The 72089-nt window shown below is 31.3% G+C and overlaps 1 protein-coding gene across 1 annotated transcript; it reads right to left on the bottom strand.

Annotated features, from left to right (window-relative positions):
- Nucleotides 1-41219: 41219 nt before the first annotated feature.
- LOC143083005 (cytochrome P450 10-like) lies at nucleotides 41220-57106 on the bottom strand. Its single transcript, XM_076259102.1, has 10 exons — nucleotides 57089-57106; nucleotides 49020-49220; nucleotides 48321-48549; nucleotides 47841-48031; nucleotides 46624-46822; nucleotides 45902-46079; nucleotides 45111-45271; nucleotides 44802-44880; nucleotides 43391-43597; nucleotides 41220-42980 (listed from the first exon to the last, which is right to left on the bottom strand). Exons 2-10 carry the CDS (start codon nucleotides 49207-49209, stop codon nucleotides 42861-42863), a joined length of 1554 nt encoding a protein of 517 aa, XP_076115217.1. The 5' UTR covers nucleotides 49210-49220; nucleotides 57089-57106; the 3' UTR covers nucleotides 41220-42860.
- Between the last annotated feature and the right edge of the window lie 14983 nt (nucleotides 57107-72089).

Below are 72089 nucleotides of genomic sequence, written 5' to 3'. Positions count from 1 at the left end.
TTAATAAAAACATAAACTGTCAGGACCAATATTGTTTGGTAGAAATATGTTTGAATATCAATGATTGATTTGCGAAAGTTAGAAAATGGGTCAGATTAATGAGAAAATTGAACTTTATTGAAGCAACTATGCAATTTAAATGGGAAAAATAATTCAAAATGGCGGATCGCTATACGTCACTTAAGTCACGTGATGTCTTACTTAGTTGGATATGGTCCACATACCGCCATAATCAGGAAAACGCGAGCGATCAACATATCAATCGGAACACTGAGGCGATGTACGAAAGTCTTGCGAAGTGTTCCGATTGATATTTTTATGTGACAAGAGTTCAGGTGACCAATATATTTATCTGTTGAATTTTTCATGTCATGAATATACATTAGTAATGCTCATATAAATCTCAATGTGTACTTTTGAAATTTCAGTTAGTCATTTCAATTCTCAGTGTGTGTTTTTCATTTTGGTTTTAATCTCAGTGTGTCTTTTTGAATTCTCAATGTGTGCTTTTCATTTTTTTTTAATCTCACTATGTTTTTCTGAATTCTCATTGTGTGCTTATCATTTTTGTACTCTTGGTATGTCTTTTAGAAATTTCAGTGTGTAATTATCATTTCTCAGTGTCTGTTTTCGTTTTTTTTTTATTCTCAGTGTGTGTTTTTCATTCTTATAATCTCATTATGTCGTTTTGTATTTTGAGTGTGTGCTTTTCATCTTTTAATCTCATTATGTCGTTTTGAATTTTCAGTGTGTGCTTTTCATCTTTTTATTATCAGTATGTCTTTTTGAAATCTCAGCATGTAATTTGAATTCTCAGTGTGTGTTTTTAAGGTTTTTTTTAGTTTATACAGTGTGTTTTTTTTTTTTTAAATCCCAGTGTTTTAATTTTTCGACAAATAGCTGAATTATAGTTTTTTAAGAGAATATAGGACAACATGATTTAAAACCCGGATAGCAATACATACTACGTTTAGTCTTTAATCTTTATAATACCCGTTATATAAAATGGTCTAAAGAGGTAAATAGAAACACATGTTTTATTCAAAGTTTGAAATTATTAGTTAACGATATTTGCGCCCTATTATATATTAAGCTACGGATTGAGTAGAAAAAATGTAATTTATATAACATCAATATCTCTTGCAGGTTTTCAGTCATTTTTGATAATTTAGACAAAACATATACTTTTGTATCTGAAAGATGTACCGTTAACCACATCATTTATTTCAAATATTTTGTGTTTTCCTTTCCAAACTTTTGTCCTCTTTTGATGTCATATATTATCACAGTTAACGTTATTAGTATGTTTCGTGTAATTACCACATCTCCATCAATATGGCGTACGTCCACGTGACTGTGGCTTGATCTTGAACTTGAACTTGACATTGATTTTTATACTTTCATTTGAGTTCAATTATGTTTACGGAAGATTAATAAGATGAGATCCCACAACGGTGGACAATGCGTCGATAATATAGAAATAATGATTTCATCCTCATATATAAATGATGGATATTTATTTAGGACATAGACAGATTTTAAAACAAATCAGATTGTATACAAACGACACATGAAAAACAACGTGAAAAGAAAATAGTAATAGCAATTGATTTAAGTTTGGAAAAAAAAATACAGACAGATAGTTTTATATGATTTTTATTTGTTATTTTTTCTTTAATGAAAAATAGAATACGAGGTTAATTGTTAACTTATAATGTGTAATACATATCATTGCAACAATTATAGGTTATGATTTGTTTTGTTAATAAAAAGTTATTAAAAAAAATTGTAATTTTTATTTTTGTTTTTTGTTTTTATATAAAAAATTGCAATATTCTTAAGATTTATCGTTGAAAGAAAACCTCAACGTACTCTCTCTGTGTGTTTGTGTGTTTATATCTGTCTTTGACTTCTCATGCTAAATAAAACCACCCCTTTTTTTTATACAAATCACCGTTCGTTTTAATTGATGCATATTATTTTTTCATGTTTATGATGAAATCAGTTATCTCTCATTTTTTGTTTGTTCATACAATTAAAATAAAAAAAAGGAATTTGGTACTCAATGAATATCTAATAAAACAGGCTATGTTTATAGAAAAACACTTCTAACGAACAAAATATAAGTAGAGTATTTTCATAACAAGTATAATTTGAAAAAGAAAATACTCACTTTTTTTTTGTCTGTCCTCAATAAACTGTTTCTCATATAATATCATTTTTTGAATGCAAAAAAAAAACCCAACTAAGATAACATACACAAATTAAATTTAATTAATTTAACTATATATGACATATAAATAAATGTATTTTAATTTCTCTATACCAACTTATTATAATAAACAGCATAACAATAAAGTTTTGGTAATTTATAGCAAACATATAGGTTAAAAATCATTAAGAAACATTCATGACTAAGACCGACTACAAATATAAAACAACATTATGAGATACAGAACTTAATTTTGATACACCACAACTATCCCTTTAATTAATTTAACTATATATATATATGATATATGAATAAAGATATGTCAATTTCTCTGTACCAACTACTTATAATAAACAGCATAACAAGAGTTTTGGTAAGTTATAACAAAATACAGGTTAAAATCATAACGTTCAAAGAACATTCACGACTTAGAAAGACTACAAAAATATAAATACATCGGGTCCACAAAATGAAAAATAGATTGCATAGAAATATTTGAAAATCAAATAAGGTGTCCAAACAATAAATAAACCTATACTCGAAATCCTTGAAAGCAACGTTATCTTATAAAATGGACGTCAACAATTCAACAAAAACCTACAGTGTATGAAGCTGATTAAAATAATTTATGAAACCATTTTCATAGAAACCTGGAAGGCATTAAGGTACTGGCTCATATAGTTTTCAATTTTAATGTACTTTTTATTTTCTTTCATTTCTTTATTCTGTCAAATATTATGATGTCCAGTCTTATTTTTTTTTAAAGTATTATGACCAATAAGAATTGCGTATATGAGCCTATTTATTATTCTGATTAATCAAGAGGAAGATAACGCCAATTATCTAACCCACTCAACGACAAATCAATCAAACATTATTACTTATTCATTAATTCCTACCTGAAAAAAAAAATATAAATAGTTCTAGGCAAATATCATGTTTCTATTCTATTTAAAACTTCAATGTCAAGTTCGAGTTCAACAGCTATCTTAAGTCACGCGGACGTACACATTGTTTTGTCAATAATAGTTATATATAAACATTTCCAATATCTGACATCATTGTAAGCTTGCCGTTTCGATAGATCAATTAATATACATACGCTAGAATAAGAATTTTAATCGGACTGTCATTATATTCTCGGTCAATACCAGCTGAATCTAAAACTATAACTTAGAGAATTAACTGTATTATTTAACGGTTGTTCTCTCTTCTGTCCTGTAGCATGCCTGACAACAGAATTCAACAACTCGCATATCTCCTTTCTAGATTTACCCTTTAGAGCAGGAAAGTTCCTAAATAAAACGAAAATTACATGTGTGAATAAGAAAAAAAAAAGATTTAGGTAAGATTTGATTACAAACAACCAAATAAGAAATCACATCTTTATTTAAAAGTCTTTACATAGTAAATAAATGTATAGCACGTACTATACACATGTTAATCAAACCCTATATGGAGCACAGTTAAACGGGTTTTAACCAATTCAATATATTTCTTTTTTCTCTCCCCCTTTTCATACATAAGTAGATCATCAAAAGTAAGGCAACATTAGTTTACCGATGTTCAAACCTCAAAAATCGCCGTTTCAGAATCTAATGCATTCTGGGTAATATTTTCAAATCTCAAAAGTCAATTGAAGATACAAATCAAGGAAACAAAACAAAAACTTCAGGAAATAAACTCATCATAGATACCCGGATTGAAATTTGTATGTATGCCAGACGCGCGTTTCGTCTACAAAAGACTCATCAGTGACGCTCGAATAAAAAAGAGTTAAAAAGGCCAAATAAAGTACGAAGTTGAAGAGCATTGAGGACCTAAAATTCCTAAAAGTTTTTCAAAATACAGCTAAGGTAATCTATTCCTGAGGTAGAAAAGCCTTAGTATTTTAAAAAATTCAAAGTTTTGTGAACAGTTAATTTATAACAATGACCATATCAATGATAATTCATGTCTACACAGAAGTGCTGACTACTGGGCTGAATATAACGCGTGAACTCCAAAAAGAGCCAGACCGGATGTTTCAACAGGGTAAGCTCGCTAGGCATGCTTCATCCGTCATGCGAATCCACAGTCAGTCAAAGTCTCACAATCGGGAATAGGACATATGAAGAGTAAGAAAGATTAAAAGATATTCTTTAAAATGTAGAATAACAAAAATACAGTACTCCAAGGATAATTCAAAACGGCAAAAATAAAAGCTCAAACACATCAAACGAATGGAAAACAACTGTCATATTCATGAATTGGTACAGACATCTCTTTATGTAGAAATGGGGGATTAAAACTGGTGTTATAGCTAGCTAAACACCATTTGTATGACCACGACACTGAAATACTGTACTTTTGTGTTTTCTTTTTAAATTATAATGCACTGTTTGAGATCATATTTTATGAAAAATAAAGAATATAGGTAACACAATATAAAATATTGAGAATGGAATCGGCGAAAGTGTCAAAGAGACAACAACCCGAAAAACAGCCCTAGGCCAAGCGGGTCTTATAATAAATAATCTCGCAGCCGGAGGCGGGCTTCACCTGGTCACTAGACAATAATGTATACTGAATCATCGAAAATGGACGTCACACTAAACTCCAAAACATATCAATGAACCAAATTAAAAGAAAAAAAACATACAAGACTAACAAAGGCCAGAGGTTAAGTATGATTTGTATCATTTTGTATCTATAATCCGTGTCCTTTATGTTGCAGTTGAACTTGACATTGCAATTTTGTTTTCTTTAAGAAAAGTAATAACCAGCTATCAAAAGGAAGCTGATGAAAACAATATTCCACAAATGTGAAGCTTCTGTCAAGATACCGGATATTATTTTACAATTTAACTAGTTATGAAGAAAATATAACCACATAAAAATGTAATAACGATCCTTTAAAAACAGCACATGAAAATCAACGTGAAAAGCAACTTATTATATTAACGTCTGATAAATTGTTTTAACCTAAATGACCTTATTGGATCGAATAAAGAGAAATCTTGTTTCTTATTTTTTTTCCAGAAGGTTATCCCTTTAACTTTTTTCAATCAAGCAAAATTAACGTTTATCTAGAAAGGAAATTATACATATGCCTCGTTAAATTATGTAATTTTCAAATCATATGTACAATTAAAAGCTGTATTAGATGTTTTTATTATTTTCATTGTAGAAACAAATTAACCATACAAACTTTACCAAAAAATTAGTACTTTTTTTCAGTTCTTTTTCGATATTATTCATTATGAGTAAGCAGAATACATAGAACATTTTTGGGGTTTTAATTTTTTATTCTTATGATATATTTATTTAACTATACATTCAATTATGTACAAAGATATGTTCCCTTGTGCAAACGTAGGTAATTTATGTCCAATTCAATTTATTATTAATCAATAAAATTATTTAAAACCATTTGTAGAGAAAAAAATATTAAGAAAATATAACCACATAAAAATGTATTATTCAAAAAAAAAAATAGCACATGAAAATCAACGTGAAAAGCAACTTATCATATTAACGTCTGATAAATTGTCTTAACCTAAATAATTATCAAAAGTTCCAGTATTATAATTTAGTTCGTCAGACGCGCGTTTGACCTTATTGGATCGAATAAAGAGGAATCTTGTTTCTTATTTTTTTTCCAGAAGGTTATCCCTTTAACTTTTTTCAAACAAGCAAAATTAACGTTTATCATGAAAGGAAATAATGCATATGCCTAAATGCTTATGGTAAATTTATTTAACTATAAATTCAATTATATACAAAGATATGTTTCCCCTGTGCAAAGGTAGGTAATGAATGACAAATTCAATTTGTTATTAATAAATAAAATTATTTAAAACCATCTGTAGAGAAAAACATTTTTTCCTCTTTAGCACAGTTGAATATCTACAATTTGGATTTAGAAAAAACTCCAAAATAGACATTTTGTTGCGTAAAAAAATACGGATAAATAATCGATTATGTTCAATTCTCTTGACTGTATTTAAGATGAAAAATTCATAATTTTTTGTCAGTCTACAAAATTATGAAAACTGCTGAGATAACACTGACCGGATACAAATAAATAAACCCTTTTGTCGGAAAGCTCATATATCCTACTTTATCATATAATTTTTATGGAATATTTTACTAGTGAGAAATTTCAACCAGGATAATCCGTGCAATCTCAGAGATAAGAAATAATATGAGTTATTCTAACAAATTCTGATCACGGAAATTCCCCTTCTATTTAAGATCTTTCTGATTGTCGAACTCATCCGTGATGAAAACGATCACGTAAAATGGCACCATTTCAGAATTCCTTATTATTATCGAACTCATACGTATTTGCAAGAGTGGAAACATTCAGCCAAATTTAAAGAGAATCAGACCAAATGTGATGACGGGCCGACAGACTGGCAGACTGGTGGACGAGGCAAAACATGATTTCCTTCGTAACTTATTTCTATAGCCCATAAAATTTCTGATATACTGAGGATTGAAATACAACTAAATTAGCGTTTTATGACTATTTTTAATAGCTTTCTTCCTCTTTCTTCATTTTATTCTTAGCTTTTAATATTTTTTTATTCTTTTAAATGCTATGTTGTCCAGTAATTTGTTTTAGAATTAGTAGAAACAAGAAGCACTAATCCCACCAGGAAGTTGAAGGTTCTAAACGTCTAATTAAGAGGAAGATGATGCCAATGATATCATGCAAAGTCAAGCCATCTTTCACGACGACTGATTTATTTATTTTCTTCAAATAAAAATAATATTTATGACGGATATGGAAAGCAACACGCAACGTGATGGCAAAATTAATGTTAGTTAGTACACATATGTTATGAAACTTTAAGATTTCTATTATAAGAATCCTGTGAAACATTATCCTTTGGTAAATAGCTTGATATCTTGAAAAAAACAATAGACTTCGTGATATTCTAGTGTTGTTTGTTTTCATAGTTTTAACTCTATAAATTTCTATGTTTGATTTAAATTTGCAGCATTTTCCAAAATTGATGTTACTCTCCTGTGTCTTCGATCTAACCAGATTTTTGCAAATCAAACAATCATACCCTGAAATATTGAAATACAAGCTTTAACAACATCTGAACAGATAGAAATATGTTGTCTTTCTTAAAAGAAATTATCACTACATTTAGGTTTCATTACAGCATTTTCGAAATATATTTCCTTCCTGTGGCAGCCATCTAACAAGATGTTTGCAAATCAATTAATCATACACAGACATATTAAATAGATATAAAACAATGATTTTATAGCAGATGGACATTTGTAGTCCTTCTTAAAGAAAATCTTCATTTCTTTAAGGTTTCATAACAGCATTTTTGAAAATAATTTTACTTTCCTCAGGCATCGATTTATCCAGAGTTTTGCATATCAAACAACCATACACTTAAATTTCGCCATATATATAATAACATTATTTTAAAGCAGATGGAAATTTTTGTAACCATTTGTTTTAAAGTCAAACAATTATACACTGAAATATTCAAATAAATATAAAAATTGCTTTTTCAACATTGCTCGTTTAATTCTATTTTGTATGACTTTAAATTATATATTCTAGTATATTTAAACCAATAAGTTTAATACATCAAAAGATCAAAATATACATAACTGTAAACCTATTTTTTTTATTTGAGTATTTATCAGAAATAATTCGAATTACTTGGAGACAATGTTTGTCTTATAAAGGATTCCGATTTGAAACAAAATTGTCATGATATGTCTTGAATTCTTTATCATTGCAGACTAAATCAATACTAAAAAACCACATTATAGCATTTTGTTTATTAATGATTGACAATTATCTGTAAATATGCAAACGGTATGATTAGAGTACACAACTTGTCACTGGTATAAGTGTGTACTTTGCTTCTACGTTGTTCTACTTCTACATCTGAAGTTGAATGCCAAGTTCAACACCTTTTGCCGTATCGATTTATGTATACGCGTTCGATATTAGAATCACTTAACTTCAATTATTTAACAAATAATGAACGCTCACTAGCTAACTATATTTATCGCATAGTAGTCAATAGTATAGTGTATTAAGTGCAGGATTACGATTATACGCACGCAGAAAAAGCAGTCGGAAAAAATAACAGGGGTGTCATCACCATTGTCTTTATCTATAAAATGTTCTCCGGCACAATGTTGTTATTCAAATACTTTTTTATATATTAAGCTACAATGCTTCTTAGATGAATCTAAAAGTGATAATAATCTAATTTTTTTCAAAATCTACAACCCTAAAATAAGAAGATATTTGAACACATTCGACTTACACTAAGAACAAAAACAAAAAGCACGTCATATATAGAATAATTAGATTGATCGGGTCTGTTTTCATTAAAGAATTGTATTCAATCGCAATGAATATAAAACATTGAGTTGCTAAAACTGTACACTATATTAAAACCAATTAATTTATTTGACATATAAATTAGATATTATACAATGATTTAAGGCATCAATAGTTTTCCGGTTTTTATATCTCATAATTTTTTAAAACCAGGATAACAAACACAAACTAAAGGAATAGCATGAATTCAAAACGAGGTTAGACTTGATACGCCGAAAGGAGAAGCATTTTTTGCTATATAATACGCCTTTAATACAAAACGTCTAATATCTTTGAGCAGATAATACAATAAAATGGGGAAAATATAATTGATCTTGTACTATAAAGCTTGCTTTACCTCTCCAGCATCCTTATAGGAACAATTTCTATACTTCAACGTTATCATGTACTTAGAACAGTCTGGGTTAAAATATAAGCCATTGTAATACATTTCTATACCAGTGTTCAAAGTAAAGTTCAATGTCAAGATCTTTATGTAAGCTGCTTAATGTTGTAGATCAATAGTCACGTTGGCACAAAACAAACGACAGAAGAAAAAGGATTGAAGGAATTATCGATGATTCTATATAATTTGTTTATACTACATAGATATAAGTGGGGTTTTTTTTAATATAAATTAAAATCTGAAATTTTCAATTAATATTCAATAAAATTATACATGAAACATCTTTTTGATTCTTGATTTACACTTTTTGAATAATAAATGAATATTAAGTGTACGGAGATGTAATTTGGTTGCCAATAAGACAACTAATTTTTCAAGCTGAAATAGTAAAGTGAACACTCGATTGTACATATCTAGTACAATATATTTGAAAAATACCATGTCTTGTACCAGGAATTTATCTCAATATGGAAAGCTGTGCGGTGGCCAATAATTGTTTACTACCACTTCATTTTAACCGTGGTGGATATTTGTCTATAAATTGACAATAATACTACATTTCCTCTTTTTTATATTCATTTGTTATCATTTTTTAATATTTTTATTTCATTCAACGAATGAGAATTACACAATACTTATTAAAAATGACAGATAACAATGAATGAAAATATGATATCCTTATTTATGACGAAAAACAAAAAAAGACAAAATGCATTTCTCTGTGAATACGTCATCGGTTATACGTATTGTTTTAGAATCTGCTTTTAAAGGTTTTGAATCTATATCGACATGCTATTACTTAGTAGTAAAATGCTTTTGCTGTCAGATCTTTAGATACCAGTTTTGTCGTCTCTGTAAAACCGATTATGTCCTATTCAAGAATGTTAAATTTTGTTGAGTGTGGAATTCATGTCCCTTGATTTTTCTTTTCATTATCGATTTAGAAGATTTGAACATTGTTAAGCTCCTGGTACAAAATGAAAAAGACAATTAAATGTACGTGGTATAAAACATGTTGCAACATAGAAATGGAAAGTCCAAAATTGGGAGTTAAGTCAACAATTCAATGTAGTTGAGGTATTCAAAATAGTTATTTAGAATTCAATTCTTCAGCTTTGATTGAAGCTCCAAATGAGCATATAACTAGCCTATAATTATCCAAGAATTCCTATATGTTAGTTTTGTGGGGTTAATCCTGAGTTTCCATGTGAATGATAATACTTAGTTCCTTTATTAAGCAATTTAATTTGCACACAAAACCGATGTTGTTTTGGGCTTTAACTGCGGGGAGGTATTTGTCATAGAGGTAAGAAAAGTGTATTGCAACATTTTGATCTCTAACAATAGTCAATAATTATTTATATTTTATAACAACCGTTGTAAATGAAAATGCCCGAATAGAATTCAGTTTCATCATCCATCATAAAACTCACTCTTAAAGTCTTTAGATAGCTAGATATTGAAAGAAACTGCAGTGAAGAATTTCGGATTTGGAACCTGCAGACTTTATCTGCAACGGGGTATAAAAGAAAAGAGATAATAGGTATAAGAAGGTTTTAGCATATTGTCTCCGCACATTTTGTGTATGAGTTTATAATTTTATTGAGACACGCTTCAATAAAGGTCCCTTGAATCAATATACTAATATATGTTATGAACAAAAAATCAGTGTTTTTTTACATTGATTTATAAATACACAACTTCCCTAATGTTTTACGAATGGTTTGATTTCTGTAACTGATTAATATCGACTTTTGATGACAAGGAAATGTTGAAAATAATTAGAACTTTTTAAGACCTAATTACAGAAAATAAATTCAGCAGACAAATATTAATGATTTTTCCTTTAAATGCTTCAGTAAGCTAAAAATGTCAACCTGCTTTGAAGTGGTTGATGATATTAAATTTCTATATTGCAGACAATTTATGTAACAATCATCCATATATAAGATAGGAACCGGAAGTGTATATTGTTTATATATTCTTTAATAGTATTTAAGTTACACGAAACGATTGTTACAACCGGTGTAAAAGACTTTTGCATGAAGACAATCTTACCTTTGAAACTGGATATTAAACATTTCAAACCTATATTTTCTTATGAACAATATCAATGACCAATCTAATAAGATCAATTATTTTATATAAATAATAAATAGAACATAAAATTAGGGGTCAATGAGCACGTTTTCAAAAATCAATCGTCAAATACAGAATAAAATTAAGAATGGAAATAGGTATAAATGTGTCAATGAAACACCAACCTGACAAGAGAGCAAATAACAACTGATTCATTTTTATGACAGTATATGGTTTTTCCTACAAACAAGGTCCATACTCAAATATTTGAGTATCAAATTAAATCATGTGATAGTCAATATTGCAACCTAAAAACGCCTTCAAATGACACTAACAAAAAAAAGAAGATACATATACTGGGATGGGGAGATATTAAACACTGAAATTAGAAAAAAACACAGACCTCTTCGTTAGAAGAAAGAAACTGCCCAAAAACACCACATAGAGAAGAAAGGTTGAAGAAGACAAACCCTCAAAATTCAGCGGTGAAAACATGGGTACTCAGGTGAGACAAACATTTCCTTTTAAACTAGTTGCACCTGTTATGTTACTCCTGTAGGCATTTGTAAATGAAAATAAGACCTTATACAGTAGAATATTGTAAAATATCTAGTGTCTAACTATAAGTAGATATAGAAAGATGTGGAATGAGTGCCAATGAGACAACTCTCCATCCAAATAAGAATTTATAAAAGTAAACCATTATTGGTCAAGGTGCGGCCTTCAACACGAAGCCTTGGCTCACACCAAACAGCAAGCTATAAATGGCCCAAAACACTACTAGTGTTAAACCATTCAAACGGGAAAACCAACATATATAAACCATGCACGTAGTAACATTTTATTATCTCATTCTTATTAATGCCCCGACGTGAAAAATTGAAAAAAAAATCATTTGTTTTTTTCGTCAGAACAATAACATTTCATTTAGAAACTGCAAAAACATAAGACAAAAGAATATGACAACATCAGAGCAGATGGTTCATGCAAATGTCATATAGTAGACCTTAAAAAAAGTTATAAATAGAAGAACAGATTCTGCCATTGAATACTGTTTTTAAAATTTTTACCAGATATTGTGATGCAAATCTTCACTGACGCTACTATAACACCCAGGTCAATTGTTCGTAATTATAATGATATATTTTTTTCGAAAAAATAAGGATTTTCTTATCCCAGGCATAGATTACATTTGCCGTAATTGGCACAACCGCATGGACATTTGGATCCTCAATGCTCTCCAACTTTGTACTTGTTTGGCTTTATCAATATTTTGATATGAGCGCCACTGATGAGTCTATTGTAGACGAAACGCGCGTCTGTCTTCCTATACCTGGTACCTTTGATAACTAATTATATTGCTGAGTAAATACAGTTTCCCTACAAAATCACTTTTTAAATAAATATTTTCTTATCTATCATTAATCAAACCTTGTTTTTCTGGTAATCTGATTCCCACAAGCCATAAGCTGGTCAGATATACATGTGAATTTAAAAAAAAAACAAAGATTCGTTAGGGGAAATTCGATTAAGGTCCCTTTTCAGTATGCCATATGAATGATAATTTAACCAAACCAAATTTCTGTTCAAAGCATAGATTCAAAATTCAAAAATCATTATAAAATGTGTGTGGTGTTTGTTCAAAGCAACATAACTCAATTGCAATAATCTTTTTTCTTAAAAGTATCACCCGCGATGCATACAACGTTACTATCAATTGTTTAATTTGATAAGGATGAATAAAAAACTTCGCTCGTTAAAATATAATGGGACTAAAAAACATTACATACAACCGAAACATATATTAATTTGAAATCTAAAACATTATTTTTTAAACTACTAATACAACTTGAAAAGTTGCTAATACCGCAGTCCCACTAGTCCACGATCGCACTACGATCTGTGAAAAAAATAAAATGTTGATGATTGTAGTACGATCGTGTAGATCGCAGTAAGGTCGTATCACGGTCGTGGTATGGCCAACTTTGAACATGTTCAAAACAATCGTGGTGCGGTCGTGGTGACATCAGGTCGCAGTAGAAGCGTAAATAGAGCGCACTAAGGTCGTTGTAAGATCGCAAAGGTCGCTGTATTATCGTAGCGAGAGCGTAGCGAAAGCGTGATTTTATTCGGAGAGACTGCACTACGATCTTACAGCGACGTTATTACGACCTTACTACGATCATCACGCTCTCACCGCGACACAAGTACGCTTCTACTACGATCATACGACGTTTACACCACGCTGTTCAAGACCACAGTACGATTCTGGCACGCCCTTGCCGTACTCATCACGCTCTTCTTACGACCTCACTAAGTTCATACTACGACCATCATTCTCATTGTCATTTTCATATAAAATATGTTAAATCTCTCCAGGTTTTATTTGTCTGTATATAATTAGGACTTCTTTTTTTTGTAACGGCTCAACCATGCTTTTCGTTTTTATATAGATTAGACCGTTGGTTTTCCCGTTTGAATGGTTTTACACAAGTAGTTTTTGGACCCTTTGTAGCTTGATGTTCGGTGTGATCCAAGGTTCCGCCTTACCTTGACATATAATGGTTTACTTTTATAAATTGTTACTTGGATGAAGAGTTGTCTCATTGACACTCATACCACATCTTCTTATATCTATTGACACATCTGTGTCATCTCTGCTATCGTTCACTAAGATATCGTCATTTGAGCTTGATGGACCAGAAATAGGTTTTAATTTAGGCTGGATTGGTCGGTACGACAACTCTGCTGGATCAGGATTCGTTACTATCAGAGCTCCATTTGCCTTTTACATTAACCCCTAACACCACGCCCACGTGTTCTAGTAGATTTTTGTGGCATGACTGGTTTTCGAGAAATCTACGTATAAATTAAAAATAAAAGGAATGGAACTGTAATGATATGGAACACGATGTTGACGTTATTGATGAGAACGTAGTAAGATCGCGGTATGAACGTAGTATAATTGCTGTAAGAACGTGCTATAATCGCTGTAGAAGCGTGGTTAGATCGTGTTTCAATCGGATAATTCGTGGTATGGTCGTACTGAGAACGTGATGAGCGTAGAAAGATCTTGAGAAGCGTAGTGAGGTCGCAAAATAAACGTGGTGAGAACGTGGTTCATTCGTAGAAGGATCGTCGTAGAAGAGCAATGAGAACGTAGTAGCATCGTGAAAGCAACGAAAATTTAAATTTTCATGCCGCTCATACCGCGACCTCACCACGATCTGAATTTATTTTATATCGCGGTGAGCGTGATGCGATTGTGGTCTACTGGGACTGGGGCTTAAATTAGAAAATACTTTGGATTTTGAAAAAAACAAAAACTTGTTTACACATTCAAAAAATATTATTTTATTATAGGAATGATATTCGGACGCACGAAATTTATAAATTATTTTTTTTTAATAAACTATTTTTTTAAGTATTCATTTTTTAATTTACAAATAAAAAAATAAATAGATAGATAGATGTATAAATTAATTAATTAAATCAATAATTCATTTATTAATTGATCGATTGATTTAGAAATTAATTAATTAATTTTTTATTAATAAATCAAATAATTTATTTATTGATATTAATTAATATACTAATTTTTATTAATTTATGTATTAATCAATCAATTAAATAAGTAGATAATTATCATATTTTAATTTTGTTGGTCCATGATTTTAATCTGGTTTTTGTTATTATTTTGGTTGTTACTTTTTTGTTGATGCTTTTTTTTTTTGCGATTTAACAGAACAAAATTATTATAATAAAAACATTTTATTTGTCTTTTTTTTCATTCAAAATTCGATGGATATGTTAACACTTAAAACTGCATACGAATAATTCAGATGATCTAATGTGTAATTTGATAAACTTTAAATTTTTTAAGCTAATTTCAAAACATTAAGACAATCTTAAGATATTGTATACAGTTTTAACATATTTATATATAGTGGATTTGGGAAACAAGTTTTGCAACTTATATTTATCCCTTTCCACTTTTCGGGTGCGAGTGCTGCCTTGTAGCGGCATTAGCCTACTTTTTTTTCGAAATCTACAAAGGTGTCTTTAACGTGTAAGATATATGACTCTCTCTTAACACGGATCAGCCATTTATCGTCCCCCTTCCGACGGACTATCATCGTTTCCTCAAGACCATACTCGCAGATGTATATTGTATGGTTCAAATATATTCATATCAACTGGTGTTCTGAAATTCAAATATTTAAGAAAGTCCATATATTATTCTAAATTAATTTAGTTTTTGATAAATCAAATGTATATATTTCAGTTTAAAATTGTTTTTTTCTTTTTAAGTTTTGGATAATATAGAATTAATCTGACATATTATAAAAGCATGTAACAACAACAAAAACGTACCAATAGCATTTTGTAAGTACTACTGATAATGAACTTGAATATTTAACACAACACCACATAATAATGTAACCAGATATGTGATGAATAAATAAGCCTACGCAGTTAACCAATTATGACCATATAATAAAGTATGCTTTTTAATTTCGTGATTCATCTGCTGCTAATAATATGAAAATGAATAGAGAATTATATTAAATACAAGTAATGATTTTAGCAAATTCAATGACAATGTCGATAGTAGTAATGAGACTCGTTTACCTACACAAATATATATATAAAAAAGAGATAGAGAGACAGCGAGATAAATTAACGATAATTTCCAAAAGATTATCAGTATCTTATGTCAAATGTATTTATTATCCTGTTATTTAGAAGACTTTCCTGGTTTCGCTTAATAAAACATGGACATATATTTAAAAAAAAGGACGCACATCCTCAGTTATGTATACTATCAATACACATGTATTTACAACAAATTATGGACTATTTGACTAGAAAAGTGCAAAACTATCACCCGATGTTTGTACTAGCTTACATATCTCTTTATTTACAGTTCATGCAATCCCATCTAGAAAGGTCAATACCAGATAAAGCGGCTGGTCGATGATTAAAAGAGATGCTGATAAACTTGTGAAGGGTCTTGGTCTATAATTAAGAAAAATGTAAAGATTTATTAGAATTAATAGCACTGAGTTTATGTGAGTTTATACTTAATAAAAGTCATATGTTCCTTCAAATAAAACAAAAACACAAGAATACATCTATAAACTTCACATTTACTATGAAACAAGTGTACATAGACTTCATTTACTCTGGCACCAGTGTGCATACCATACACTTCATTTACCATGAGAAACAAGTGTATATAAACTTCATTTATAATGAGACAAGTGTACATGAACATAATTTATTATGAAACAAGTGTACATACACTACATTTACTATGGAACAAGTGTACATAAACTTCATTTACTATGAAACAAGTGTACATAAACTTTATTTACTATAGAGCAAGTGTACATAAACTTCAACTACTATGAATTAAGTACACATAAACTTCGTTTATTATAAAACAAGTGTACACAAACTTCATTATCTATGAAACAGATATACGTTCATTTCATGATATATGGAAATTGTTTTTTGATCAAAATCATTAAAAACCAATTACTGTCTTCGTGTACTTTAATTTAAGGCAGCTATTTGTTTGCAATGTCTATATAATTATGAATTCATAAATACCACCGCACAAGTTTGTTGTACACTGAATGCAGAAACAATGTAACATTGAAAATGTAGTTTTAATTTAAGATATCTCCACATTACTGATATTTTTACCTGACAAAAATAATATATAAATATGTTAAATTTAATGAAATGGAAAGTTCTATGTATTTAATGATGAACACTTTAACAAACTTTCAAAACATATGTCAGTAGTATCAATTAATGTATATATTTAGAAATAAGAACTGTAGCACTCTGTAAACTACGTCCTTGTGTAGAATCACCTATACATGTGTATATTGTTTGGTTCCATCAGTGCATCAAACCGTTTAAGTCCGTTTGTACCGGATACGTTGTTCTATATTCTAATCAACCTTATGACTTATTAATTGTTTCCTGCTTATTAACAGTGTCTGTCGCATGCATAATACATTTTCTTTTGCATTTTATTTTAGTCTTGAGGAATGGCGAATTATGGTTTTGTTTTTTATCCGTTATGGTATGGTCCGTTATAAAAGAGGGACGAAAGATACCAAAGGGACAGTCAAACTCATAAATCTAAAACAAACTGACAACGCCATGGCTAAAAATGAAAAAGACAAACAAACAACAGCACACACGACACAACAAAGAAAACTAAAGAATAAACAACACGAACCCCACCAAAAAACTAGGGGTGATCTCAGGTGCTCCGGAAGGGTAAGCAGATCCTGCTCTACATGCGGCAACCGTCGTGTTGCTTATGTGATAACAAATCCGGTAAATAGTCTAATTCGGTAGGTCATTATAGGTCACTATATTGAATGATTTTATATGCATTAGTCTTATGTTTGCTAGTCAACATAATATAGGTTATTTAAGTACGATCGCATTCATGCTCTCAGGCGTATACACACGTGATTATTCGAGATTTTGTGTGTAAAACTGTTAAAAGTTATTATCCACTCGAAACTTCGAAAGCGTGAACTAGAAACCGTTCAAAAGCAAAAACCGAAAAAAAAGTGTATGCCGGAAACATTTACAAATAAACAACAAACCGAACAAAGGCCAAACCGGTACCGTTAAAAGGCACTAACGTTTACGAGAAAACATGAAGTTTTCTCACTTTTATAGAAAGATAGATAGTTATGAGTTACAATGTATGACTAAAATTAGCAAATACCCATCGAAACAACATTTGATACAAACATTTACAATACTTTTAGTTATTTGGATTATATATTGGCTCTCAATAATGACGACTTCAGTATGTATACTAAAGAAATTTATCCTGTTGAACTTACTTTAAATGAAGCTAATACTATCCTTATCATTCCGAGATACCAATATCAGCCAGAGGGCCTTTTGTTTAAGAAAAAGTAAAGTCTCAAAAATACTAAATTCCGTGGAAAATTCATGACGGAAAGTCCTTAATCAGATGCAAAATCAAATTCTCAAACACATCAAACGAATAGATAACAACTGTCTTATTCGTGACTTGGTGCAGGCATTTGTTATAAGAAGTATTTACATAAAAAAAACTACATGACATTGCATCCTGTGTGCACAAAATGAATTTACTATGGTTCCAGTTTAAAACAAAAAAGTAACTTAGCTGATATACAACAAAACAGCCTAAACAACCTAATAAAATTGGACTTACCATAGTGTGTGTACTTACATCAGCAAAACAGAACAAGCGCTTATCCTTCTGGATCACGTGACATCATCACTGTTGGGGTTCATGATGGTCAATCTTTAGTTTTCTATGTTGTGTTTTGTGTAGTGTTGTTTTACTTTCTGTCAATTTTTTTTACAAGGGCATTCTTGGTTTTTTTCTCGATTTATGAGTTATAATCATCGTTTATCTTCTCAGATTCTGTATGCAAACAACCCTGTCTTCGTTGGGGGCCGTACAGTGACATTAAGTTGTTAACCTCTACGTCGTATGGTCTCAATTGAGAGTTGTTGTCTTGGCAATCATACCACATCTTCCTATTTTGAAATGATCTTGATTTTGTCATTAATATTAACATATAAACCAATGTTTTTCCTATAAATATGAAATATATCAATATAGTAGATATGTATATTTGTCATATATTTATGTATGCCTGCTGTTTATTCCACATTGCGCAACTTTGATGCGCACCCTTCATCACACATTACTCATTTTTTTTCTTCATTTTTAAGTTCGTTTAAATTTATGTAAGCTTCTCAACAAATACTTTTCCTCAAAATTGGTCCTTAATGAACGTTACAGTCATTCGGATGTGACGCAATTTATTGAATGACATCATTGTTTGGCATATAACGTCACAAACGTCGAGTTTTCATGTTTTTTGGCACACGAAATGCACCTATAACAAAGAATGCATTGAAATGCCATACAAAACACACAAAAAATACAAGAAACAAAAAGATATAGGAAGATGTGATGTGATCGAGTGCCAATGCAACAACTCTCTATCCAAATAACACTTTAAAAAAAAGGTAAACCATTATAGGTCAATGTATGGCCTTCAACACGGAGCCTTGGCTCACACCGAACAACAAGCTATAAAGGGCCCCGAAATTACTAGTGTAAAACCATTCAAACGGGTAAACCAACGGTCTAGATCTAATCTATATAAAATTAAAAAAAACGAGAAACGAGAAACACGTATTAATTACATAAACAAACGACAACTCCTGTTCATCAGATTCCTGACTTAGGACAGGTTTAAACATTTGCAGCGGGATTAAACGTTAGAATGGATCCAAACCTTTTTCAAAACAACAGCACCCAAATTGTAAGGTAACCCAGGTGCTTCGAATGAGTTAATGAGCAGACAGTTCTTTAAAAGCATTTAAAACCAGACAAAAGTAGAACTGAAGGTTACCAAGGTGCTATTGATAAGAAAGCAGTTCATATATACTCTCTTGTTGAAATATATGATAAAGCGTATAAAACATGGCAAAATCCGTATCATATGCCGTATCATCCCGAGATACCAATATATAAAGGCCCTCTGGCTGTTCATATCGGTATCTCAGGATGATACGGCATATGATACGGATTTTGCCATGTGTTATTCTCTATATTTACATCCTTTTCTAGTACATCCCTATTTTTTATATATACCTCTACGATAAGTGGACCGTATTTATATTATTGTCCTTTGGTTTTTGAGAGTCTTTGTTTACTCTTTGGTTTTGATTGTTAATGTCTTTCGTATCATGGTAATTTGCGGGAACGCAATTCATTGCAGTTCATTGCTGCGTGGTACGTCTGTTGCTAGTCATAGTCGGCATGGACAGTCAGTGTTTAAATTTATTTAACCAAAAAAAATGGACCTATTATTTATTAATGCTAAAATTCCGAAGGCGTAAACAATTAAGCATATTTTGCTGTAAATTTTATTATGTTACGTATATTCATCTATATAAAAAAAATCGTAAAAATACTAAACTCCTATAAAAGTTCAGGTACTTAATCAAATGGCAAAATCAACGACTCAAACGCATCAAATGAATGGACAACAACTGTCAAATCCCTAACTTGGAGCAGGCATTTTATTATGAACAAATGTTTCATTATGATTTTCGTCCTGTTTATCCACATAGTACGATTTCATTTCGATACGGTATTTGTGCATAGCATGCAACAGCGGCGCGGGAATGAAAATAATTTGAACAAAACTCCGAGGAAAATTCAAAACGGAAAGTACCTGATCAAATGGCAAAATCAAACGATAAAACACATCGTACGAAAGAACTACAACTATCATACTCCTGACTTGGTACATGGATTTTCTTATGTAGAAAATTGTGGATTGAACCTGGTTTATAGCGCTAGACCTCTCACTTTCATGACAGTCGAATTAAATTCCATAACATTGACAATAATGCGTGAACAAAAATGTTGAAACGTCAAAAGCATTGAATGACAACAGCGAAGCAATAGAGATAATGCCAATATATTTAAAGGAGAAAAATGTGTATTTTGTTGAATATGTCGGAACATAAACTCATTACTCAATTTAAGATCGACCAGTTGTGTCCAGAAACATTCGCGTATATATTCTCTGTAATGACTTTTGTCACAGCTGTAATAACATGAGCAACACGACGGGTGCCACATATGGAACTGGATCTGCTTACCCTTCCGGAGTATTTGAGATCATCACCAGTTTATGGTGGAGTTCGTGTTGTTCATTCTTAAGCTTTGTTGTGTTGTATGTACTATTGTTTGTCTGTTTGTCTTTTTTCATTTCCGGCCATGGCGTTGTCAGTTTATTTCCAATCTTTGAGTTTGACTGTCCCTCTTGTACCTTCCGCCCCTCTTGTACCTTCCGCCCCTCTTGTACCTTCCGTCCCTCTTTTGAGACTTATATTTAGAACAATAATTCTAAAGTTTTGGCTTGCAATGCCCTTTGATATCATTTTCGATTTGGTCTTTAATTATTTAATCTTATTAGAGGTCTGAAATAAGCAAATTGTCAAAAACTCACCTCTTCAGATCGAGTTGTGAATCTATATCAAATATTATTGGTGTCCAATCGCATTGAAATGCTACAAAACCCAGGGAAAACATTATAGAAGTCTACATATTGGTACCATAAACGACAGACAGGAAATAATATAAAAAAAATTGCTATTTTCTGCTCTTTGTCGGGTTGTTGTCAATTTGACACATCCCCATTTCCACTCTCAATTTTATATCCTTACAAAATTTTGTAAACACTTAAGTTGTTTTTGATGGTTTTTTTTATAACTTTCTTTAATTTTATTTCTAGGTAAGTTTAACTTAAACTTGTTTTTTTTTCCAGATTGTATGAAAGCAAAATATGATGAAAACATGCATTTATCGATATTTAATAACCAACAAAGTTTTCTGACAAACTCATATATTTTATTTATAAATGGTTTATTTATTACAACTAGAAGAATTTTGGAATATTCTGTGAATGGCATTTTAAAACCTATAATAAAATGTTTTTTCTAGGTTTATTTTGTTTACACTTTTCATCAGTAATATAGCCATCAAATAAACAAAATTTGTTAACACCGTGACAACGCCCCTTCCTGCTGATTTCACTTTAACCCGCTATGAAACTATTAACATCTATGCTATTTTGGTAATGAATTATGTTAATCTTACAGGAAATGAATATGTTTTCTTTCCATAAAACATGTGCCTAGCTTATGAAATTATATACACTTGATGTTCATTCAAAAATAGTTGTAAGTTAACTTGCATAAATATTTCGAACAGGTGTTGAAGTTAAAAAAAGATCACAAATTGTACACTTTTATCATTTATATTCTTTCGGGAACATGCATTTTAGAATAAGGACATTAGAACTGTATCTTCTTATTGATTAGTTTGTGCGTACCTAAAGTTCTTATTTAGTACAACCTTATAGTCCATACACGTTGTCGCGTGGTAACAGCCAGTATTAAACATGTGTGATTGTATACGCACTCGCATTTAGCACTTGTTCTTGTCATTGACATTGGTATGAACGAGTGTTCACATAATACTGAATTACTTTCTCTTTTAGATATGTAATTAAGAAAACCAAATCTATTTTCAAATAACTAATGTTTGCATGTATAATGTCATCCATTATGTGTTGAATACAAAAACTGGTGACTCGAAAAGATCTATAAAATTTGTATGTTAAAAAATAGCTAATCAAGTAAAACAAATATGGACAGTTTGTTTATATCGGTATTATACCTCTCGAAAAATGAGGTTGAACATCAAGTGGAGAATTATTTTTTTTAACATCTGTTTGTTTTCATGTTAAAGACATATGTAGATACGTGTTTTGTTTGTCTTTCATTAATAATGGGGGAAATATTTCACACGCTGATGTCTTTATAAATATTTTTTACCAAGTTGATAAAAACGAATTCGTAAAACAGTAAAGTATGTATAAAATCCAATTCCTCACATGGAATGTTAGTATGTTCCTTATGGTTCTTTATATGATATGTTCAAATCAGTATACCCTTTTTACGAGTATGACCTTGAGGGGATCTGTAATTAAACTCGTTTCAACTTTGTATTCCAGCCATGTCTACTATCTAGAACCATGCTTTACCATGTCTAAGTTTCACACTCTTCATCTTTCAGAAGTTGTACCAGCCGAGATCACTGAAAGACTGTTCACTATCCAAGTATTACCAAGGACTAAAACACTAAATTGATGAAATAATTATACACGGGAGAATTTGCATATAATGTTATCAGTCAATCAAGTATAACTAATTATCAGATAATTATTAATAAATTTTACATGTTACAATAACAAATTTGATTGGAATAATTTTAAAGGTGCTATTTTAAAAATATACATTGCAGATTTGTGTACAGATTTAATATACTCATCATAGATTGAAATTTTATATTTGCTCCAGACGCGCGTTTCGTCTACTAAATACTCACCAGTGACGCTCGAATCAAATATTTGTAAAAAGACCAAATAAAGTAGGAAGTTGAAGAGCATTGAGGACCACAAATTCCTAAAGGTTTTCCAAATAAAGCTTAGGTTATTTATTCCTGAGGTAGGAAAGCCTTAGTATTTCAAAAAAATCAAAGTTTTGTAACAGTTAATTAATTCATGTCAACATAAAAGTGCTGACAACTGGACTAGTGATACATATGTGGTGGTATTGTTTTATCTCTATCGCATTACAACATATCATTCAGATATTCGAAGACATCAGTCCGTCAGAAATCAGTATTTTTACTCATAATTTATATCTTACTGTACATACTTGTATTAGGGTTTGAAGAACATGTAATATGTCATGAAAAGTGCAAAACCACAGAAATGGTTTTTAAATTGAGGAAAAATTAGGTACCTATGCTATTGAAATGATAACAGCCATTATTTAGTCGTTGAAACTATAATGAAACTATTCAAGCCTGTCCAAATCATGCTTATTACACTGCTAAAGGTACTGGTTGATATAATCTGGTCAATTAAGTGCATAAAAGTCGCTTGTGATGTTACTATCAATAAACTTCTCATAGATATCACATTTAAGGTTGGGAACGCTATACGACCCATTTCCTTTACTGAAGACTCAATAGTGACATTCGAATGAAATTTTTAAAAAAGCAGGACAACTAACACAAAAGTTATGAACATGTTCAAAAACAATTTGGGGCCCTTTATAGCTTGCTGTTCGGTGTGAGACAAGGCTACGTTTTGAAGACCGTACCTATAATGGTTTGCTTTTATGAATTGTGACTTGGATGGAGAGTTGTTTCATTGGAACTCATACCACAACTTCCTATATATAGAGAATAATACATGGCAAAATCCGTATCATATTTAGTATCATTCCGACGGCCTTTAAGCCCGAGGGATGATATTGGTCGAGGGTGATACGGCATGTGATGCGAATTCTGCCATGTTTTATACGCTTTATCATATATTTCAACAGGAGAGTATATATGAACTGATTTTTTAACATTAGCACCTTGGAAACCTTCAGTTCTTCTTTTGTCTTGTTTTAAACGTTTTAAAAGAACTGTCTGCTCAATAACTCATCCGAAGCACCTGGGTTACCTTACAATTTGCGTGCTGTTGTTTTAAAAATATTTTGTTTCTTGTATTTTTTTTGTGTGTTTTGTATGGCATTTCAATGCATTCTTTGTTATAGTTGCATTTCGTGTGCCAAAAAACATGAAAACACGATTTGTGTGACGTCATATGCCAAACAATGATGTCATTCAATAAATTGCGTCACACCCGAATGACCGTAACGTTCATTTAGGACCAATTTTGAGGAAAAGTATTTGTTGAGAAGCTTGCAGAAATTTAAATGAACGTGAAAAGGAAGAAAAAAATGAGTAAGGTGTGATGCAGGGTATGATAAAAGGTGCGAGTCAAAGTTGCGCAATATAGAATAAACAGCAGGCATATATAAATATATGACAAATATATATATCTACTATATTGAATTTATGGGGAAAACAATGGTTTATATGTTAATATTAATGACAAAATCAAGATCATTTCAAAATGGGAAGATGTGGTATGATTGCAAATACAACAACTCTCAAATGAGATCATACGACGTAGAGGTTTACAACTTAATGTCACTGTACAGCCCCCAACAAAGACAGGGTTGTATGCATACAGAATCTTAGAAGATAGGCGATGATTATAACTCATAAATCGAGAAAAAAAACAACAATGCCCTTGTAAAAAAATATTCGACGGAAAGTAAAACAACGTTACACAAAACACAACATAGAAAACTAAAGATTGACCAATATGAACCCCAACAGTGATGATGTCACGTGATACAGAAGGGTATGCGGATCCTACTCCTCATGTGGCACTTGTTCTGTTTTGCTGATGTAAGTACACACACTATGGTAAGTCCAATTTATTTTTAGGTTGTTTTGGCTGATTTGTTGTATATCAGCTAAGTTACTTTTTTGCTTTAAACTGGAACCATAGTAAATTCATTTTGTGCACACAGGATGCAATGTCATGTATTTTTTTTTTATGTATATACTTCTTATAACAAATGGCTACACCAAGTCAAGAATAAGACAGTTGTTATTTATTCGTTTGATGTGTTTCAGAATTTGATTTTGCATCTGATTAAGGACTTTCCGTCATGAATTTTCCTCGGAATTTAGTATTTTTGATATTTTACTTTTTCTTAAACAAAATAAACTTAGTGACTATAACACGTTTGCTCTTTCTATTTATGTCCTATGCTGAGCAGTTGAACGTTTTATTAAAGTATGATATGATTTCTGATATTCAATGTGTTTTAGTATCCGTACAGCGTATACAGGAATGTGTTTATATTAATTCACTTTGGCGAAGTATTTAATGCATTTTGTTGGGTGACATTAAGGCTGAATTTTATTACAAACCTATTTTCCTATGCATGAGGCTCCATCGTATGATTCTCTCTTTATGTTACGTCCGTATTTAACTGTTAATATCAGTGCAATGCTCAATATGGAAAGTGTGTAAATCTGAAAAGAAAATACCTTAAAATCATTTTTATTAATTTCCTCAAATTTGATCAACATAAGTCGTACCCACAATTAAAGATACTTGCTCCGAATTTTCCACACTATGACCTTAGGCATAGCCATTAGCGGGTATAGTTGTCTCTCAACGATTTAATGACAATATAGGAAAAACAGAGAGAATGCCAATATTCTGGAGGTTTTTTTTATATTGTCGCATTCAAATAAATTAAAATATGGGTATTTGTTGATCAGTTCATTTTGTTTTGTAACAGCTAGATACTTTCTTTTTTTTTCATGTACAAAGATCAAAATATTGGTTCCCCACGAGACAATATTTCACAAGTACTTTGGACACCAACTTATTACAATTCCTGTTATTTGCACGGATATTTTTTTAACAATATAAAGTACTTTTGATAGTCTTCATGTGAATGTGTTGTTTGTTTTACAATTACTGATATTATTGCTTCCTTATTGGTAGATGCACTTGCAGATTTTCCTTCTAAAAAATTTAAAGTGAAAATTAAAACATTGCCTACAAATATATCTGAATGTTTATATGTCTCACAGGTTAACAACCGTCTGATCTTCTTTCACCACTCTTTTAATGACGTGAATTACATAGACTATTGAACTTCTTACAATTTGAATCATCTCGCGAAATTTAGTCAAACACACGTACAAATTTGTTAAAGAAAATTGGCATTGAGTGAAAAGAATAAATTAACAAGATACTCTCACCAACAATCAGGTGAATAAACTCATCATAGATACCAGGAATGAAATGTTATATTTACGTCAGACGCCCGTTTCAAGAAAATAAAGTGATTCCATGGACATTTATTGCAAAACGTCGTTCAGAGTCAATACCAATATGAATAATCGATTTCAAATAATTTTTAATCAAAATATGAATAGTGCAATTTTTAGTAAATAGGTACCAGGATTATAATTTAATACGCAGACGTGAAAATAGTTATAAAGCCAAACAAGCGAAAAGTTGAAGAGCATTGAACACCCAAAATTCCAAAAAGTTGTGCCAAATACGGCTAAGGCAATCTATGTCTGTAATAAAAAAAATCCTTAGTTTTTTGAAAAATTCAAAGTTTTGTAAACTGGAAATTTATAAAAATGACCACATAATTGATATTTAAGTCAACATCGAAATGCTGACTACTGGGCTGGAGATACCCTCGGGGACGAAACGTCCACCAGCAGTGACATCGACCCAGTGGTCTAAATAGTTATCAAAGGTGTCAGGATTATAATTTAGTACGCTAGACGCGCATTTCGTCTATATAAGAGTCATCAGTGACACTCATATCAAAATAGTTATAAAGCCAAAAAATTACAAAGTTGAAGAGCATTTAGAATCCAAAATTTTAAAAAAAGTTGTGCCAAATATGGCTACGGTAATCTTTGCATGGGATAAGAAAATCCTTAGTTTTGTCAACAGGACGTTTATAAATGACCACATAATGATATTCATGTCAACAACTGTTAAAAAAAATGTTGACTAAAATATCGACCATCAGTTCATGATTATATGCAGTACTTACTCCTGGTATTTTTGGTCCAATGATCTTCTGTAGACTGCTGAACCAAGATCTAATTCACTCCCGCTTAACAACTGTTGGGGTCAATTTGTTAACTAGGGATCACTCTACATGCAGGCTACAACTGTATACCTTTACCAGCATCCCTTGGTCTTCTGGGTCAAGAGTATTATACATACAGTTTTCCCTGTTTAAACGTGTTAATATTTTTTGATTCAATGGGTGATGTGTAATTAGAAGAGAAATGCCTACTTGACAAAAATACTTGAAAGATTTTTGTATGTTTTTATTACATTCTCCGCAACACCAGCATTTTACTGTGTTTACAGTTTTTATCTGACTTTTATTAAAATTTAACATCTTGTTTACTTTTTTTTAAAAAACTGAATAAAACTATATTTTCTCATCTACCAACGGGGCAAAATGAACGTACTTGTCTGAAAACTATGGTCTTGTAAAGGTGATAATTGCATACATCAGTGGTTTAGTACAATTATTTTATTAAAAACGTGACTATATATGAACAAACCCTTAACTAGTTTTATTTTAATAGCGTGACAAATGACCATATAAACGCTTAAAATGCAATGTCATTATCTTTATAATTTTTACAGACCAATTTTCACACTCTAATTAAACTAAACATAAACAGTAAATTAAAAGGCACTTGGATATGGAATAGCAAATCGTGTTAAAAATATTGTATTGTATTGTAGAAAGTTTATTTCTCAGGAATTCTCAGTAATAAAGTCAAAACTGAAACGTTTATTGCGTTATTCCAAATTAAGTTAATTTCACATTATTTTTTACCGATAGCTACAGTTTATATTTTAGCGTAGGCGGCAGGAGGTGAATATCTGTGATTCGAAACTATTCTTTCAAGATCTTTCAATGTATATGATATGTCATTCAATTGTTTTGATTCGACCGCCACTGCTGTTTCAAATATATTTTGATGAAATGCACTTCTCGGGTTAGATATCCTTCGTCAATACTCTGATTTTGACATGATTCTGAGTTGAAAAGCATTTATGGATGACCTAAAATTTCTTTGTAATAACATCAGCAACACGACGGGTGCCACATGTGGAGCAGCACATGAAATCCTGCCCCTGTTTTTTGTTGTTGTACCCCTATTTTTTACATTTCTACACGCATCGTTGTCAATATAATTTAATTTGATGCGACTGTCGTACAAATGAGAGGTTAAGCACTATAAAACCAGATTCAATCCACCATTTTCTACATTTGAAAATGCCTGTACCAAGTCAGGAATATTACAGTTGTTGTCCATTCGTTTGATGTGTTTTATCATTTCATTTTGCCGTTTGATTAGGGACTTTCCGTTTTGAATTTTCCTCGGAGTTCAGAATTTCCGTGATTTAACATTTTTCCAAACGTTAAAATGAAATTTTTGATAGAACCATTTTAACATACAACTGCCAACAAAACAAAGTTACAATCAAAGTATTGCAATACGATAAATTTTATAAATGATACACGTTTAAATTAAATTGCATTACTTGAAAAATGTTCAAATTTGAAAGAAACTACCTGTATATTATCAGTCCGCTCCAAATTCTGTTTCTTTTCTGTGTCTCATATGAAGGGAAATGTATTTTAACATACTCTGTGCAAACTTGTTGATTGTGCTCTGTTTAAATAAATTTGAGACATGCACAACAAAACCCAACTCGTTTTCAAATGTAAAACATATACTTGTATAATATAGAAAATACTACTGTTTAAATAATATATCAATATAACAATAAATAAAGACGTGGTCAAATTTACTGTCTATTATTAATAGTTTATTCACTCAGATGGTGCAAGTTATCTATAGATTCCATAACTGCAACAACAGTATTACGATATTTCTACACTCGAGATAGTTAAATTTTAATATTTAAAGCGCGAGGCTTGCCGAGTTTTTTGAATAATTAAAATTTAATTGTTGAGAGTGGAGAAATATCGTAATACACGAGTAACAGTGGTGGCATCTGTTTCTCTTATGATTTTTATTCTTCGTTTTCAAAGAGGAAAGCTATGTACTTTTGATGTGACGTCATCAGACATGGTCGCCTTTTTTCATGACGTCACAATAAGAAAATTTAGAAGAAAACAAGAAAATTTAACGTCACAATTAAATTTCAACCAATCATTTGCCTAAAACAGATTGTTCACTAGTGAAGAGAAATATTTTTCTCACACCGGTCAGGAAATGTGAGAAAATGATGTCTGTGTGCAATCTTATGTACATGAATCACGTGTCTAGCTTATACACTTATACGCCTTTCATCGTTGATGAGTTTTTATTTTCACATATTGTCCTTTATAGATCAAACCAATAATATCTACAGATCAAAAAGGTTCATAGTACTACTCTATAATATATATTCAGAACTTAGCTCTTTTGGTTTTGTGAACTTTCAGATATATTGGGCATGCCTAGTCACTTAATAACCCACGTTTTAATGAATGATTGATATAAATTAATATATATACTATTGAACCTTAGATTAAGAATATTGCTGTTTCTTGCCCTAATCCATTTGTTTTGATATTGACATTGAACTAAATCTGTGACTAAATCTATGACAAACATGGTGATCTCAACTCCACATTTGTAAACTGCCTGTTTCGCAGCAGTATAATGCCCCTATCTCATTAATAATCGTAAAATGTCATAATAAATTTGTAATGCTGGTGTATGTTCATATTTAATTATCGGGTGAGTGCTCCCGACATAATACCTGGTAATAATACACGGTATACTGTTTAAGTGCACACTCAAAAGTGAGTTAACCTAAATAAAGTGTATGTGGCTAACCCAGTAGTGTAATGTGTTCGAGGTCTGTTAATTCACTGATTTTTCCTATTTTATTTTGAGTGAATGAGGATTCGTATGGTGGATGATCGGTGCAAATAAACTCATCACCGATACCAGGATTAAAAAAAATATTAACGACAGACGCGCGTTTCATCTACAAAAGACTCATTAGTGACGCTCGAATCAAAAAATGTTTAAAAGGTCAAATAAAGTACGGAGTTGAACAGCATTGATGACCAAAAATTTCTAAACGTTTTTCCAAATACAGCTAAAGTAATTTATTTCAGAGGTAGAAAAGCCCTAGTATTTCAAAAATTCAAAGTTTTGTTAACAGTTAATTTATAATTATGAACATATCAATGATAATTGAAGTACTGACTACTGGGCTGGTGATACCCTCGGAAGATCAAAACTCCACTAGCAGTGGCATCGACCCAGTGGTTGTAAATAAGCTCATTATGATTAACAATTTTCTCATTTTGACTCATAAGTGACGCTCGAAAAATGTTTAAAAGGCTAAATAAAGTACAAAGTTAAAAAGCATTGATGACCAAATATTCCTCAACAAAACAAAAAAAGCCAAGACACTCCTAAACCTTAAGACATTTTTGCGATTCCTCTTTTTCTTATCTTTATCATAAAAATCAGAAAAATGAAATCTCGTCATAGATAAAATACTGTAAAATGTGACATTATCCTACATCTGCTGTATTTCTTTGTTAATAAAGTAAATAATGTTCATTACTGTACCAGTCGAATACTTTAACGTAGCGTGAATGCTTCAAATGAAATCGTTTTAGCCAAAAAGATCATCAACAAAACCTTGTTGATAAATATTCCGTATCAACTTCACAAATGATACACGATGGTCTGGAAATACAGGATCTGTGTACTGACGCTGTTTATCATTTTAATTACGTGTTAAAGTATTGTTTTATTTGTCTTTGTAAATATTACTTTTACTGCTTAGTCTGTTTTTAGTGTTATCTATTTGAGGAGTCTCTGTACTCATACAGCCCGTCATTGTGTTCTATGATAATATTTGTATTCTTCTCTGTAATTGTTATTAGTATGCTTTGTCTAAATGCCTTTTTGTGGTTTTTTGTTACATATGAAGTGGCTCTGTACTTATACATCACGTAATTGTTTCATTGTTCTATATTCATTAATGTATTCGTATCTTTCATTTTTGCTAATGCATTTTGTCTATATAAAAAAAAAGAAGATAAGGTATGATTGCCAATGAGACAACTCTCCACAGGAGACCCAAAATGACACAGAAATGTACAACTGTAGGTCACTGTACGGTCTTCAATAATGAGCAAAGTCCATACCGCATAGTCAGCTTTAAAAGGCACCAATATGCTTTTATGTGTGTGTATGCATGGAAGTCATATTTAAAAGGAATAACAACGACTTATTAGCATATATTAACGGCCTGCAGAGCTCTGTATTAAAGTCATATGATTTTATCCAATTATTGTCTAAGCGGTAAGACCCCTTTGGTTACTATCTGTGATACCGCGGTTGTAAAATGGCATCTCGAATTTCTTATCAGTCACGTGATTTTATCGAGTCCGGTAATTATAAAGCACCTATGTGAAATCCGAGGTTTATTAATGAGAACCTGTAACATATAAAAATCAAAATGAACCTCCGGTGAATAAGTAAACAAGAAATAGTTATTTTTGTCCGATAAAAAATGTAAATTATTTGTATGAATCGACATTATTAATATTGGAACATCAGTATCAGTGATGCAAATGCTGTATTTTTTTTAGAAGATGTTGGAATGAAGAGATAAGAGTTATCAATCATACACATTTATATTTAATTTTGGTGTCTCGCCAAAATCACACACATAATGGCGGACGCGACAAATACACGTGCATCGAAACCCCAAGCTAAACTCCGTGATTGTTTAACGGGTAATGATCTTGACATATTAGATGAAAATGAACATATAAATTCTGATTTAAATGTAACAGATGCAAAAATTGAAACACCTGTAATTCACACGCAGTGTGATGGAAACACAAACAATGTAACTTTCAAGTCGCTACGTTCTGAATGCTGGAAGCAAGCTATCTTCAACCACTTTGGCCTAGCAAAGGCATGTTTATTAAAAAGGGGCAGTGTAATTAAAGTTGTTTTTGAATCCGAAAAGAATCATAATTCTACCGTGAAGATAAACTTTAAAAAAAACATGATCAATTGTTATCTAAGGGCAAAATTGCACCTATAGTTCTCCGACAGATACTTTTAGGTAATCAAGGGCAAAATTTATCAAAACATTAACAATGAAACATCTGTTCCAAATTTGAATAACACCAGTATTATAGACAATGTAGATGAGACTATTCCGAAAGTTCTGAATGATTCACACGATAACGGGCTTGATAATTTACATGATGAAGATGATTTCACTGTTGCTTCCACGCCTATTAAAAAGTCAGTTGTGAGGGAAACTAAGTTAACACCAAAAAAACAGAGTACTGCAACACAGTAAAACCATTGAAGTAAATTTAATGAAATTAACTCAATATTGTCCGTGACGGATCAAACAATGAAATCATTTGTCATGAAGCTAGCACAATTGTATAGTATTCAAGAGAAAGTGCCACAAAACGTCCAGTCAGTCATCACAAATTCATTTAACATTTAAAAAAATGAAATATTGAGTCAATGAAAATCCATTGATGATAAGGTGAAGCACTGCAATGGCAGTCTTGACTCTCTTCACATAGAATCAAACGATTTAGATACCCAGATAAAACAGGTCATCTCAAAACAAGATGAGCAATCAACATCAATTGAATCTCTTTATTCAATAGTCACTAGTTTACAGTACCGTGTGGAAGAGCTTGGAAATAACAGGAGAACCTGTAATGATAATGAAAGCCCTTCCGTACATAATGACATAAGTCAGGTAGAAAGTACTCCAATATCAGATACCAACAATACCTCAACAAAGTTGTCACAAGTGACCAAAACCAAGTGTGATATATTGATTCTTGGAGATTCTATTCTACGTCGCATACAACTTAAACGTTTTACCCCACAAGGTAAAACTGGAGTTCGCTACATTCGGGGAGGTGCAAAATCATGTAAAAGCTTTGTTCAGAAAAACGGTCAAAGATATGAACCAAACAATATTCTTATTCATATTGGAGCAAGGGATTTATAAGGGGAGGGAGTGCACGAGGAAAAATTTTCCCAATTATTGGATCAGTGTACAAAAACGTGGAATAACTCTAACATATATGTCCTACCGATCACCTATAGATAGACATTCATGATGATATCGTGAATGAGGTCAATAATACCATCGAGTTGGTATGCGATCTGTACCCTAGTATCCATAAAATTGAACGATTTGAGCCAAGCTATGATATGTTTCATGATGATGTGCACTTGAACTATGGAAAGGGACTATCAGGTATTGTTAAACACCTTAAGATCGCTCTGAACATTCCATACACAAATAACACCAAACACCAGCGAAATCGAAGACAAGGTGACAACAACTTTAGCAGATCAACTCACCAGTCATTTTATCGCTGCGATGGACCAAACATGACAAACCATAACACAAACATGAATTCACATCAGAGTGTAAATCAACATCATGGGCATAGTTTTAACCACCAGTATCCACCATCATTCAATCAACAACACATGATGCCATGGTTTCTACCAACAAACCACGCAATGAATAATCCGAACTTTAACAATAGGAGAAATCCATGGTCTGTTCCTTCTTTTGGTCAGATTCATTTTCCACCTCCGGATCAACAACATGCACAAATGTAACTTGTTATTTTGCATTGTTGTAAAGTAAGTTCTAGTCATCAAGGTTGTTAGTCATCATATATATAATTAATTCAATTTTGTAATAATCATTATTTTTCATTCAATTAGGAAAATGAAATAACTTGTGTTGTTCTTATTCCTATTCATAAATACATGTACATGTAGTATACATTGTATATTTTGATTTTTTTTCTTTGTAATTTTGATAAAATAATTGTATCATTATTTAACTCTGAAATCTTCTATTCAACATCTTTTTATATTTTATTTCATGATGAGACCTTTAGCAAAAAAAGTTAAAAGTAATGAAAATCTTTTAAAAATTGGCATGTGGAACAAATAGGGTCTCTCAAGTGAGAAAGCAAATGACCCGCATTTTCAAGACATTGTTTCTAAATTTAGTATTGCTAGTTTTGTAGAAACCTGGATAGGTAATGGATCTATCCAGGACATTTCCATTCCTAATTTTGAATTAGTCCATTCTAGTAGCAGGAAAAAGCATAATAAAGCAAGAAGATGTTCTGGAGGAATTAATGTTTTTGCAAAAAGTTCAATTTCCAAAGGGATGATATCTTTGACAAATATACTCTAGATAAAACTAGACCATATGTTTTTTAGTATTAGTAGAGATGTTTTTGTAGCTGTAGTTTAAATATCTCCTGAGTATTCAAGTTATAAAAATAATAATAATGATATAGAATCAATATACTCTATTCTGCTCAGTGATGTAGAAAAATATAGTAGTATGGGTGACATCATTATACAAGGTGACTTTAATGCCTATAGGGGTAAATTCAGTAAATAAATATACGTCATCAGGGACCGCCCATTTGGGGGAGAGCTTTCTGTTTAACACTGAAGTCATATGCTCTTCTGATTGATAGATAATGTTTGTAATAATATTTTTTGGAAGATGGATCAAAACTAGATTTGGAAAAAAAATAAAATAAATGCTGAATGTTCTATTTTTTTTACTACAGTGTTGAAAAGTAATGGGGGTCAGTATAGGAATTCAGTGGGAATCTACACTGTTTGTAAACAAGGCCATGTGAATGCCCAAAAATGCCGCATGACTCTATGTTTTTATTGTTGCAAAAGATAGGGCTACATTTGTACTTTCATGAATGTTATATGAAAGTTTCCAACTTTTAAAGGGAAATCAGGTATAAATTTAATTCCATACATAGATTAGCATTAAAGTCAATGGGAAATGTTTTTACTGAATTTACCCCTATACGAACCCCAACTTGATTTTATTAAATTTGATAATGTAATTGAACTTGTAATCCTAGATGATTCAGAATATCATCCTGATAGGGTATTGTCAAGGAATAATCTTGACCACAAACACACTAACAATAGTGGCAAATTATTTTTAAATATGTGCAAAGAAGCCAAAATCAGAATTTTAAATGGTCGAACTGGTGATTTAAATGGTCAACCAATTTGTATTACATACAACGGTAGCATCGTTGTAGATTACACACTTATTTCAGGAGAATTAATTGATTCAATAGGATATTTTCTAGTTCATGTTTTTACTTCCTTTTCTAACCATCGACCAATTAGTTGTGCAATGTTTGCAAATTTTTTTACTCAGAAAATATACAAAGTCAAATTTTTAAAGATAAATTTGCAAATTTTATAGCCAAAAGCTTCAATGACAGTGACTCGATTACCGAGTCATTCAATTCAATTTTACTGTGCTGAACAATCAGCTAAATTCATTAATAAAAAGCCCATACAAAAACTTTAAAAAATCAACCAGGAAACCATGGTTTTTATATTCCTTTACTGACTTGAGAAATACAGTTAAAAGCTATGAGAAACTAGTTAATTAAAATCCACTAAATGGACAATATAGGAAATTATATTATACATATAGATCAAAATTCAGAAGACTTTGTAAACATGAATAAAAAATGTCTAAACAAATAATTTGTAATGATATAAATGATAATATTGAAAAGAATCCAAAATCATTTTTGGCAATGTTAGATAAGTTAGATAAAATGCATGCCAATTCTGACTCCCTTCAGGACATACCTCTTGACAATTTTGTCCAATTCCTTAAAAATTAAAACAAAAGTGATGATAACTGTAATAGTTTCCATAAAACCATAATGGAACATTTCCAGCAATTAAAAGATAATTTAGATAATGACCCATCTAATAACATTTTAGACGTAGATATCAATACAGATGAAATAAGTAAGGATATCAAAGCTCTTAAAAATGGGAAAAGTACTGCAATGGATTTGGTATCAAACGAAATAAAATCCATTATTGATCACTATAAAAGTAAAAAGAAGAAAGTATTTACTGCTTTCATAGACCTGCGTAAAGCCTTTGATACCATATGGAGAGAAGGCTTATTTTATAAACTTTTAAAATCAGCTTAACCTAAAAAGCTTTTTAGTATTTATTCTGCTATGTATGCAAATACTACCACTAGAATTGTTTTTTGGAAATGGTCTTAGTACTGCATTTACTTCAGAGCGAGGTGTTAAACAAGGGATGTTTTAAACCCCACACTTTTTAATATTTTTATTGATGATGTCGTAAAAGATTTATTCAATGGTAGCTGTGAACCAGTTAGAGTTGGTGATTTGTCTGTAAATTGTTTATTATATGCTGATGATATTGTATTACTATCAGAAAGCAAAACTGGTTTACAAACCAGTCTCAATATTCTTGGTACATATTGCTCAAATTGGAAGCTGCATGTTAATGTTCAAAAATCAAAGGTATTAGTATTTAATTATAATGGTAAAACATATCTAAATGAGTTTTTCTATAATGATAATGCTATAAAAACCGTCTCCAAAGATTGTTACTTGGGAATAATGTTAAAGTGTAATGGCAACTTTAACTTAGCTGTATCCTTACTAATGGAAAAAAGCTAGGAAAGCATGTTTTAAGATTAAGAAAAAAATTGGATTTGATAATCCTTGTAAACTTTTAGAAAAATTATTTGATTCATTAGTAAGCCCCATATTGCTGTATTGTAGTGAAATTTGGGGTGTTTTTTGGCAATTTTAGAGACAATTCCATTTTGGAAAAATTCCATATGAAATCATAAAAGAAATTCAAAGCAATTAATGCTGCTTGTACAGCTGAACCTTGCAGGCTACCGTTATGGTCAAAAATATCATTTTCTTGTATTTAGTTTTTTTACCATATTTTAAGGTCTGAAAACACACTTGTATCCAAGGTTTTTCTAGCAACTGAAAAAAAGAACCCCTGAACAAAGAAACTTTATTCTATTTTAAACAATCTAGGATTTTCAAACCTAGCTGGGGAAACTTTCTATTAAATAATATCTACCAAGTATTAAACAACGAGTGATTGATCAGTGCACACAGGATCAATCATCAAAAATTCATGATTCATCAAAATTAGAATTTTCCCAACAATTTCATAATTCAAATCAGCGTTGATGTTCTAAGTAATATATTAGAACAGTCATCTCTGTGCAAAATAAAATTGAGTGCACACAATCTTGCTATTGAAAAAGGGCAATATTTAGGTTTACCCACCGATGAACGAGTTTGTAATGTAAGTAAATCAAGTGAGGTAGAAGATGAAAATAACTTTTTACTGAAATAAGAATTTTTTTCCAACTATAGAATTAACTTTAAAAATATTATATTAGATATACTTCCTACAGCTAAATATTAATAGTTGCATTTATATTAATTCTTTAAAAGTCCTGAAAGTGACTAGTTCTTATAAATATAAATGTCTGGAGTATAGAAACGAGATATGAGCTTCTTAAGTATAACAAATTTAACTACTAGTATGCTGTATTCATTGTTATAATGCACTGAAATATGGGCCTTTGCCAATTATTGTAATTGTGTTTGTGCCAATAAAATATTTGTATATTTTGTATATAAAAGCTGTACCTTCAGAAAGAAATAGTATGATGTAAAAAACTTGAAAAACGGACAAGAATTGTTCAAACTACAATAGTTTAGCCCGGAAAATAATATTTAATTAAGCATATTTTTGCTTTTTAACGTATGTTTTAAACTGTTCTAAAGTATTTTCCGGTAAAAAATGGATCCCGAGTAAAACAGTTAAATACCGATAAATCGATCAGGTTTCACATGATGTTTAACAAAATCATGTAGACAAATCTAGATATCGAGATTTAAAAAAAAAAGATATTTACTTTCAAATATTCTAAATTTATGAAACTGGACAAATAGAATAGGGATACCATAACAAGCTACAGAAAAGGTCAAAACAAACCGACGAAATGAGCTTCACGCTATCTGTCTTACGGCAAATTCATGTTTTCACTAATTAGTTTATGTATCAAGAAATATAAATTAAAGAATAGAACCGTTTAGAATTATGAATATTTTAATTGACTAATACACGAAAGACATAGATTATTCATATTTAATAAAAGTGGGTCTAAACGTATTTTTTTTATCATCTTCTAACTTACGGAAATGGCCTTTTAACTGAAAATATTAAAATTGATAATGACTAAGCCTTGTACTCCAATTTCATATGTGATAGCTGTCGGTTAAACCATAGATGTAATGGATATTACATCTATGGTTAAACTATTAAGATCGAACTAACCAGAAATAGGAAAATTGGGCCAAAATAAAAATTGGACGAATGACTCTATTCGCCAGCGTACATCAACGGAATGTAACGCATGGACTATTCGGGTTACTTCGCACGTATATACGACAAAAACTTGTTTGTTCGTAATTCTCAGTGAACACGAGAATGACCGAAAAATGTCAGTGATTTGATCGATCAAAAGCGGAGAATCAACTTCCATACCAGATATAAAAACCAAGTAACGAGTTATCGAAAAATGGGCGGTAACGCAGATGAAACCGTTGAAGTGACGACGATGTTATTCTTTTCAATTTAACTTCCATGGTCTATGTAACACAAGACGTGACTCTGTGCTTGTTCATCCCGGCATTCCGGTATTGTTAAATTTTTGTGTACATATTTTTTTTTAGTGATTAAGATTATAAAACAATGTTGACTGCTGTACCCCTATTTTGGGCATTTTTACCTATTATGTCTGTTTGTTTTGTTCACACATCGTTGTCAATATTAGGGAATTTTATGGAACTGTCACACAAAAGATAGGTTGAGCTAGCTAAAAAACCAGGTTGAATCCAACAGTTTCTTCTTAAGAAAATGCATGTACCAAGTCAGGAATATGACAGTTGTAATCCATTCGTTTGATGTGTTTGAGCTTTTGATTTTGACATTTGATCAAGGACTTTCCATTTTTGTGATTTTACTTTTTAGAAAGTTGCTTAGTAGAGGTATTTGCTCAGACAAGGACGTCGTTGTATTTATCATACGACCTTGAATGACGCATTTTCGGTGAAATGCTTATACTTCACATAGAAGATGTGTGCATGCTACTTTCCAAAAATGGGAAATTTACAATTGGAAATGTTAATCCTTATTTTTGTCGATCAATGTTTTATATAAGTAAATGTGTGTATGCTGTTACATTATGTGGTTCGTTTCAGTAATGGTAAAACTGATTCGAGCTTAGTTGGTAATTGATAGTTATGTATAATATTTGTATCATCAGAAACTGATATTTTACACATAAGGCCGATTTTTTTTTTGTATTTTTGTATATATCTCCGATAAATTGCGCGTACAAATTGCCTATAATAGTACTTACTGCTTTAAGACATCTTCATGAAATTCTGAAAATATATTTTTATGTGCATTATCTGTTTCTGAGTGCATCTTTTTAAATGATTTTTATGTACAACGTATGCATTTCAAAAGAGTTACTTTTTTTAGTGCAGCCATTAATAGATATTCTTTTGTTTAGGTTTTTAAAGACATTATTGTGTGTTTAAATTTTTAGTCGGTGTTTTATAACTGTTGTACGATTTAAAAGTGTGACGTCACTAATATCTTTAATTCATTGGGTACAACTAGTTCAAAAGAGTGGGTATATATATAGACATATATATAGATTACACTTAAATATACTTATAAGGACAATTATATTTGAACTGTCCTATTTACTTTTTAAACTAGGTTTCTGATCGATAGATACCTTAATTCACCGAGTGACAAATATTGACTTATACCTCACACATTTGTCGACCTTTGAATGTTGTCTGTCTACTGGAACGATATCATTTCTAGGGGGTTAGATGAATTGACAAAATTCGTATTGATAGCATACCATCACATTTGTTTTACAAAAACAAATACACTTTACAGGAGATAAATCTATTAATGTTCGCCTGTGTAATGTATTGTCATTTGTATAGTAACGGAATAACAAATTCTCGATTATTGATTGCTTGGTTCAATTGTTGACTCGTCCAGTGAAATAAATTAACAATAACTTAAACATTTATGTTGTCTGCTCTTTGTTCAAGTTTTGTCTCTTTCATACATTCCCCCTTTCCATTCTCAATTTTATTTGTATATTCAAATGAAATTTAAGGAGAATACGTATCAATGTACCTAAGTGGGGTTTTTTATTATCTTTTTTGGATATCTCATGTGTCCATGAGGAATCAATATATAAGTGTTCTTCTTGTGCATTATACAAATACGTTATAAAGCTTATATTACCACTGTGTCTATATATCTCATTGGTGGACTATGAACGCCAAAAGTTATTAATAGTCAATACTATTCTAATGATGACTTCATATACGCTTTTTGAAGCGTCAATGTTTCCTCCAAAATAAATTAAAACGCCTATTGAGCATAACAAAGATTAAGATAGCAAATAAAACGTTTTATGATGAACAATGTGACAGTGTGCATTTATCAACGACTAAACACATATTCAAGTCAGCTCCAGTTTGCTATCAGGAGAAACATATATTAGAAAAAAAACAACATTTCGAGATTATGGAAAACTAGTAGTTCAACCAATACCTGGTGATGTTAAGGTAAAGACCTTATGCAGTAGACGTTATTTATTTTCCAAATTTCATATTGAAAACAATTTAGTTGGTATTGACATAACCTATATATCTATTATCATTTGCTGCTTATCTATTTTTTTTAGCATCAATGATGAGTTTCATGTAAACAAAACACGCTTCAGTCATGCTAACGATCTATGTCGGTCTGTGTTCCTCGCACAGTTGTGTTAATATAAAGGTATTATAAACAACAAATGTCAAATTGGAAGGCTGAGCTGGCTCTAAATCGAGGTTTGGATAACCATTGTCATTGGAAATTGTCCTATATGGACATGAACATGACAATTGTTTTACAGTTGCTCCGTTGTTTGACGACATAGTCGAGATGCAAAGTGTAATGAACATTCCTTGCTTTTTAAATCACCTTGGATTCTTTAATTTTTTTTTCTTATTTATTTTTTGTGGCGCACTGATGATTAATCTGGTATCTTTGATAACTTTTTTAATAAACTTTTACATACAACATTTAACAAATACTTTAACAAAATACACAAATAAATTTTTGATATATTGCACTCTATAATAATGTCTGTTTCAATGTATGTGATGGCACCAACTCCGATTTTAGAGAAATTTCATTTCTTTGCTAGTAGTTTTATGATCTTCCTTTAATATCAAACCTCTGACAATGATATTTTCACCATTGTTAAGTATTGAAAGTCATAGATAAAAATGAATTAGATTGAAATAAAAAATTACAAACTTCCTCCAACATTTAACAGCATCTTAAAGGTGAGGTTTATTTCTCTAGAATCGCTTTGAAGTGAATTTTAAGTGATCTTTGTACAGATAAAATTGTATTTACACATATGTATATATATATTAATGTACAGTTCTGGTAACAAAAAAATGTTAAACAGGACACTGCTTGTTTATTTTACATAAGAGCTTGAACAGCCCGTCCTATTATATTGATATGTACAGTTTTTTTGCAAATTGAGCAAATCTTAAATACTACTCTACTAAAATATAATGTTATACGTGTTCAATATTGCGTCAAAATATATCGATTTATGTTTGCGGTATTGGGGTGAGTCTCAAATATTACTCCAATGAAATAATGTATCATATGTATGTAATATCGCGTCAAAATTTGTAGTTTGGCTGTGTGACCAATACTCTTATATATAACTATAATCAAATATACTGTCATATTTGTGCAATATCGCGTCAAAATATTTACATTACAAATTTTAGCAATTTGCCTATTCTAAATTCAACAGTTTTTACCATAAATTCATTTTATTCATAAAGAACCCAAAAATCCTTACGCCTTTGTGAAGGGGTCGACTGTTTTGTTTATTGTTCTCTATTCATAAAGTTTTGGTGTATATTTTTGAAAATATTTTCATGACTGCATCAGATTCTCAAGGCAGCAAAAGAAAAAATAGTCAATTGTTTCATATTATAATCTTAGAAACTTACAATGGACGGATTATTGGTGTAATTTAAACTTTTGCAAACGACCAAAAGAATTTTAAAGACCCCTAATGATTTTACTGGGCGTTATTTGCAATCTTTTTATCATATTTGGTTGATAGTATTATGCGTTTGGTCTTGTCACTTTTTATGGATATTTCTACCGTTGAGTTCGTTTTTTTTTTAATTGATAAATATTACATAGAAAACATTATAAGCTTTGTATTAACATTCTATCTGGAAAACAGTTCGCATCATAAAATCAATATTTGTCGCAGAAAAAACAAGAACTTATACAAAGGACGAACCCAGTATAAGTTCCTCTAATTCAATAGTAAAATATGTATTTTACTATTATGGGTGTCTGTCTGTATTTCTACTCTGATACTTTATTCCTCATAAGGCACACATCCTTATAGAATGCTTTACGTTGAATAATAAATGCGCTTAAATTAGAGTCACAAATGCATTCATAAATCTGACTTGAAATGTCCCAAGAGAGGGATAGCCATATTTCAATCATTGTACATAGTAAAATTATCACGATGTCATCCGGCCATGGGAATCATATCACCATTTACGTTGTTTTGGAATGGACAATCATGTAAACGTCAGGATGTATTACCAGTTGTCATTCTATTTCCTGTTCAGTCTTTTGGGTTTCGTGGTGTAAACTGGAATCTCATTTTGGTAGCAGGAGCAACATTGACGCCATAGTCTAATTTCAGTTCTTCTCCAACATACTCTATTTCATAACTTTGAAGTATCTAAAACAAATCAAAATTCATAGTAATATTATTTTTCACTAAAACTTTAATGGAACGAAAATGACACACAAATAGGTATGCTAGGTGAAAGGGTAAATTTAAATTTGAAATAACTGTTATGAGGTTGTGTGTGGTAAGATCTGTGTTTCTTTTTGTTTTTCTTAAAGTGCAATAATTTCGTATTTTCTACAATATCAAAACAATAGCTTTTAAACTTTTCATAGTTTTGAATATAAAGCTTATCTATATTAATGGCAAAGGCTTTGCTTTGATCCTAAAACTTCAAACAATTGTAATCACATAATGATAAAGAATTGGAATAATTTGTGAAATTCTGAAATGCTGTGTTTGTTTTTTGTCAATTATTGTGCAATAACTGACTCCGTTACTATATTTAATCTCAAAATTACCTTAACAACTGCAAGAAATGTCTCTTGTTCAGCAAACCGTCGGCCAATGCAAGATCTTTGGCCTACTCCAAATGGTATTGCAGCAAATGGATGTATTTCCTTTCTATCAGCGTTTTCTCGCAACCATCGTTCTGGCTTAAAGGAAAGAGCATCTTTAAAGTTGACCTCATCCAGCATCGACTGTTCCCAGTGAACTGCAATAGTTGTCTGTAATAATTGGAGAAAAACAATTTTTTTTTCATTCATACTCTATTTATAATCTTAAAGCAATATTTACGACTACAGTGTTATACAGACAAATCGGAAACTTGGTTTTCTTTGTACTTTTTTTGGCCTTTTCAACATTTTTTTATACGAGTGTCACTGATCAGTCTTTTGTAGACAAAACGCGCGTCTGGCTCTAATATAAAATTTCAATCCTAGCACCTATGATAAGTTGATCTACTGTTTAATTCATTTGTATTGTACGTTAAATTTAGAAGAATACATTGACCATATTCTAAACAAAACACAATACAGGTAGGTGATATGTTTGATATTCATCGTTGTGCATAAGGACAATCAAACATTGTAACCGGGAGAGAACCTGCTATGTCATCTAAAACTAACTTTATCGATCGGTTAATTTATTTTACAGTCATCAAATTATCCCTTTAATTACATTCGTGCTAAATAAACGATAGGGGATTACCCTTCTTATGCAAAAAGTACAAAAAGAAAAATACTAAACTCCAAGGAAAATTCAAAAAGAAAGTTCCTTATCAAATGGCAGAATCAAAAGCTCAAACACATCAAACAAATAGCATCCAAAAGTAACCTGCACCAAAACGGAACCAAACCAGAAAAACAAGAGTATTCATATAACTAAATAATGAATAAAAAAAATATATGATGATTGTTAACAAGTGGCTTTATTACTCGAGAATCAATAGTACTTTTGCGGTGAGCAGATTCTTTAATCTGGCATAATAAATTAAAAAAAACACCAAATGATAAGACTATATCAATGACATTCGTTTTCAAAAACAATATTCCATCAGTGCACCAGTCCGTCCATCTTATGGTGTTTTGCGCTTTATGGTTGAGTAGAATGAAGCCGTTGTGCCATTTTGTAAGACCATAAAAAATATAAAAACTAATATCCGTCAGACTCAGATCGTAGAAACATATGAAAGACGTTAGTTTGAAGAAAAAATAATTATGATACTTTATGATTTTGAAATTCATAGGGACAACAAATTGGCCTCCTCGCTTGATTAGTGTGACCCTCAGACACCAGGAGTCAAACTAATAATGTTGGGTATTCAAAAACAGCATAGCGTCAAAACCATACTGAATCCAAACAGAATCGTTACAACTCCATGCGCATTAAACCCATGCATAGTTGCTATGTATTTATATGCAAACCTACCCCAGCAGGTATATGGTAGCCCCGTAGATTAATATCCTGTGTCAGTCTTCTGATAGTTCCACCAGCAACTGGCAGCATTCTGAAAACCAGTTAAAACTAAACTTTAATTGAATGATTTATGTTCTATAAAGGATATGTTGAAACTAATCAATACTACATTCAATGGATTAAACGATTATTTGATATATACATTTTTATTGAACTAAATCTCTTTAATGTCATTCACAGAATGATTGATTGAATGATTGATTAATTGTTTGATCAGTTCATTGATTGATTGATTGATTGATTGATTGATTGATTGATTACCTGTGAACTTCTTTGTCTACTGCTTTTAAGTATGTCATTTGCTGTAAGTTGTCGATAGACAATGTATTGTCAATGTGTCTTGACATTTCTTCGTACAGCTTTTCCTGGACCTCAGGATGAGTTCCCAATAAATATAACATATAGGCTATGTGATGACTTGTCTACAAAATAAACGTTATGTGTTGCAGAAAATAGTCGATATACATGTTCATAGATATAAAAGATATGGTATGAGTTCCAATGAGACAACTCCCAATTCAAGTATCAACTTATAAACGTAAACCAATATAAATCAAAGTACGTGTATCAAATGTTGGAGAAATTATGTATTCATCATGTTTATTCTTCAATTAGGATATAATTACCACTAAGGGGAATTTTTAAGCTGTTCCTCGTGTTGTTTTGGTAATATATTATTCATATTATAAAATGTTTGGTCAGTCACATAGGAAATGAATTGTAGATATAAGTTGCATGTTGTGTCGACTTTTATTATATTTGTGTGTTCGTTTCTCTGTGATTAGTGTTCTTGTTTGTGTGTTTGTTGTATTTCTGTCAATAGTGTTATTTAAGCAATATTAGTTAACATTGTCATTAAGCGGGTTTTTTTTCTCAAAATGTCCTGTACCATTTTGGTGTTGCACGTCAGTGTTCCTTTGATTTCCTCTTATAGTTGATGTGTTTCCTTGAGTTTTAGTTTGTTACCCGGATTTATTTTCTCTCAATCGATTTATGGCTTTTGAAAACCGGTTTACTTCTGTAACTTTTACTAGATAGTATATAATGCTTACTGTGTCGACTCCGACTAATATGAATTCACTGATGACTTTGAAAACTTCCTCTTCTGTTAATGATGACTTGCTCATTAAATAAGGAATGAGATCACCATTCTCACCATCTACTTCTGTACCATCTTTTGACCGTTCTTCCATTTCTTTTAAAGCTTGTTTAGAGTATTTATTTGCCATTCTGAAAAGTATTATTCTCAAAGTAGAATATCATAAAAAGCAACACCAAACACGATGTTTAGTAGAAAGGTTTTTAGTACTAAAATAAGGACTAAAATAAGGACGAATGTTGATTTCATATAACAATTCCATGGATTGTTTACTCTTGTCTTTCTGATAAATGTTTGTTATGAATTTGGCATCTGATGCCCCTTTGCGACCGCAATAATCTAACCCTCAGCTGTTGACACTTTGACCTATTTACCTTTCTGAGTAACTCTTAAGATGATGGAAGTTTTTATCCTTAATTTATAGTTATTTTAAATATTTGATGATATTGCGGTATCAAGTATTTTAACCTTTGTATTTTTCTTCTATTCAAGGGACATAAAAAATTCGGCAAAAAAATAAGTGAAACAGCTTTGAAATTACAAAATCATTATCCTTATCAGTTATTCACTATTCTATTTCAAAATATTTGTAAAGCTGGACTGTTCTCCCTGTAAAATAACGCTACACTTTAAAAAAAAAAAAAAAAAAAAAAAAACATACACAGTTATACATACTCTTTAACAAAAATCTTTGCCTTCACAAATTCTTTGTAAGAGGATGTCTCGAATAATTTGTAAAATGGAAGTCTTCTAAACTCATTGTGTGTTGTTTCCATAATTACACGTACAGAATATAGGAACTGTCGTGCTTCAGCATTTTCCTCTTTACTTAATAACAGATCAAATCTTTTATTAAAACACACCAAACCAATACCTGTAGGAAATAGAAAAAAAAATAGTTTCATATTTTATGAACAAATTTCGAATGTTTCGAAACACTTAGCATCCGTAAAGTTTGTATGAACAAACAGAGGCAGTTGAACAATACACTTAATGTTTGTATGGTCTTGTATCCTTTTGATACAAAAAGTCAGATATAAAAGAATTTTAAATATTAAACACAAAAACATATCTTTTAGTTTTCAAAAATGTTACTGATTTTTGCATTCTTCATCTAATGGACCTGTTCTTAATTTTTAGATGTGTATGGAGATTTAGCGTAGACAAAGAGACTGATATATACCATACCTGTCAATAGCTAAAAAAATACCACTAACTTAAACAGCAGCGAACAGTTTGTTTTAAAGTGCCATATTCATGACTGCAAAAGAAACCGAAATAAAATATAATAGATCAAATGTTCAAAAATTTTAAATGACAGGTCCAATCAAAACTGATAAAAATACGTATTGAAATTCTGTGAATCAGTAACAGAAAAAAATAATAATAGTAGTTCCTGAATTTATCAATTTCAAAAAGTTGTAACATAAGGTTAAACGATATTAACATCGTGATAATATGAAGCTCCAAATGGTCCATAAAAAAGTTTGTGAAACAATTTGTCATACTCCAAATAAGACAACTCAAAAGTAACTTCAGGGGTTGAAGTCATAATACTTTGGTCAGCGCTAGGAGCACAAAAAATCATGCATTTTGATTGGTTGAATTTAGAGTATGAGTACAAAAAAACTGACTCGAAAGTTTATGACTTCAAGACCAGGGCTCCTGAATAATTAAAAAAAAATACATAATCATAAAATGGGTTTATTGCTTACATGTACTGTCGTTTGATCCCTGGTGGATAAATATGTCATTGGTAATCATTGGTAATCATACCACTTCATAACTAATTTTCCAAGTACTCTATATTTGAATATGATGAACATTAACTTCAAGGAAACACCTTATATGGCATGCAAACCATCAGATGATCATTTCAAACGTTAACTTACCTTCAGTTGCAAATTTTGTGAGATCACTCCGCAAATCTTCTATAATGCCATTAATACATTTGGTTCGTGAGATTTTTTCTACAAGTTCGTCTGCAACCTTTGACTGTTCGTCAAAATAAGCAGCAACTGCTTTTGGTCGTAGCATTTTTTGTTGAAAAGTACTTCGAAGCTTTTGCCATGTTTCATTTTGACTACAAAAAAGATGAAGTAGCACACATTAACATCAAAACAGTTTAAATTAATAAGTCTAAGTGAGCTATCGTTTTCATGAACATGCTCTCCAGCTCCAGTTATCCAAAATTCCATATCATTGACATTGCCCCAACTGTTGACATTATCGATATAGAAAAATTGGGAGAACAAAAAACAATCGTTTACATAAGTAAAAATGTTCCAAATGTTATTTAAAATAGACTAAAGATATGTTCTTATTTCGCTTTTTAATTCTAATCAAATTATTCCTATAACAAGTAAATTTACCTGGTTATAATGCCTTGAACATTTCCGTTATACTTTTTGTTGTAATGGGTCAAGGTCATAAATGCTTCTCTGATTGGATATTTCCCGTCAGCTCGAAAAACAGTTTCAAAATCATCAGGATCAAAGAGATGAACGAATGAGAAGTGAAAAATGCGTTCTTTATATATGTCTCCATATTTCTGCCGGCACATTTCATAAATTTGTGGGGGAGTTTTCCCGTGAAATGCACCTAAAAAGATGAAATATAATAACATCTGCAATTTTAAAGGTTCATCATTGTATCTTCATATGCAGTTTTAAAAAGTGTTCGTAGTGATGAAACTTTGGTTTTCGTTGATAATTATCCTGATTTGTGATTTAGTGTTTTTGAAAATGTTTTTTCACGTTGGTATTTTGCAAGGCCTTCAACAGTGATAGTCGTTTTTAATATTGTCGCTTCAGTGTTTCTTATGTTTCTATGAAATTATGACATTATAGTTTGATTATTCCTTAGAAGAAGAAAAATATGCTGTACATGAATATTTTAATGAATAGATTCCTAAAGTCTTTTTAACAACCAAAGTATATCATACTTAGAGGTCCTAACAATTTGAATTCATTCTTATTAAATCAATGAAGGTCATCATTTTAAAAGTTTTTATGTATAAAACCAAATAGAGAAATCTTAAATATGTTTTTTTTTAATATAAATATTATTACCAAAAGGAAAATGATTCACAAGTGCTCCTAAAAATGGCGGTGATGGCGGACCTGGAATATCTTCAAACGACTTTACATGTTCAGTTTCACATTCAGGTGTCAAAATGGCTGCCATCGTGGCCTTAAATCGACAACTAGCATATTTATATAACTGTAAACCAATGTATCTTCGACTGCAAGTTGTTGTCATTGTTGATATCTCTGAAATTCAAAAGAGATAATTAGTTATACACAATGTTAAGTATTCCATGTCAGGTGTGTCTTAAATTTGTGTAATTTCTCATTTCGTTCTGTTACTACAATTATTTGGTATTATAACAGATTTATGATCGTCTCTGTCTATAAACGTTAAACTTTTCTAAATTATCGAAATTGTGCATGCCTTGCACAGAGCCTGCGCTATTGTCATATCTGAAGACGGTATCTTAACCTTTCGGTTATATGATATCATATTTTTATTTTTATGTCAGATAAATCAATGATCCAACAATATTTTTTACCTCCCATTGCAAATCATCTTAACTGTAAATGGCATTTCCGGTGGAAGACATTAAGGGTTGTTTGAATTCAAAGTGAATCCGTTTTTAGATTCTTCTTTGATTATTTCTTGACAAATGATTGGATGACTATTTCTAAAAAAAAAAAGTACCTTAGATGACAGTGGGTGGAGGATAGCTGATCCAAAGATTTGCGAATACAAAAGGAATTCACAACAGGTATTTCCTCAATCAGAATGAACCATGTGAGTATTTTCTTTAATCAGTAGGGCATGAAAGTTTTATTTATCCCTTGATGTATTATGTGGGAGTCAACTTCAGAATTAGACCCTAATTTGTCGTAGTCGTCTTCGACTGACTGAAGATACAATCAACGATAAACTAAAAAAGTTTGAAGGGAGGATTTTTCAACAGCAGACTAGGCGGTTTGGGGTTAGCTTCAGTATCTACAAGGATTCTTTGACTGTATTTTTGAGTATTATTTCATTTGTCATTGTATTATTGGCTGTCTAAACGTTCACATTGAGCATGTGCTTTACTGTAAGTTTTTTTCTTTGTAGTGTGGTTGATGGCATATCTCTTAGTAGTCTGTGCTATGTTTTGTTCATGTGTCGTTATGAGCGGTTGAGGGGGAAACGATTGGCATATATGTGTCCTTTATCCGTCTTCCGTTTAAAAAAAGAAGATGAGAAGATTGTCAGGGAGACAACTGTGTACCTTCGATAAGTATTAAAAGTTGCGATCTTAATATAAATAAAACACGTGGTCCTTTTTCATAGTTAAAGACGCTGTTGGTTAGCTTAACATTAATTTGTACAGAATTATTTGCTATTTGTAAACGTACTCATTTAATGTGATACTATGAAAATAACAAACGATATAACTATACGGAAGAATAGTAAAAATTGTTAACTAGCACTGAATCAAAAAAAGAAATCCAAGATGCATATATAAAAATGAGGTAAATGCTTGCTTTATCTATACAAGATTAAAAAAATAGTTTGTTTTAGTATTTTTTTCAATCAACGTCTTAAATTAAAATAATTAATTATTAATTTAACTTTAGCACATTGCAATAACTCTTTATTGACTTACTTCCTCAGTGTGAAAAAGTCCAAATGATTTTAATAATTGTTGGGACTCATAATTATAAGTCTATATTTATTTATATGAAGATACTGGTGATATATGTAACACTAAAGTTCGCTGCACACGAGCATGTCTTACCAAGTCAAGCGATGACAGTTATTAACTATAAACACAAACTGTTATACATGATGTTTACCGTAGTGGTACAATGAGTCGTCAGAATAAAACGTAGTACAAAAGATAAATGCATTAAAAATTAGTTATTATTCAATTAAAAAAATAATAATAAACAAGAATTCAACACGATGCGTTTAAATTGAAATTAAAAGGCGTGACAACAAATAAATCTTAAAGTGAAAACTATGCCGTCTTATGATTAAATTATTCAAAACAAAAAAGATTTGAAAATCGATGTTTACTTTTAAAAGTTTAATTCATTGATATAGACATATCACAGCAGGTAACTGAACGTTGTTGATCTATATTAAATAACCCATTAATTCACCTGTACGGTCATGAATGAAAACTAGAATATGTCCAACTGTACTCGATTTGTCCCAGGATACATATTTTAACTTATGTGATGACCTTGTAATACCTACCTTATGCAAACATTATTGACATTGAACTTGATCGAGAAAAATAGACTTTTAAAGTACTATAACACTTAATATTTCTTTTATTTATGTAAATCGACAATAGTTTTGGAATCGTTTTCATAGTTGGTATAATTAACCAAGAAATTTAAGATATATCTAAGATTCATATTTGATTTGAACGCCATTTTGACCATTTTTAGGACGAATTAATGTCTTGCATTTTGAATTAAATGATTTAATATTTATCTGTTTTAATTAATAAATAGAAACTTAATAAAAATAAACATTGCTATAAAATTGTATGAATGGTTGTTTATGGTCTAACTGGACAATTTTCAATGATAGCCAGAATGTATTTTATCGAGATTTAGCAATAGTTTAAATAGTACAGTTATTAATAACGTACATATATATTTTAAGTTTATTTTTTTGAATAAACATAAAAGCACTTTTTGCCGATAATCTAAATATTTCTTCTTTATAAATATATCTTTAAAGTGCATATAGAGCATTTTTTGATAAGTTAAAGATATTGCATATTGACCGATATTTCATTCCATACTCTCTTTAAATTTCGTAGGCACAAGAGAGGTTCCGATGAATATAATATTTGCATACAGACAGAGAAGAGATAAACAAGATGGTAGAAATGGATACTGCGTCAGGAATTGACGAATTATCTTCAATGTTGGTAACATATACAGGTGTACACTGTGTTCCGTTAAATTATGTAGAACTTTATTACAAAAATGATAAGCAGCACTTTTTTCTCTCTTTTTGTCAATGGGAAATCTTGAAAGCAAGATGTAAACCATACAATCATAGAAGCATATGTGTTTTATAACTTAATCCATCATAACTGAAAATGAAAAGCTACAAAAAACTGAATTCGAAATTATTTTATAGTCAAAGTATTCAGTACTTACATTATCAAGTGGGATCTTGAACAGATATAAAGTCACCTAACCAATTGCAACCAAACTTGGTCACAGTCATCATTTCGGTATCTAGTTTTAAAATCGTGTCCAATGAACACGCCGGCCAATCATTAGTAAAATATAACAAAGAGGGGAGGCAGATTTTCCAAATGACCATACACCTATATTTTAAAAATTGTTGCGTTTTAGTTAACTATCTAGACTTTTGTTTTATAGAAAGAACAAATTCAAAATATAATAAATGGCTCTCATACCACATCTTTTTATATCTATTAGACTCTTTATAGTAGTTGGTGCATTTGAATGACGATTTATCCAATTTAATTTATCGCTTTTTCGGGTTGAAAATTTTTCATAAACGGAAAGATACTTTGCAGATCAGCCAGATGATATCTATTGATAAACGTGATTGCCATACAGCTGGTCAGTGGTCCCTTATATGTGTTATTGTCCTTGAAAGACTGGTTAAAATAGGTTGTCAATTATCTTTAAACTATAAAAGATTGAAAAATTTAAACTAAAAAGATGACCAGCATGGCAAGGTCAAAGAAGCTATCACCGCGAAAATCGTCAGTTGATGATTCTGGAGGAAAGTATGGCAATAGATATAAAAACAGTTAAACTGATTAGCAAATCTACGAAAAACTCAAATGAGCATAATCGCCATTCGAATGCATTTAGGTATAAATGCTCTAAATAAGTACTTTTGGCCAATGCTGGTGCTTTAAACGATACTTATAAAGCTGTGGTAGATAAACTAAATCAATAAACATCATTTATGACGTATTAATAAATAAGATGATTTAAATCGCGTGAGGTTGTAGCCCTCAAATCACAAATTCAACCAAATTTAACCAAATGCATTTGCAAAAGGTTCGTATTCAATTTGAAAGACTTGAACAAGTTTATAAAGCGTGTAAACAAAATGAAAGACTTGAACAAGTTCATTAACCATGTAAACAAAATGATGGACTTGGACAAGTTCATAAAGAATATAGATAAGACCAAGACCACGCTTCTTCTGATCAATTATCGCAAGATAAAAAGAGGTTTAAGATATTAAAATATAAGTTTAATAAAGACAACAGTAGCATACCGCTGTTAGAAATTCATAAATCGATTGAGTAAAAATCAAATCAGGTTTACAAACTAAACTGAGCGAAACACATCAAATATAAGAGTTAACCAGTTACATATTCATGTGCGTTTTCACAAACGGGGAAATTGTCAGGGATTTACATTTGTCAGTTATCTGAAGGTTTTGTTTAGTTGTGGTATTGTTGTTTTATAGTCTCAGTTCCCTTTCCCAATAATCATATAATAATTTGATCACCAAAAGATGCTTTCTTCTTTATTTAAGGAATACCATCAACGTAGTTATGAATTCTTTCCGGTGCATGTCTTTATGAGGTTCTATGAAAAGTTAGAAGGTTTCAAAATATTAACGCACTTTCAAATTGAAAAATACTATTTTTTTCTATCCCACTTTATGCGATAACTTCTATTAAATTCTAGCCAAACAATCAAAGACTAAGTTCTTCGGTAAAATAGTTTATCTTCTTTGGTTTAGATGCTGCACATTTACTTTTGAACTAAACAAAGTTACTTTTAATAAGTATTCTCAATGAATTAATTTTAAATCATAATCAATCAAATGTAGTATTGTGCATATTTAATACTCACATATAAACAAACGAGTTTGTTTTATCCAAAAAGATATAATTCAATATTAGTTTGTCTGTTGCCACTTTCAACGCGTGGATTGTTCCATAACTATTTTAAATGCAAAAGTTTTAAAACGACATATCTTTAAATACTGTTTTGCACACCGACTTTGTCCACAAGTACTCATGTACTAACGAATTTAATAATGACCATGCACTCGCGATCAACCAATATATCTTAACATTTTGTGAAATAAAATGCACCTTACTACCTACATGTATACCATACAGTAAATAGTCTCTGTTATCGGTATCGGAGTAATATTATGCATGACAAACAAAATCTGCCAAAATCAGATGTGCTTACATTGTTGTATCTAAAGACAATCGATAGGTACATTTGTAGTAAAAATAAAATCAAGTTAATACTTTTCTAACTAGTAAAAACCATTGCTGAACATTTTGTAATTGTTGTACGATAAAAAAATGATTGCAAGATAATCTTTAATAGAATTTTAGGAGTAAAAAGAAAAGAAAAAGAATTTAAACTGTATCTATTATCCTACAAGTTGCAAGATGTAAGCTTCACTCCGGGAAGAAAATAATGATCCGGAACTAGAGTTATCTGTCGTTATATGTTGCTCATGTTCATTGTTCCTTTTAGGAGCCTCTGTGGCCGAGCAGTCTAAGTAGTTCATCAATATTTTATCAATAACCTGTCAAATCTGAGGTTATGAGTTCGAATCCCCGCTAGTTTTCAATCTGAATTAACTAGGACTGTTTGTGTGTCTATCGATTCTCGTTGGTTCCTTCCGGGCACTCGGGTCGCTCCGGATTCCTTCATCAATTAAACCGACCGCCACGAAATAGCACAAAAGCGCTGAAAGAGGCATTAAACACAGCCTATGAATTAATTATTTCCTCTTTTTCGTGTTTGGTTGTGGTCAATAAAAAATGTTTCTAATTCATAGTTATTAGTACATTTATAAAAACCAATGATGAACGGTAATTTTGAATTGTGAAGCATGAAGTACAAAATATTATACATTTCTCAGTCAATTAAACACATTAGTCTGACATTAATTGAAATTTCTATTAATTATTGTATATATATATATTAGTAATTGCCTTTGTTACAAATGTGTCCAATTTTGTGTTCCGACATAAATCATTAGTTTTGCGATTAAAATCGCATCAATTCCCTATATTCTTTTTTTTCATTCATTACATATTCCTTACTGTGTTCGTATTTGTTTTCATGCTTAATCTTTGCATTTAGATTAAGTTGTATTCCTATTTTTATTATAAATACCATTGTAATAATTGATTTTTTTGTCTTTAAAGAAAATCCAAAGTTTCATTTGGTCAAACACGAATATGACTATAAATTTATTCTAATAGTACATACGTCCTTGGTAGGAATAACGAGACGTACAATACATGTATATATATATATGTATACAATATTATATAACCCGGTTCATAATTTGTCACATTTAGTCAATACATAACGCGCAGTAAGTAATTATTGTAAACATAGTTCATCTTGTATTTAATGTTCCGTACATGTATTGATTTCTTAAATGATAAAAACACATGTGTTTCTATCCCAAATCGTAAATACAATATTGATTCTATCTATTTATAAATTGTTGAAAATCGTCAAATTTTACTTCATCTTCACATTTTAAAATTCTGTTCCCTTTCATTTATAGAAGAAGAAAAAAAATGATACCAAAACTGGTCTGCTCGTTAACCTTTGGAATCTGTAGACCACACAATTATCAATTTCGACTTGTGACATAGTTCCCGGTATTGCGAGCATATATAATTTATTTTAACAACACTGACGAATGCTTTTGTTAATTGTCAACTTTGTGATTTTGTCTTATGACGACGATTTTCGTTATTCGGTCACAAAGTCTGTTTACAGGAAATAATGAGTGAATTTATGTCTTAGACATCGCAGACAATTAAAACAAAATCCTAAGATCTTTGCACAAACATCGCTGTCGTTTACCAATGATTTTCAATAGCAAAACGAAACATCAAACGATTAATTGAGAATAGGTACCAATATTATAATTTAATACACCAGACGCACGTTTCGTCTACATACGACTCATCAGGGACGCTCAAATCAAAATAGTTATAAAGTCAAACAAGTACAAAGTTGAAGAAACACGGTCATCCAAGCCTCATGAATAAAATAAATCACAATGACCTAGGCACCACGAATAAAAGTACGCAGTGGTGGTTAAGTGCAACAAATTAAAGTATACATGGTCATCTTAATGCTTCGAATAAAAAAAACACGATTATATGACCGGCAGAATAAAAAAAAACTTTATCATTTAAGCACCACGAATAAAAAGTAGAAACGGTTGTTTAGGCGTCAAGAATTAAAGAGAACGATCTCATATAATCGCCATTCCATTCGTGCAATGGAACTACAACATTTTCAACAATTACAATAAAACATGTCATGCTAATAAAATAAATGTCTATAACAAACGCAAGGGATTCTTGTTAGAATATTTTTACTGGGACTAACTATTGACCTATGGCGTATTTTCTTTTCTAATCTTGAAATACGTTCAGCATTAAAAGTAAAACGATGAAGCCGAAGAAATATGAAAACTAAATATTACAAAAATAAAAGGTAAACTAAAATGATCTTATACTGAACTGTCGGCACAATAGTGTCCGATGTAGTTAATTTGAACTTTATTTTTTTTAACAAAAAAAAATAGTAGAAAAAAAGTTATACATGGGCAACCCTCAACGTAAACTAAACAACGACAAAATTTAAAAGTTACTAAGAATTAATATAAATTGTGTCAGTGTTTCAGGAATTTAAAAACAAACTATTTACAGTAATTTGTCAAAACGCCTTGTATAACTGGAAACATTAAAGGTGTCACAGTATCACTCTGTAAAATGATGTCAAACGCACATTTTATTCTAGAAAGGGGACTTTTACAATCTGAAAAAAATATTTACGTATTTCTGTTTTATTGTGTTTGTTAAGCAAATTGTAAGAACTTTATCGTAATCAAAAAGTCAGGACAATTTCCTGCTACAAGTAAATTATCTATTTATATTAAATAGTTATGCAGATATATTCATTTACTAAAATAAAAAAAATCATCATAATAAAAATACTATATAATATAGATACAAATCGACAATAAGACTTTATCATGTATTAAACTTATACTTAATGTTCTATGTAAACACGAAAAATGTATTCACTACTATAAACAAGAATAATAAACATACCTGACTTACGTTTATACAAAATAAACTCCGTATGAATGAAATAGTTTGATCAATTCTTCAATTTTAATATACTCGATAAAAGTAAAAGTAGACTGTAGAATGGTATACTGCTTGTATTTCATTAGGTGTATTATCCAATTTATATATGGATATATACAGCATTATGATAATAATCCTCCAATAATAGATTTTCATTTCATTACTGACTCTTATTTTCTTAAATCATCATAATCATATGCTATGTTGCACAGCAAAAAGGTACCGCCTATTTTGAATTTATTAACATGTTTTCCAAGAAAGTTCAACCCACATATCGTGCTCATGTTCCAATTCATTTTCGATATAAAAATATACAGTTGTATCGAACGTATATTAATGAGGTGGCAACAGTAGTTTACATACGTTCGCAACCTAAGCCTGGGTTCTAGTTAATAAAGTACTGTCAAGGTTATGAATATATGAGATCATTCAGGGAAAATGATCTTATGTCACACTCGCATTATCATTTAGGTACAAACAGCATAAGTACAGAACATGAAAAATATGGGAATACACTATATAATAATGAAAACTGCAAATATCAAAAGGTAACTTGTGTTTTTACAAGGATTCATAAATTCATTTCCTGTGTCTTATGTTCTTATTTCATTGTCTAGTAAGGTATTAGGAATTTCATGTAAATAAATTGTAATGTCTACCTAGTATACGAAACATCATGCTGCGCTATGTATTCTTCATTTAAAACACTAGCATCAAACGGGAGATAACTCGAATTCATTCCTGTGGCCCCTTCTTACGGTGTGTATATTTCCAAACTCGTTCGCTATGTCAATGTCGGTACGATCTAAGTATAATCGATGTATAACTGTTAATTTAGTAAGTCGGGTATTCGTTACTACAAATTACTTGAAATCTTAACTAAAAATATTTGGTTTGAAAGTGTCATTGTACCTGTATAAATCTGATTACAACGAGACATCGCATCTTAATGTTAGGGTGAAACTGTTTATAGAGCCTATCAATTTAGAAACACTCCATGTAAACATACAAAGCCTTTCAATACACTTGGTTTTCTCGATTGAATTGTTTTACATTTGTCATTGCGGGGCCTTTTATAGCTGACTATGCGGTATGGACTTTGGTCATTGTTGAAGGCCGTACGGTGACCTATAGCTGTTCTGTGTCATGTGGTCTCTTGTGGAGAGTTGTCTCATTGGCAATCATACCACATCTTCTTATTTTTATAATTATTCAGAAATAACAACAACTTAACATGCCAGTCATTTATTTGATTATTATATTAATCGGTTGATTTTGTTTTATTAACAAATTAAAACATAACTAATTATATTTTGCTGTATAGTTATATCATATGGTCCTATTCATGCAATACTTCTTTGTTTTGCATTGTAAACGGCCTTTCTTTAATCAGACGTGTTGACGTCCTTGCATAAAGCCCGTTAGATTTGTATTGATGAAATATTTGTCTGGGAAGACTTGGTGTATTCATTAGTTGAAATTGACCAAAAAAAGAACGAGCTTTCAGTAACTGCGAGTACTCTGCTTTGGAACTTTGTATTTTTTGGTCTAGTAAGTTTATCTATGTGCTATGTATCGATCTGTGGAGTATAGCTCTTTCAAACCGACTTTTACTGTTGTTTGTTTTTATGTCCCATGCTAGGGAATGGTTGAGCAGTAACAAACATGTTTAACATAACCACATTCTGTATTTTCTTGTCCAAAGTCGTAATTCAGGGGTTGTCACGTCGGTTACTTCTTTGTCATATTTGTTATTCGTTTTTTAGTTTAAAGTATAAAGCAGACTGAAATAAATCGGTAGCAGACAAAAGTGAGAGAGGAAACAGGAAATATCATAGAATATTAAAAGTTGGCTTCATATTAAATTATTAGTCTACATTATGTTCTATGTTCATATGTATTCTTTCATGAGGTATGCCACGTTCCTTTAGTTGACCCTAAAATGAAGATACAGTGAAATATTTCTATCTACAAAACTATTACTGTTAAGGTGGTACTCAACACTTTCACTGGAATTAATTTGGCTCGTGAAATATTCCTTAAATTTTGACAATCTATTTACTTTACCCTTTAACAAAAATATAAAAATTTCAACCAACCATTTTGTCAGAAAAATAACACTGTTTTATAGCAGTTTGACCAACACCAATTTTGATTAGTGAGAAACTTAATATACCCTTTACAACGCAACGTAATTAAAACGTTGAGCTGACTTTACAGCGCTATCTCCCTGTAGTGTTAGGTACCACCTTAAGTGAACAGAAAGCTAAAGTCTGGTCATGTTAGTGCAGCAATGTTGGGCAATGTCACTGGAACATCGTTAACAAGTCAAAATTAAAATATATTTGAATATAAAAAATGCCATGTTGCAAACAACCTTTCTCCTTTAAATAATGGTCACCCACATAAATATATAAGTATAAGTCATGTTTTTTTGTTTTTTTTAAATGTATGGATAAGATAAGGCTAATTGCTCTTTACATCTAAATTTACGTGACAAGATCTCCAAAAGCGATCATTTTATCAGTTTCTGCAATCATTACTTAAACAATCGAGGGTCTTAAGCAAATATGAAATGCCAATTTCAAAACTATCGATAGTGTTATCAGAAAGACAACTAACGCGAAGGTATCGTAAGACCACTTTCTCTTCTTTGAATTCGAAAATTTAAAGGTATAAACGTTTTATCAAATAACATCATCATGTTCACAAGACTTTATTCTGTCAGATGTCAGTATTTATATTTTTGGAATTTTAGATGTTAACTTTCAATGCAAAACTGCAAAAATATCCTTATTTTAACATGTTTAAGAGTTTATCATCAATATCAAGATATGAGAAAAACTCAAAAGATATTTTGCTACAATATTTCAGGTACAAAGATGTTAATGTGGGTTAAATATTTCTTTGTGTAAGGGTTTTGGTTTTATTTGGCTTTGCCAAAAACTATGTAAAAATGGTTATTTTAAGTTCAACATGCTTAATGCGTCAGAGGAGCATCTCAACCGAAAGATGTAAAATGAAGTATGAACATTATTCATTTTTGAATAAAGATAAAATGATTGGGTTTTTTTTTTAGATTTTCCCTATTTTCACAATTTCAAGCCCCAGGAAATGGCTCTGATCATACCTCATCTTGCTATGTATGTATTTTATCTTTATTAAATATTCGACGTAAAACCCTTTTTAATCATGTGAGTAAAATAATCATATTTAAACATGTTGTACAGAAAGAAAGTTTTGTATCTTTCAGCCAATTGACACAATTTTTCGGACGAGTTGTTACATTGCATTTGTTATCGTGTTTTATTGATTCTTTAGCATATATTTAATTCCTCATAGAAGTATGTAAGTAGTATAAGATTTCATTATCAAAAGACCGTGCCTTTAATGCCATTGCTGGTTGAGTTTTAATTCCCCGAGGGTATCACCAGCCCAGTAGTCAGAACTTCTGTGCTGACATGATTGATATGGTATATTTATAAATTGACTGTTTACAAAATTTTTGATTTTTTGAAATATTTAAAAGGCTTTTCTACCTCAGGAATAGATTACCTTAGCTGTATTTGGCAAAACTTTTAGGAATTTTGGTCCACAATGCTCTTCAACTTCGTACTTTATTTGGCCTTTTTAACTTTTTTGGATACGAGCGTCACTAATGAGTATTTTGTAGGCGAAACGCGCGTCTGGCGTAAATACAAAATTTAATCCTGGTATCTATGATGAGTTTATTTATCTGTTACTACAAAAATATATTGAAATAGTCTTGTGGTGTTATGAATTTTTGTTTATGAGGGAGGAGGGGTCGTTTGTTTAACAGATATCAGAGTTTTTTTCTTGATTGATTTCCACTACTTGTCATTTGCTATTCTACTACCGAATGTAATACACAAGTGTTAATTCCTTTATGAATGTTTGGATTATTTGCATGTCTAACGCCTTGATCTTTGTTATCTTCTGGGCCAATATTTTTACCATTTTTGTAATGTTTATCTTTGATATTATTTTTGAGTATTTATTGAGCATTTTGGATATTTACTGTTGATATCAAGGCAGAAGGTGTTGAAATAAGATTCTGGAACTTTAATGTTGTTATAATCAGTCGTTAAATTTATTCACAAATTGTGTCGAATAAGTCTAATGGGGGTTGCCATACAGAGTTTATTTATCACCATGAGAACCATGTATCATAATATGCCAAACAGGAACATATAACTTTATTTAACAATTATTATCTTAAAAACTGTGTCAAAAGTTATATGTCAATTTCAACAACTAATATTTATGTATATTTGATGATAAAAGTGTATTTGAAGTAGATTATCGTTTGAAGTCATCCATCTAATTAGGGTCTGGTCTATAGGTAAATAAAAATTCAAAGGTTAAAAAAATGTAGGACCGATTTCCACCTGAATTGTTTACCACCAGAATCGTTAAAGTCGTTTAAAATTCACAGTATTATAGTGTCATGTGTATGTAAGGGTTTAACAACTTTATGACATATTCTGAACATGTGGCAAATTATAGTTGTCTGAAAATGATTGTCTTAAAACTTCAATTTTGGCAATATTTCAGTTTTCATCGAAAAATGTATTTAAAGAACATTCTAAACCAAAATTTTAGTTCTACTGAATGTATAATGTATTTCAGAAACAAAGTTACTCGTTTGGGGTACAAACGTTCTGTTAGTACACATGTACTTATTGCAACATATTTATATGTTGGTTTTATGAAAATTCTGAGCTGTTGAACTTTTTAACAAGTATATTATGGAAACTCTTTGGCATTCGAACTCCTTTAGGTTTTTAAAGCCGAGATTAGCATTTTAAGTTTAAAACTATGTCAAACCGGAAGAGGAATTTTAAAATAAGTTCGCGTAAACTTATCAACATTGAAACAAACATTATGTCGTCAGTGAAAAGTCTAGGTCAAAATTATGGAAACTCTTTGGCATTTGAACTCCTTTAGGTTTTTGAAGCCGAGATTAGCATTTTAAGTTTAAAACAATGTCAAAACGGAAGAGGAATTTTAAAATAAGTTCGCGTAAACTTATCAACATTGAAACATACATTATGTCGTCAGTGAAAAGTCTAGGTCAAAATTATCAAAGAAGTTAGCAATATCCTTTAACTCTACTTTCCGCTATATAGATGATGTTCTTTCACTAAATAATTCAAAATTTGGTGACTATGTGGAACGCATCTAACTGATCGAGCTAAAGATAAAGGATACTACAGATACAGTTAAGTCGGCCTCATATCTTGACTTACATCTAGAAATTGACAATGAGGGTCGGTTGAAAACAAAACTTTACGACAAAAAAGATGATTTCAGCTTTCCAATTGTGAACTTTCCATTTCTAAGTAGCAACATTCCAGCAGCACCTACATACGGGGTATATATCTCCCAATTGATACGATATTCCCGTGTTTGCATTTTCTATCATGATTTTCTTGATAGAGGGTTGCTGCTCACTAGGAAGCTATTAAACCAAGAGTTGTTAATGGTGAAGTTGAAATCATCCCTTCGTAAATTTTACGGACGCCATCACGAGATGGTTGACCGTTATGGAATAACCGTTTCACAAATGATATCGGATATGTTCCTTACGTCGTAACTACAATCCCCTTTCCTTTCATGAATGTGACCTACCGAATTAGACTATTTACCGGATTTCTTATCACATAAGCAACACGACGGGTGCCACATGTGGAGCAGGATCTGCTTACCCTTCCGGAGCACCTGAGATCACCCCTAGTTTTTTGGTGGGGTTCGTGTTGTTTATTCTTTAGTTTTCTATGTTGTGTCATGTGTGCTGTTGTTTGTTTGTCTTTTTTCATTTTTAGCCATGGCGTTGTCAGTTTGTTTTAGATTTATGAGTTTGACTGTCCCATTGGTATCTTTCGTCCCTCATTTAAAGCCGGGTCAAGCATATTTGATGTTAAAGCTCGTTATGTGCAATTGTAGCAGTTGAACGGCTACATACATAACTTTATGGTGTCCCTATAAGTCAAAAACAAATCAACAAGAAGAAAACCCATTGTATTTGTATGCAACTGCTTGTTAAAGATATAAGGGATTTGTAGTTCACCTTTTTTATAATATGGTTTACTTTAATGCAAACAGTTTCGATAATTTAGGAAGTAATTTGTTCGCACGCAAAACTGTTAAAACCTTCACCTAGTCGGGCTATCTGAAACAGGTTTTGTTAGATAGTGTCTTTTGTAGGTATATATGAGTGGTGTTGTATGTTTTGCTATCCGAAATAAGTAGACATTTATAATACAACTGTCTTGTAAAGTGTAAAATTTAGTTGCAATAAGAATGGAACAAGTTTAAGCACCTCTAACCATTTATTACACTATCTGGGTATACGTTTATGTGTTATTTAGGTTCGTGCTACTCAACTTGTTTTCTGTGTTATGTTGACTTGTTTATCTCATCCTCTTTTTGAGATTTTGTTCTTATTTTGGTCATGGCATTGTCTGCCTACTCTGTTTCATGGTAAAAGATTGTTTAATCTCTATAATGTTATTTTTTTTCTCAATCAAACCCCTTTTCTTTACATCATAAAACATTTAACATCTCTAACCAAATACTTCTGAATAGTCCTTTTTTCACTTTCATGCATCTCTATCAAACTATTGATCGCAACTATCCGTTGCATTTGAACTATATAATTCTAGCTGCTTCTGATTTGTTATTTCTGCTGTTGTTGTTTATATATTCCAAATCTTATATTTACTATCTAGCTAAAAGGTTTCTCATTTGTAAACTTGAAAACTTCTGATGTTTTACTTATGCATTAATGACATCGATGACTATCTATCCGTATGAATGATCTGATCTATAGGAAGGTAAACAAAAGCTCAAAGGTTACAAATATAGGACCAAGTTCCACCTGAATTATTTCCCAACAGAATCTTTAAAATCGTTAAATCTTTACTTAAATTCACAGTATTATAGGTGCATGCTTAAAAACTAGAAACATTGTAATAGTTATCAAAGGTACCAACAAAGCTTATATTTGATACGTCAGACGAGCGTTGGGTCTACATAAGATTTGCCAGTGACGCTCAGATTAGAATGGTTAGAAAGCCAAAAAGAATAGAGCTGAAGAGCATTTGGGACAATAAATTCCAAAAAGTTCTGCCAAATATGGGAAAGGTAATGTATATGAATTGGATACGAAAATCGATAGTATTACGAATAATTCTTAATTTTGCAAACAGGTAATTTATAGCAATTACCATATAATTGATATTCATATCAACACCGAATGCTGACTACTGGGCTAATGATACCCTCTGGGATAAAACGTTCACCAGCGGTGGCATTGTAAATTTTCTGTTTACAATTTTTGATTTTTTTGAAAAACTAAGGCTTTTCTACCACAGGCATAGATTACCTTAGCTGTATTTGGCAACACTTTTAGGAATTTGGTTCTCAATGCTCTTCAACTTCATAATTTATTTCGCCTTTTTTAACTTTTTTGGATTCGAGCGTCACTGATGAGTTTTTTGTAGACGAAACGCGCGTCTGCCGTATATACTAAATTTAGTCCTGGTATCTATGATGAGTTTAATTGACCAATTTGTGTAAATAGTTATCAACTATAAAAAAAGGTACCAGGCTTATACTTTGATACGCCAGACTCGCGTTTCGTCTACAAGAGACTCACAAAAAATGGCTTCCACCAAACTGCAAAGATCTTACTTTCAAATTGACTTGTAAATGTACCACTTGAGTATTCATTGCGATTTTCAAAACAATATAGTTAGCAAGACTACTAAATAGATATACATATGAAACAGCGTTCTTAGCACTTTTTTGCAACCAAACCAACAGTATGATTAAGTAATGGGTTATTTACATTTGGAATAGGCAATTGGTTCTCTAAAGATTAGAATATTTTTAAACATCTTTAGGTGGATACGTAAGTTATATAAGAATGGAAATGCAATATTAAAACTGATCTGAATTTGACCACGATGCGGTTTGAATGCTGTCGTCTACATGGTCTATAGTGGTAAAAAAGACGAAAAATATAAATTACAAAAGACTAATAAAAGAAACCGTTTTTTTTTTTGTAGCTGTTTTCACAGGATTATTTTTACTATTATTTTATTCCAAGCTTACAAAATGTCAATCAAATTTTAAAAGTTCAAATGTAAAATTATTTATCACAGGAACAATGCGTTTCCTGACATTATGTTAATACGGCTACATATCAATGAAAATTTAACCCAAGTTCAAAAATAACAAAATGTAATATTCGCTATAGTAGGTGTGCTGGTGCTGGGCTGGGTGAATGCTTTGAACGTTTTGTGAATATTTCTTTAACTATATCATTACCATAAGAAGGTAAACATTCCGGAATCAAAGTGTTTATTGCGCTTTTAAGGCATAGATGGATTAGGCAAAATTTAGCACAATTTTCTTAATGTCTGGTATAGTTTTGCTTTCAATTCTTTTCAAATTTATTTTGGTTTCCAGATATTTGAATTCGAGTACCATTGATAAGTTTTAAGAAGACGAAAAACACATCTGGCGTACTGAATAAGAGACCTGGTATCTTTGGAGAATTTTACGCAAAGTTTTCTTTTAACAGTAACCTAACCATTCAGACAACAGGACAAATAAGTTAACAATTACATACTGTCGTACGGCTTTATCAAAACTCATATAAAATAGTTAACTATAAAAGGCCACAGATTACAAAATGTGAAATAATTCAAAACGGAAAACTTAAGTCTAGATTTATGCAATTATGCACACAAAATGCATACCATCCTCTATAAAGGACTGCATAAATATATTATATACCATACAATCAACTAAAATAGGGCGCACGATTAAACAGAATATTTGATAATACAGACATGAAGTTAGTATAAAGTAATATTTTGAATAAACATTCAGATCATTATATTTAGAGCACATATGTACTTAATGATATTAACTGACAAATATAGTATATGAGATAACACGCCAGCATTTATACATACATACTATAAAGAACTATATATAATCTGTTTCAACTTACAGACACAGGTGAAAAATAAGGCAGTACAAACGTACCTAGTTTTCCGTGTATAGAATGAATTGTGAATGTTTAATAAACGAAACAGATAAGTGATGGATAAATTAAAGCAATAATAGCAATTATCATCAGCCATGTTATTCAATTATGTGGGCAATGATCCCTATCTATTTGTAACTTCGTCATTATAAAACACAAGGTACATAGAAAACAAAACGTGGTTAATAAAAAGCTTTCAATAGCAAGGTACATAGAAAAATAACATAAACCGCCATTTATAAAAAGCTTTCAATTAAAAAAAAAAGATGTGTTTATGAGACAAGTAGCAACAAAGAAACTAATGGACATTGATGTGATTACTATGTCTTACCAATATGATAGCCAACAAACTACCGAACAATATGTCAAACAGAACAACAGGCCGACCAAAGAGCAGAAAACAGCCAAAATAGGTTTTCAATGCAGCAAGAAAATCTCGCATCCAGAGGCGGTATTCTGCTGACCGATAAACGATAATGTATACTATTTCAGCGTACACGTACAATTAACAATTGAAAGTGTGGTTGCATTTATTAAAAGCAATAGCAAACTTTTAATCATATTTATGAAATGATGCCAACATCGATAATCACAGCAGCGAACGCCGCTTAAGACTAGATATCGATCAGCAAAAAATAAAAAGTGACGACAAAACAGGTTCTAGTAAAATAGAAAAAAATCGCAAAATATTTCGTTTGCAACAATAAAAGAAGCATTTCGTCTTGTTTTAGAAATACATTGATATCTTAGTACAAAAAAACGCCAGACCAACAACGATGAAGCAATGTGTCTTTTACTTCTGAAAACAAAGTGAGTAAAAGTGATTTAAAACATTAATTCTGTTTTATTTTCTGTTGTTAACTTTTTGTAATGATTAAACTCTCATTGTAATATGAAACATCAACACGTAAATTGCACCTGAGAAATTAATCGAAGCCTCTATATCTTATATACATTCTTTATATAAGCTTTTTAAAAAAACTTTAAGGAGCATTATCCCCGACTTAGTATATATCTAGGATTTTGATTGGTTAACGCACGTTGTTACAAAACCCATAGCCTCTGGGTGTTGCTAACCCATATCCCCGGACGTTGCTATCCATTTACCCGGGGGATGGCACGCGCTTTTATACGCGGACGGCGTCATATTGAAAATGGCAAAGCGTTTTGATTCTCACACAGAAAATGAAAACTGGTAACTTACTATGAGAATATCTCGCAGAGAAAAATGAAAACACACTGTTTGAACAGTATGTGCCTGGTCGGCCAAATGATGTTCTGAAACATTTTTATCTTGATGCCCGTAAACCAGGTGGAGAAATTTATAAAGTAAATTCGCTGGATTCATTCCGATACTCTCTAAATAGATATCTATGTTTCATGAAGCCTTTAATGAATCAAATCAAGTATTTAAAACCACCCTTACATAATTTAAAGCCAACGGATAAGGAGCCACAATAATATCAGAAATTGACAGGACAAAACTGTACTCTTCAACTTTTATGCAAACAAACTCCCCTAAAGGTTTATCAAATAAGGAACAATTTGACATACGAATTAACTTCTTTAGACGAGGGGCTGAAAATATGGATAAGATGACAAAAGATACTTTTAAAGTTAAAACAGATCCAAAAACAAAAAGAAAGTACGTGACAAAAGAAATGGACGAACTTACCAAAAATCACAGCTTCAATGACAAGGAAAATGTCACTGCAATTATGCCAGAGCAACCTGATAGTCCGTTCTGTCCAGTGGCAGCTTTTCAGAAATACATTTCAAAATTGCATCCTAAATCCAACAGGTTATGGCAAAGACCACTGGCATCCTTTTATGAAGAGTCTGCTTCTTGGTACTGTAATTCTCAAGTTGGTCGTGACACTTTGGCTCAATTTATGAATAAGTTAAGTAAACTTTGTTCATTATCACAAGTTTACACAAATCATTCAATCCGAGCGACCGGTGCAACCATTCTTACAGAAATCAGATACTTTGCTGATGCACAATTTATGTCTGTCATTGGCCACAAAAGTGTGTCGAGTTTGGCAATATATCAAAGAACTTCTGACATGGCAAAATTCCAAATAGGACAAATGATTGATACTGGAATGAATGGAAGAGATCCTGATGCAAATGCCTTACCTGCCCCAAATCAACAACTAACATTACCTTCGCCTGTTCAACCGTTGGCACTTCCCACTTCGGCAAAATCCTCAACAATGGCGTCCACTTCACAAGTAACGCAAATGACAGAGTTCAGAAATCAGCTCTCTGGAATAAACTTTAATGAGTTATTCAGCAACTATGACACTGTTCCACAAATGCCAGTTTTCCATGGTTGTTATATTGGAACCATCAACATAAATATGAACAACAAATAAATAACTTTCATGTCCGTATGTAAAGAATATTGAGTTGATCCATATTTTTTCAGTCATTCAGAACAATAACAGTCTATTTTTCCTAAATTTCGTGTTGTTCCAGTGAATAAACTATACTCTGTTGATGATCCATTAATATCTGTAATTAAAACTGTAATCCTCAAACGATTTTATCCTATTATTCCGATCATTTACATTGATTTTAGCAAATGCATCACTTGGCCTCCACGTCGTCAATGAAAGACACTATTGACCTTATTATGCAAATGACCCACGTTGACGTCACATCGTCTATGACGTTACGCTCTTAACATGAACCGCCAAATATGAATTTCTTCAGTTTCTCTGTCTCTGGATTAAAAACGTCTTGTGTTTCACTACCTGTAGGGTTCTACCAAAGGTAGTACCATACACCCTGTCAAAAATATGTGAAATTTCCAAATTTCAATAAAACTTTTTTGAATAATGTAAAAAAACGTTTTCACGTTACAGTTTGTGCCCGAATTTCCCTAAAAATCGCCCAAATCGGACTAAGACCGGGGATAAATTCGTTATTTACGTTCATATCCGTAGATATGGGTATTTAACACCCTGAAGTACCCTAGTACACGCTTGAGGCGCAGCCGAAGGGTGTACAGGGTACTTCAGGGTGTTAAAATATCCATATCTACGGATATGAACGTAAATAACTTATAATATCTGTCAAATTCATATTCATCAATTTTACCAAAATGCTCATATTTGATTTATAACAAACTAAAACGTATATTAAAATTAACAAACAAAATTTTAAAAAATGACAATGCATGATCTTTCATGTAATGCTTTAGTATTTCGTGAGCATTTACTAGATGTCATCCAATTTTCTATCGAGATGACCACTGAACACTGCCTGCGGTCAAATAACCCGATTTAAATATAAATAGACACCCATGCACATGCATTTGTATAATGGCGATTTAACTAGGGTAATTTGATTTCATGTCATAAACACTTTTTGATGAATGACCATGCAGACCACATTCTAAACACTTGCAGGTCCATCTGCAGCCAAGGTCAAATTAAACGTGGAATGAAGTTTAACGTAATACAACATTTATAGCAATATTTTAAGCAATTAGACTAAATGGACTGCTAGAAGCGTAATATTTTTTATATTCTGATATTCTAGTTGTTTAAAACAAACAAAAAAAGCATATATGTTGTCGTCTACATCGTAGGTAATTTCCGTTTAAAACGTGTTTTGATACTTGAAAGAAGAAATGACGAAAGTTTACATATTGAATCCCCTTACGAAAATAATCAAGTTCATTCAAGTACTATCTCAATGTAACAGGAATAGCAATAGTTATCAAAGGTACCAGGATTATAATTAAATACGTCATACGCGCGTTTCTTCTACATAAGACTCATGAAACTCAATCAAAATTTAAAGTGGTACATGTATTGTTTCTCAACATCCTTTATGTTTCCTAATATTGCTTGTGAGTATGATTTGAAATTTTTCTATCCAAGAGACGAGCTGGAAGAAATCAATGAATAAAGGTATATTTTGTGCATAATACAAAATACAAAACTGCATGTTGGACACCGGTGAATTGAAAAAGTGTCGTTTGCAACAAATGATTAAATGAAATCTCTATCGTATGAAATACAGCGTTGAAAATCAGATTATCATACCCAACTTAATCACAAACATGCTGTATCAATCTTTTATTTTGCATACTATAAACTAAAAATGAGCACAAAATTTAGAACAAATCGTTGATGAATGCAAACATTGACAGATTATCTTTGCAATTTGTTTTAATGCAAAACTTGAGAGTACTGTGTTCTCAGTACAAGTGTACTGAAAGGTATAAAGTATGAGATGACATGCTGTCGTGTATTCCTACATTTCATGAACTGTTTTAGTTTAGAGAGAAGGTTTAAAATGGGTCAGTGTCGGTACATATGTACTTGTGTTCACGTGTATACACCGCTAGTTATTTCGGGATTAGTGATAAATACGTCAAATAAACATAACACTTTATAAGTTTATGCGTCCGTATGATTATAAGTAAAACACATAAAGGTGTATAACGTAATTTATTTCATTTGACTGGTCGGGGTTAAATCGGTTTGCTTTTAATAGACAAGTCTCAGGGGCGGATGCAGGAATTTTCGAAAGGGGGGGGTGCTAACCCAGGGCACCCAGGGCAAAAGGGGGGGTGCAAAACATATGTCCCGATACAAATGCATTGATCGGCAAAAATAAAGGGGGTGCGCACCCCCGGAACCCCCCCCCCCCCCCTGGATCCGCCACTGAGTCTATCTAAAGATAGGTGTTTTGGGGGATAAACTCATAAATGAAATGTCCGGTAATTCTTTTGTTTATTCGTTTTATGATACTGATAGGTGATTAGAAATCAATAATGATTATTACAGCACTCATCCTTATTATACACATCTACAAATAGATTGTCTTTATGCATATTAAAATGTACCCTCTTCTCGATTAGTTGAAATAAAATTGGTAATAACTCAGGACAAACTTTGTTGCCGTTTGTTATAGGTTGCTAATCGTTACAAAAGTAGTAACAAATGCAATCATAAATCAGAGTTTACAGACCCTGTTTGAACTGTCAAAATGCATTTACATGTTGTTGGTTATAAAACTTATTGCACGGGAAAATGAATTAGGTCGAAGATGTTGAAGACACAGAGGTCATCGCTCTTCTATGCATATATACTTTTATTGTCAGTTTATCGTCTTCATCAGATGAACATATGAAGATAGTGATTTATAAAGCCTTTTTAATGAAAATAGCAGCAATAAAAAAAAGGTGGACAATACCTAAATACTAATTTGTGACACTGTTTTGAGAAAGACAATAAGGAACATAACTCGGGTTTTTTTGCCACAAGAGGTCTTTTTAAAGTGCGAGGTTTGGCATGCCTTAAAACCAGGTTCAACCCACCACTTTTATTCCCCTTTAAAAGTGTCCTGTACCAAGTCAGGAAGATGGTCATTGTTATATATTGTTCGTTTCTCTTTGTGTTGCATTTTAACGTTGAGTCGTTTGTGTTTTCTCTTATTTTTGAGATATTGAGATAAGACGTGGCACGGTACTTGTCTATCCCAAATTCATGTATTTGGTTTTCATGTTACATTTATTATTCTCGTGGTGTTTTGTCTGATGATTGGTCTGTTTCTGTGTGTGTTGCGTTTCGATGTTGTGTCGTTGTTCTCCTCTTATATTTAATGCGTTTCGCTCGGTTTTGGTTTGTTACCCCGATTTTGTTTTTTGTCCATGGATTTATGAGTTTTGAACAGCGGTATACTACTGTTGCCTTTATTTGAGTTGAAAAATATGTGCAGAAAATTAATTCCACGTTCAAAATCGAAAGAAATGCAACGTTTGTACTTTTTACTTACAAACGACGAGCAACAAATTGTAGACGCATTTTCAACCAGTGTAAAGTGTGTCAAAGTTTAGGCAAACTTTACAAACGTATGTTA

The sequence above is a fragment of the Mytilus galloprovincialis genome, chromosome 7 (genome assembly GCF_965363235.1).
Source record: "Mytilus galloprovincialis chromosome 7, xbMytGall1.hap1.1, whole genome shotgun sequence".
In the NCBI taxonomy this organism is placed as follows: domain Eukaryota; kingdom Metazoa; phylum Mollusca; class Bivalvia; order Mytilida; family Mytilidae; genus Mytilus; species Mytilus galloprovincialis.
This window is presented reverse-complemented; position numbering and strand designations above follow the sequence as displayed.

Excerpts from the sequence above, each read along its gene's own strand:
- LOC143083005 (XM_076259102.1), bottom strand. The coding sequence starts at position 49,209 with ATGACAACAACTTGCAGTCGAAGATACATTGGTTTACAGTTATATAAA. Across the intron at positions 46,823-47,840 it reads CACAAAATTTGCAACTGAAG|GTATTGGTTTGGTGTGTTTT; the intron begins GTAAGTTAACGT and ends TATTTCCTACAG. Across the intron at positions 42,981-43,390 it reads CATTTCTTGCAGTTGTTAAG|ATACTTCAAAGTTATGAAAT; the intron begins GTAATTTTGAGA and ends GATTTGTTTTAG.